This window comes from Syzygium oleosum, unplaced genomic scaffold (genome assembly GCF_021117445.2).
Source record: "Syzygium oleosum isolate NSW1041296 unplaced genomic scaffold, Sole_v2.1 Sole_v2.05, whole genome shotgun sequence".
In the NCBI taxonomy this organism is placed as follows: domain Eukaryota; kingdom Viridiplantae; phylum Streptophyta; class Magnoliopsida; order Myrtales; family Myrtaceae; genus Syzygium; species Syzygium oleosum.
This window is the reverse complement of record NW_026607489.1, coordinates 11,982,476-12,043,423: the sequence shown is the minus strand read 5'-3', so window position 1 is coordinate 12,043,423 and position 60,948 is coordinate 11,982,476. Positions and strand designations below refer to the sequence as shown.

Below are 60,948 nucleotides of genomic sequence, written 5' to 3'. Positions count from 1 at the left end.
GAACTTAAACGGTGGTATGCCTGGACCTTACACGGCATAGCTCATCACTCTCCTGGTTTCTTTGAAGCTCATTTGTCACCGTTCAATCATCTAAAACAGATGATTCCTCAGATCTCCTACCCTCCAAACCCTAGCAATCCTTTAGGCTGCATTTACAATCTGAGAGGTAACGTCAACACATGGCCGTGACGGAATATGTGAAAAGGAGAGTCGAACTTGAAGAGATGGAACTATATTCAGGGATAAGTTTACTGAACATCAAATTATGTTCAATATGAAAACTTAACCAGTCACGGACAAAAGTTTCACAAGATGCGAACAAGAGTACAAGACCACATGGCATCTCAATGAAGAGATGCTAGCTCAACAAGCTCCTTGTATTCATCCGAAACATACGACTTCACCTTCATAGCGGGTTTTCCATTGGCCTTTCCTGGAGATACATACTTTATGCCAATTACAGTGGCTAAACCTGCAACATGATTGGCCAAGGATTAGGTTTTCCACACTGCAGGGTAGGGGTAACAGGGAGAAAAATCCAAGATTCTGACAGTTTTATAGCAATGACCAGCATTAATCACGTCGAATGAATTTCTGATGCTTGTGTGAAATTTAAACAGAACATCCATTCATGGCAGTTGTCAAATTTTAACAGCTTCCTATAGCTTATTGCAGGTAGTAACATGGTATCTTGTATAAATTTATGCAATGGGAAACTTTATAAGGATAAACAGAACTGTTCAGGAAAATATTGCTCAGCTCTTAAAGCACAATCTTGACCTTTTGTCACTAGCCATGAACCTAACAGACAGTTATTTGTATATGAATTTCCAGTGGCACGTTGCAAAGCATCAATATGCAGTAACTAACATTCTTAAAGCCTTCAGTAGCAAACATTAAAAATTGGGGAAATAGAAAACGCAATTCTGATAATATTGATAGTAGACGCAATATATTGGGGCGTAAAGCAAAGAAAAGGAAAAACACTCAGTTGCTAAGTAACAGAATTCTGATGCAGCTTATAATAAACGACCTTCCTGACTGGAACAATTTCCTCATATAATTCAAAGAAGCATGTGAGGGGTCCTTACTCTCATGCACACGACCATACAAAAATCTTTCACCCTTCCAATATTCCAAAGGTCTTGACCTGATTCTGGTGCTTCTCCTTACTCCAGAATTCCATGATGTGCCAGCGGCTAGCAGGGAAAAAATCAAGATATAACATAACAATACAAACATCCATGTGGGATCTCACTGCATATGCAAATGCTAGCAAAACTACCTGCAAGGCTTTGCCTCCTAGAAAGTCCTTTCCTAAGGCGATCCTTGGATGGACGTGCCTTTGATTTGTCGTGGGCATTTAATGAAATCTTGGGAGCACCAGCAATGTCAATTAAAAGCTAGTATTTGCCCAAACAAATAATTAAAAGTTAGTCAAGACAATGGGCTAGAGAAAGGTAGCACCTTACAGTACCTAAAGAGAAACAAAGCGAGGTGGAGGGAGCACAGATCAAATCGTAACAACAAAATCATATTTCTGACACAAGATATCAGACATAACAGACAAAAACTGTAGTGTCTCCTTTCCAAGTAACCAGAAGTATTCACTGCCGGCCTTCAATAAATAGGACCAGCCCCAAGTTTAACAACTAACGCTATGTCTTGTATTATCTTTTAACGATTATATCTCTAATATAGCATGCTTCCTTTCAAACACAGTTCAGATACCATCACAAGCAAGATCCAAAAACAGATTCACAATAGCATTCCATGCTGTCAAATACCACAGGCTTCATATTATTTATTTATCGTTAAATTCATAGAGCTGACATCTTGAATAAAAAAGGACCAGCTAGTACGTTAGCACTTAGCAATTAAGGTTGTTTGAGCATTTCTATCAATCATAGGTCTCGCATAGAAGCATAAATGTTGCTCCAGCACACCGGCTATATTTCATGGCAAGAACTCCTAATCTGTCATGGAATACACAGACAGAAAAGAAGTAAAAACTGAGAATTAATTTTCAGGACCCATTACTAAGATCAGTTCAATATATAAATGAAACTACGAATAATTTAAGCAAAATGGAGCCATTCTTCCACTCGATAATTCACAAATTCATCTCAATGAAATTTACTGGGTTTCTTCTTTTCTTAATTGATTAAAGATGCCATTTAGTCATTTCGTGAGCATAGATTTACAAACTCTAGCATTATAACATAGCAAGACATTGTCAATATACCCAGAACTGCTCCATGCAAAACCACGTTCTGCCCCGCAGACATACATTGTTGTCTCAGTAACAACACATGCTGCATTGCACATAAGATGCACATAACAAACGCATAGACTTAAGAGAGCATTGGACAATAACAAACGATCATTTCCAGAGTATAAATTTTAGATTTATCCCATAAACACCATTCTGTACTTGTTTTTAGATGCTCAAAAGAATCATAGAAGCAAACGGATTACCTCAGTTTGCTTTTCAGGAGCTCTGTCAGTACTTACAAAGGTTCCACCTGTTCCATCATCTTTCAATGCGGAATGGTCTGAGGGATCTGTTGGCAGAAGATATCTCATAGTAAGTGAAAATTCTAGATCAAAACTGATGTACTTGTGTAATTGCGTGAAGTGTACTTTTTCAAAACTGCAAACTGCACTTTAGTTTACTTTGAGGAATATGAAAATCAGTCTGCTGAAAGTCTCCATTGACTACAGTTACCAGGCGAGAGTTTCAAGTTTTACGTAGAAGCAGAAAGCTGGAAACATACCCACTTGATCATGTTCATTGTGATTCACTTCTCCAATGGTTGAGTTCTGCATGTCCACATCAAAGTGGGGAGATGTGACTGCTACCTGCAGCAAATTATCATGCGTTAATTATCCCAAATGACCAAATTAGAGCAATCACGAATTGAGAACAAACAAAAGAGGACGGTTCACCTTCTCCGTTTGACTATCTGTATCGGCAGAAACATCTGGTAAGTCCTCTTCCAATGTCACGAAATCCAAATTAAAGCTTTCACCGTTATCATTGGAACTGTACTGGGACCGACCTGTATGTGAAAGATTAGAATAGTATCCAGTATTGTGTTTAAATTGACGCACACTATCTACTATACCGGCATCTTCTTCAACCATTGGTGACTTGGACTTTCGAGAAGTACTAGGGTCTTTCCTCATGTCAGCATTGTCAGAGTATATTTCCAAGCACCTAGAGAGGGGAGAATTCTTCGTGGCTGCTGTATCAATATTAGCAGCAGAATATGGGTCAATGGAGTTAACCTTAAACATACGTCTCTTCAACAACATCAATGGGGCAAGAGGACTCTTTGTTGGGGGTGAAGGGACGTTTTTTCTAGAAACATCCCCACTTTTTGAAGGTGATTTACTGTAAATCCTCCTCAAAATGTTCTGTATATCAGAAAGTGCCTGTCTACCCTGTGATGTCTCTCTCTGTGAATTATTCAAGTCATTCCCCCTAATATCTTGCATGTCAGGGAAGCTCAAGTTCTCGATGTTAACAGGTTTAATCTGCAAGCGCTCTTGTAAAAGATTGACCGCACCATCTCCATCCAAATCTTCACAGTTTCTGGATAATAAATCATCCAAAAGTTCATTGACCTTGTTTTGTGCCATCTCGGAACCTGTCACGGCAGACACTATCAGATCAGGTACTGAGAAAGTGGAACTGAGAAGAAATAAAAATGTGCACCTTGAGATTTAACACTTAAAACCCCAAGTTGACAACAACCTCTACTTACCAGCTAATTCAGTTTCATCAGTCAACTCAACTGCTTCGGGTTGTGTCGTATAAACTGGTCCAGGGACAATGTCGTTTTGAGATGTCGCTTGTGAAGATATGATAGACTGATCAAAAAGATTTTTGAAGGACTTCCTGGATATATATTATACTCTCAAGTCAGAACAGCAATTTGGCTAATCAGATGTTACAAAAAGAAACAAAAAAACATCCTCTCTATCTTGCTGCTCAACCAAATAAAAAGAGGAGAAAAAAAGCAAAGACCATACCTCAAGGTTCCTGGTCGGCGGGGACGTGCGTTTCTCACAGTATCGTACTGATTTTGATCCATTGAAACTCCAGTCTGTCTGAGTATTTCCCTCTTGGCATCTTATAACCAATACCAAGATAAGAGTTAATCCACATAATTCACGAAATACAGGAAGATTTTATGAAATGCAGGAGACAAAACATACTCTCAAACATCTCGTAAGCCACAAAAAATTCCTCTGGATCGTCATATCTATCAATATCAAATGTTGGCTCCAACGTCACCATGGGCTGGCTGTGAAATGAAGATTTACACGACTTAACAGAAGCTGACGGACAAAAGCTATAGTTGAAACTCTTTGAGACAGCTGATTCTCAACAAGTTTTACCTAGAATCAGGCTTCAGAGAAAACCGAGGTCGCTTGAGGCCCAAACCAGGCCTTCTTTTTCTAGTAACTTCATTTGCCATCACCGCATTTACTCCGTTCTTGTCTTCTGATGCTGCCTTGCTTGGGATACTAGTGTTTAGGAGTTCTGAACTATTGCTGATAATAGCCTTGGCTTGATCTAGAAGTCTTTTGGGACTTCGCAAAGCCTGTAATGGTGCAATAAAAAAAAAATTAACATTTTCCATAAAGCCCACATAAGGACTGAAAAGAAAGGCAATGAGTGAAGGCTTCACAGCATGTACTAGAATGGGATAAAACTTATCAAGCGGACCAAGAATTTAATTCTTCATACTCGAATGTTGGAGTCAACATAGGACACAAATGGGTACACCAGAAGCAAAAATGCCTAAGATTTCATGGATAAACACTCCCAATAAAGAAGAAACAGAACAATAATGAAGAACCCTACCAAAAAAAACAAAGATCAATAATCAAGAACAGTCACTAGAAAACAAAAAGGGCTCCAATAAGCTTTTTTTAGCACTTAAATTGCGCTTGCACTTCCACACCCACCAAACAGGGAATCCCAAAATTACTTCACCCCCCAACATGATAGAACAAAGATGTTAAAATAAAATATAAAACAAAGATAGGATAACTCGTTTGTTGGTGGCAAAAACTACTGATTCGATTAACTTCCTCCTGCAATAAGCGTAAGGCACGCAATTCGCGTCGACCGCGCGCGATACTCAGGAACTCGTGCCACTATATCTTGTAAATCAACCTGTAGATCGATTTGTGCTCACACTGTCCGCCTTCGCTCCGCACCTCGCGCAGCGTCCGCGGAAAACGGCCTGTTCTCAAAGACTACCGAGCTACGAGGAACGGGGGAAAAGACAAGGTAACCTAAGGAAATGACGAAAGAAAAAAATACGCACGAACGAACGACGGGCAGAGATCAAACAAAACAGCACAGGAGTTCTCAATTGAACGCGGATAGAGGGCAGAGCAGGCGGAGAGAGGAGGCGGTACGACGGATTTGAGGTGGTCGTGGAGGGAGTCGAGGTCGCGCTCCAGATCGTAGGGCTTCGGGGCTCGCTTGAGGACGCCGAGCGTCCGAGGGAAGAGCGAGAGCACGGAGTACTCCGCCAGCGGATCCGCGGCGTCCGAGCACCCACCTTCGCCCGCCATCTGGGGCGGCGGCGATCGTTCGGAACTGCGGACGGTGAAGAGGGAAGCAGATGGAAGTTCTTTGAGAGATGATGATGATGATGAAGAAGAGAGAGAAAGAGAGAGAGAGAGAGAGAGCGGCTCTCTGATTTCGAAAGGAAGGGGAGAGAGCGGGAGCGAAGCCCGAGGGGTATTATTTGAGAAATTTTTTAAATAGGAGCATGAAATGCGTTTACTTTATCGAAAAATACTTAAAGCAGAATGCCCATGTCAGTTTCAAATAATACCTTACCGGCATCTTTTGGCTTTGAATTTTTTTTTTGTCGAAAAACCTTTTTTTTTTAATTTTCCTTTCTTTTCTTCTTCCGGCAAGATTAAAAATTTATTGGTAAAAAAGATTATGTCGTTGGTTGATATTGTGGTTCAATTCTTATCGTTTATAAGAATTTTTTGTTAAATTTAGGCTTTATTTATTTCACGAAGAATATTTTTCTCATTTTGAAGCATTTGGATTACTTAAGAAAATAAGTCAACGGAAAACTTATACTTAAATTTAGGAAAATAATTTTTTTTTAAAAAAATCGAAAATCATCTCTTGACTCAAAACTTTACGCTTGAGCGTGAAAACCTCAAAGCTAGTTCCTCGATTCCCCGACATCGAGGACCAGGTCTCTGGACCTCCATTAAGGCTGCGCCCATGACCTCGGTTTCGATGCCCCAGATCCTCAATGCTTATGCTAGGGTCTATCGAGGCCGAGCCCATAACCTTGGTGCCTGTACATCGACCTTCGGTGCCTGCGCTTGGATGCATCGAGGCTGAGACCAAAGCCCCGGTGCTTGTGCTTGATGCCTCGGCACTTAGGCTCGGGTCCACAAAGGCCGAGCGCGGGATCCTAGTACCCAAGCTCAGATCCCTAACACTTGGGCGTGAGTCCACAAATGCCGTGCTTGGGTCCATCAAGGTCTAGTGTTCATAAAGGTCGCGCTCGAATCCATTGAGGTTGGGCTCAGGACAATAGTACCCTAGCTTAGGTCCATCGAGGCCGAGCTCGGGACCTAAGTTCCCATGTCCCGACCCCAATGCCTAGTGTATTTGATTCCCGAATAATGTTTGCTTATTTAGGAAAATCAAATCATATTTTCTATACCAAACGATAAAAAATATTTTCTAGTTCATTTTCATGTTTTAGCTAAATATAGAAAAATATTATAATTTTCCTAAAAAATGACTTATTAAAAAATATTTTCAGAAGATGTCACATTTCCATAAAACAAACCCACCCTTGATTTGAAAAAAAGAAAAAAAAACCAACCCTTGCTTAAAATAAAAAAGAAAAGCAAAACCAAGGAACATGCAGAAGGAAGTGGCAGGAGGACATTGCTTCACATCACAAAAATAGAGGATTCGAATGGAACCGCTCCTACTGTTTCTTCGCCCTCCACGCTAAAGGCTTTGCTCGAGTACCCCACACCATCTTGCTTGCTGCTCCTGCTCTTGAAGAGGGGGAGAAATTTCAGCGCCTGTTCCCAGGCGAAGCGAAGAGGTGCTCACTGCTTTGATCCTTTCCTCCCCTTTACTTGCTGAATCCATTGCAGTTTTCCTCGTTTCGTTCTGCTGAGAATTTGGCTTCCCACTGATTCGAATTGTTCATGGAGTTGATGGTGTGAGCTCGGAGCTCACGCGTGAAAATCGCAAAACCCGGTCGTGGTGATTGCACAGCCTCGGCATTTTCTTGTTGAATAATTTTACTAGCGCCTTTTCGTTGCGATGATCGCATCGACTCGGTCGTTGCCTTGATTTAGCACCGTTAGTTTTTTATTGGCTCGATTTCGTCGAGAGGTTCGGCGGTTGCGTTGTCTGTGGTATGCCCGATTTCGCGGTATCAGAAGCGGGCGGTCCTCTATTTGATTCTTGATAAGCTGTTCTTTGATATCGGGTGTGCTGCGATTTTCGCTATCGCCAGCTAAATGTAAAAGAGTTGCGGTCGCGAGTGGGATCTGTGTGTGTTTTTTCTGGTTTCACTTGATAGAGCTGCTGAGTGAGAGCTGGGGCTGGGTTAATTCTTGTTCTAGCCCGTCAAAGTTGTCGCGTTTCATCGTCGCTGATATCGGCGACTCTTGCCGTATATTTAAATTTCGATAATGTAGCTTCCCATGTGCTGCACGTTATGGTTGTTGCCTGCCCATGTCAATACTTTGTGCAGCCTGTGATTGAAAGAATCCTGCTAATTGCAGGTTTATCTAGACATGCCCAATTCAAAATCGAGTCCGAGTGATGGGGGCAACAAGACTGCAAAACGAAGTCTTCCTTCCTGGATAACTTCCAAACACAAAGGGAGTTCCCAGAATGGCAAGAATGCAGCTGGTTCAGGTGAAGATGAAGACACTGGAGAAAATGGGAGGCCTGAACAAGCCAAAGGGCTTGATGGAGAACACGCGAGCAGCACACTGGCCAAGAAATCTGAGAGCAGCGGGAAGCCTTCTTCATCGAGCTTGGATACCTTGCAACTTTCCGAACTTCTGGTACTAATTTTTTCTACAATTAAATGTACCCTTTGCAAGGTCTTTCCTGACTTGCACTTCAAGTGGGCTCAGGTTGCAAATTATTCATACAGGAGGGCGTGGTTTTTGTCTTATCGGGTTTCGTCAACCCAGAGCGCAGTACGTTGCGATCCCAGGCCCTTGAAATGGGAGCAGAATATCAGCCTGACTGGAACTCTGATTGCACACTACTAATTTGTGCTTTTCAAAACACTCCAAAGTTTCGACAAGTCGAGGCAAACAATGGAACAATTGTTGCAAAGGTGCCGACGTCACTACCTGATGCAGTTTATCAGTTGTTTAACATGACCTTGTAGTAAGCCGGTATTTTGAATGGGAAGTATCTTCTTTTACATGAATTGGTCTCGTAAACCACCTGCTTTGGTCTAGACTTCTCATTACTCTGAATAGCTGCAGTGAGATTATCAAAATAATCAACATGTCTTCTAGGCTATTCACTTTTATCTTGATGTTGATGCTTTCTCCTGATTTCATGGTAGGATTATTGTTTGATATACCAGTAGGCCATTATAAGAATGTCTTAGTTATGGGCAATTGCATCACTAATTAGAAGAGAGACATTTTTAGGAGTTTTTAATATCGTGCATTGATAAATGCTCATTTCTTGCATTCAAGTCAAGTTATTCCATGAAGTATTTGATTTCATTTTCTGATGACCAGCTTGACTTGGTCGCCTGTTTAACATCCCTTGTTGCTACTTTCGTAAGCGAGCTTCCTCCGGCTGTCCGGCCCCTGGATAGCTGTCGCTTAGTGAGGATGCTGGGCAAATATGTACAAGCTGAGAGAGCTGCTTGATTGGTTGATGAACAATCAAAACGGACCTAACTATTTGTGTACTTTAGGGCTTTTCCCTTACTAGTCGTGGACTCAATGAGCAAATAGACTTTAGGAAAGTGGTTTAGGTAGCTCGGATAGCAAAGGAATGAAAATCCCTGCGTCAGTGGTTTGTATGCAAATAGTAAAATATTAACTTCCTTTTCTCCTTCAAAGCAAAAGAAAGACTTGCTTCAACTCAAGAAGGAATGTCCCGTGATTCTGGTAATCTCTTGCAGCAGATTCGATGATAAGAAAGTATTGGTGGACTCATTTGTGAAGTGCTAATTAATGGCTTGTCCTTTCAATCTGTTAATAGTTTGTCCATGCTGATCCTGGCTAGACTGGCTTGTCGAGGCAGGTGAATCTGGAGGATTAGCAGTACAGGGAGATCATGATTCCATATATATATTTGTGTCTTGCTCCATGGGCTGGATAGACTGACTGGGTGGGCAACATGATTGTCTTACTTGTGAGTGGTGTATATGTGGACACCATCTTTCTCTCCCTTCTTACTATCAGTTGTTGAGAAGGTTCTGGATACTCTATTTTTCTAAGATAGTGGTAAAACTAATAATTTGTTATAGCAAGAGACTGCATTTTGCTCAAGCACGTCATACTAGGCTCTCCTTGATTTGATATACTTTTATCACTTGCTTCATCTGTATAGTAAGTATGAGTGTTATCAATTTAAAACAGCGATGGTTTGATCATTTGCTTGTGTACATTAGGAGTGGATAACAGAGTGCTACACCCAGAGAAAACTAGTTGACATCGAAAGTTATCTAATGCATGCTGGAAAACCATGGAGAAGGAGGAGTATTTCAGATAAATCAGGCAGAGGTAGTCTAACTTAGTAAATGCTCCTTTTGGGATTGAGTGGATTTATATGTGATGCCCATGTATCTATTCCTCTCTGGATGCTGATAGTAAAACCCTATATTTTTTAATTTTAAATTATGTCATGAGAAGGATCGAGCACCATCATCTGATGCTGCAATTTGTGGGAAAACTCAGTCTCGGTAACTCTTTGCAAGTTTCATGGCATGACTGGAAAATGTGACGTGCATCAAGTAACTGGGAGCACAATAGATGATTGCAACATGTTTTGATGGACTTTATGTTGGAATGGCATGACAACTAAATTAAATACGATTTGGTAGCTTAAACTTGTGATGACCTCTGTAAATTTAATGCTCCAAAAACCTTCTTTCAGATTCAGAGGTTTCACCAAGTAGAGGTTATCCTAAGCATGCTGAGAAAAGATCACAGTCGAGACAGTCAACTGCTGCATCCTCCAAGGTTTATCTAATGCTTATTATTTGAAGATTTTAAAATTTCAATTATTTGTCTGCATGGATTGGACCTTTTATTTGCTGATATCTCTATGGATGCGTGCTTCCTTAATCATAAGAAAATGCTGGACGTTCCTGCAGTTATCTTAAATCAACCTGTTTATGGTACTTTTGTTCTGTTGTTCTCTCCAGAAGAAGGCAAATTCTAATGTTGCTGAGGACTTATTTAATCTTTCAAAAGTGAAGAGCTGGGCTATTATTGATCTGAATAGAACGACTACATGGCTGGAAAGTCAAGAAGAAAAGGTTGGTGGCCTTAAGTTCAGTGGATAGTCATGCTTGTAAGTACATTGTGAAATTTTGCTCTGGCCAGAAAGAAACGGAAAAAAATCTAGGTTTGCTGCTTGATCCTCAGTATACGCTTTTGAAGAGTAAATTCTATCTATCTATTCTTCTTGAGGGACAGCGTGTGGCCTCTCTCTCTCTCTCTCAACCGTGGATTATTGTCGTCTTTGATTGCTTTAGCTTCTCCTATTCCGTGTTCTTTGTTTTGCCACTCATTTTTTATCATTAGAATTAAAATTTGTGATCATTAGATCACAATATTCTTCATAAATATCTGCTTTTGGCAAGGTTTCCATTAAGAATCCACGAATGTACCACGAAAGTATTGAGAAGGAGGAGAAAAAAAAAAGTAGCAGAGTCGGCAGTTCCTTTATCTCATAATTTTTGTATCTTTCATTGCCGATATTACTTAAACTATGAGCTCAAATCCGCATATCTTGATGCCTGTTGTTTCATTTTGACAAAGTTTTACTTTTCACCTAATGGTTATTATTGTGTCCTGCAGTTTTATCCTAAATTTAGTGCTGGCATTTAGCATCTGCTTTGACTTTGCAGCCTCCAGCAGATGAGATAAAGAAAATAGCGGCCGAAGGGATATTAACTTGCTTGCAAGATGCAATTGATGCCCTTGAGCAAAATCAGGTGTTGTATCCTCACATAAACTGGCGTGTTTTCAAATTGTATTTTATATCTCAGGTAAACTGGTTTATAAATACAAGCAAACTGTGTGAAATTTGAACACAAACTTGCATCCTAAATATGTTTTAGTAGGCGTATCGCTGTTCGTTTTAATGAAGAGGAAAAACAATGATTTTCATACTGAAGTGAGTGAACCAGCTTGAACTTCTCAGTTGTTCGTTGTTAGTTGTGTTTGGCATGAGCCTGATATATGAAGTACATATGTGCCTGTGATATTCGAGCTTTCACTTTTTGACGATGCATACGTTACTCGATGCAGGATGTCCAAAGAATTAGTGAACAGTGGAACATCGTACCTCGTGTAATGGAGGAGCTAATTAAGCTCGAGGGGTCTGGAAATACTGCTACTACGATCTCACATGCAGATCTCCACAGAAAGGCCGTGGATTGTAAACAAATTTATGAAGCAGAATACAGTCTTTTGGAATCTGATGCTTCGATGAAGCAAAAGAAGCCTAGAACTGATGATAGGAAAATTAAAGGGAAAAAGGAAGCTGTCTCTGCTGATGCAGCGGCTGGATACGACAGCGACGAGACCATGGAAATGACCGAAGAGGAAATAGAACTCGCATACAACACCGTGGCTGCTAAAGTTCCAGAATTTTGAGTATTAACTGGATCTGGTCTGTTTTAATGGAGTGTAGATTTTGGGACGAGTAGCTAGCTACATCAGTACTTTGCGGCAAGTTTCACCTTATTCTCGGTTTACTAGCATCTGTCTGCTTCCTACCCGAATGGTAAATTTCTGTTGAAGGTGTTCGCAGTTTCGACAAGTGAAGTGTCGTAGAGCATAGGGACCTTAAGAAGCCTCTTTGCATGCTGAACTGGCATGATGCAACATAAGTGAATTGATATTAGGATTCAATCGGAATAATTGCCGATTCGAACTCTATTGTTAGCTTCAACCTTATTGAAGATGGCCTATAGATCGGAGCGACGTACGTATGAACCACGCCTCGGGTTGACATGTTTGGCGACTTGCCTCGTAGAAAAATCCCATGAAGATGTCTCGGGAATTCGCCCGGTGGCACCGGCACAGGCACGGGCACAGCGGGGGTTGGATGGCATAGAGCCATAGACATACGTATCTTTCCTTAGTTTGAAACAAACATTATCATTCGACCATTCGTGGGTTACACTACTCCTTTACTGGAACTTAAACTATGAAGTGCAGCTCATGTTAAAAAGAGTGATGGTGTTACATTCTGTCTATGGAAGGAAATGATGGGGCGAAATATGATGCAAGTTTATATCATTTATTTGAGTTTTTATTTTTGGCAATTCTTTATTTATTTATTTATTATTTTCTGAGGAATCCCATTATCTAGTATTGCCTAAAGTCGTGTGTAGCATAACGTGCAATTAAATTTGGATTTTAATTTCACGGCTCGAAGCCTTTTTGGTGCAAATATGTGGTTAAAGTCTATTTTTCATCGCATATCAAGGAAACTTCTTACTCCACGGTAAAAAAATATGAAAAAAAACACTTACGATCAACCATCCAATTATGTGCAATCCCAGCATCAAATAGGTGAATTTATAGTTAGATTGTTGTCCAATATTTGTGCAGAAACCTCCGATGGAGAAAACATTCGGTGATAGCAAAGCGCCATGACATTCGCGCATATTTGCCTAATCGGATTCGTTCACGGTTTCACACGCGGTTGATTTACACCCTAAAGATTTGACCATCTGCAAACTAGAAATGCACCTCAACTTTTGGACCAAAAATTGAAAATGTTTGCCCTTCCAATTTCTCTCTTCAACCCATCTTTTACTTTTCTTTTTAGGGAGACGGTTTTATCCTTGCCCCTCGACCGTGGGTTTCTGCTTTATTTGACGCGGCTTTTTGATACCGCCCAATATTTGCTCATTTATTGAATGACGTGATTTGAAGCAACTCGCTTAATATGTCAAATGAAACTCTCTCGACAGCATATTTTATCGAGCAAGTAAAACACTAACCAAACACATCTGCCGACAGAGCATCATTATTAAAAAAAAATCGGTGTAATATATATAAAATGAAAATATGCTAATCATCACAAGGGAGAGATTATGTTTCGCATCAAATGATATACATTATAATTGTGAAATATAAAGAAAGTGGGAAAAAAAAGAAGGGGCTAATATCCCGAAAAATTCAAGTAAAAAATTTATCAAAAACTAATTTTTTGATTATAAAAAATCCTAAACTAGTTCACTTGTAATAAATTTATCAAATTAAATTTTTCACCACCAAAAACCTTAAACCGATACACTCGTGATAAATTTACCTTATGTTATTTTTCGTTAAATTGGATTAATACCATGAAAAATCACAAGCTGGTACACCTGTGACAAACGGAGGGTAAAACCTTAAATTGACATACCCGTCAACTGCCACGTGTCATCCAATTCAACAATTTGACGGTAAAATTTAATGGAAACTAACGGAGGGTAAATTCGTCACATATGTATCAGTTTTGTGTTTTTCGCGGTATAAACCCAAAAAAGAAAGAAAGAAGGAGTAAATCTCGACCGTCGATAATAATTTTGGTGTTTACTTGCTGAAAAAAACGGAAAACTATTTTTAATCGGGATTTATGTAAAAACCGGGTTAAATTAATTCGCTCCCCCGCACGCGCGCACGCGTGAAGAGAGAACTCCGAAAACCCTCCCCCCCCCCCCACGGATTCAATCCCCCAAGCTCGCTCGCTCGCTCGCTCGCTCTTTCGTTGTCGCTGCACTCCACGCACAAAAACTTCGCTTCTTCTTCCGCAATAGGGTTGCAGCAGATAGACGCCACCACTCTCTCTCTCTCTTCTCTCTCCTTTCTCTGCTTCTCTCTCTTCCGCTTCTTCATCTCTCGCTCTTCTCCTTCTTCTCTCTCTCTCGTCTCCGTCTGTGCTACTCTCTCGCTCTGTGACCAACAATGGGCGCGTCGCTGCCTCAGAAGGAGGCCAACCTCTTCAAGCTCATCGTCGTAAGCACCTTCGATTCTCTCTCTCTCTCTCTCTCGCTCCTCGATTTCGCTTTTGCATCGGGGGGGATGAATCACACCTGTTCGGCGCGCGACGATTGAAGTGCAGTGAATCGGGCGTCTCTCTCTGTGCGCTTGGCTCTCGCCTAGTTCCTTAAACCCTAGGTTCGCTTAGCTAGCTGGTCGCGCTTTCCCCTCGGCGCTCCCGAGTAGGGGACCGGACGGACGGACGGACGGACGGACGCACGGACTGGCTGAGCTTGTTCGTCGGCCAATCGGGATTGTTTTGCGCGATTGGTCGAAAGCGAGTCGTTGCAGGACTTTGTGTATTAGTATCTCCTCTGATTTGCTGTTGAATAATGGGAATGGTGTGTTAAGGCCACGAGTTGCCGTCGTCGGTTGCGCGAGGATTTTGGATGCGGGCAGGGGCAGTGGTGTGATGAGCCAGGATCCTTTAGTAGTCATCCATTTCGTCTTTTGGATGTTTTTGACTCGATTGGGAGATCGTCAGCTGTCGGGTTTTCTTCTTGTAAACGTAGTCTGCTGCTGTTTATTCTATGCATTTGGAGGGTTGGTAATTTTGCAAGACGAGTTCGTCGCTGGAAATTGAATTTCGACGGACGAGATTCGCAATGCTGCCGAGTGGGAGTATTCGGTGCTTTGCTTTTCGTGCTCGAAGCATTGATCTAGTATCGTCTCTCTACAGTTGCATAACTTAGAAGGCCGTATTGTAGTTTCTTATTGGGTTAAACAATCCGCCACTTCCGAGTTTTCTGAAGTGCTCATTGCATCCAGCTAGTTTACGATCGGTTAAACTAGTGATGGGTTTGTAGTGATGTCAAGTCCGTTATCTGGGCGATCTATTGTTTATTGCAGATGCATCTTGCCTGCACTATGATGTTGGCTCCATTCCTGATGGTGCCATTTTACTTGTGTCATCATATAGACCCTAGAGGGGAGCAAATTTCTCATTGTACAACCGCATTCCTTCTTCTCTTTTAAATAGATGTGACTATTCAAAATGTTTTGTGTGTTGCAGAAATCATATGAAACTAAACAGTATAAGAAGGGATTGAAGGCAGCAGATTCCATTTTGAAGAAGTTTCCAGAACATGGAGGTAAATTTACACAATACGGTGTTTGGATATGCAATACTCTCTGTCTTGCTGTCATATAAGAATCTTGCAAATGGAGCAGAGACATTGCTTTTTGCATATTGAGATGGTTCTGTTTGTGTAATTTAGGAAGCTCTTGGTTTATGTTTGGTAAACACTTACGAATTGTGTATTTATTTTTACACTGAATTGGGGCAGAATGCTAGTGATTAGGCTAAAAGTTGGCAAAGCGGACTTTTGTTCTATTGATAGCTTGATAAGTTTAATGAATTTTGTAGTACTGATTATGTAAGTTCTATAGGCTGTTTGATTAAATACTTGAGGAGTCTTCATGGTAAAATCTCATTAAAATCTGGTCATGAACCTGCCTAACGTGAAAATGAGCGGAAACTAATCGGAGGTAGCGAAATTGAGGGAGCTGCTGATATCTATTTTATTGCTTTTGAAATTGTGATTAAAGTCATAAGTGTTTGAGTTTAGTGGATCATCCTGGTAATGCCAACTGATTGAAGAGATGGTCAATATGCCTTCGTTCTCCTTAACCTGCAGGTTGTTTTTCTTTTCAACTTGGGTAGTTTAACTTGATGAAACTTGGAAGTTTCATTTGTACATTGCATTATATCAAAGCCATATGGTCTGTTAAGTTTACTTTTAAAGACTGAAAGGCAACTCTTTGAGCGGAAGATGAGGGAAGGGAGGAATGGAAAGAAAAAGTCATGGTTCATAATTGAAAAGCGACGCATCAATCACCATAAATGTTCTAATTCTTCCTGTTGTGATTTTGTGCACACTCTGTTTTAGTACTTCTAGGAATTCAGTCGGAATGTTCTATCTTGACCTTAATTTGAGTTGCTATCTTCCTTGATGATTTGAGTACTTGTCCTTGTCAACAGAAACCTTATCAATGAAGGGCTTAACCTTAAACTGCATGGATCGTAAAAGCGAAGCATATGAACTTGTACGACAAGGTCTAAAGGTTCGGATTTTTTCCTCAAACTAGTGTGTTGTGCTGATTTTTTGGAGGGTGATGATTTTTATTACGAAGTCTCCTGTTGATGCAGAATGACCTGAAAAGCCATGTCTGTTGGCATGTGTATGGTCTCCTATACCGTTCAGACAGAGAATACAGGGAAGCAATTAAATGCTATCGAAATGCATTGAGAATAGATCCAGACAATATTGAAATATTGCGTGACCTCTCACTCTTACAGGTATGTTTATGTGTTGATACTATATGGAACGGACTGTAAGTGAAGTCTTTGGCTCGGTACTTCCGACACTGCACTAGCATTTCTTGTTAAAACTTGAGGCCATTGCTTGAGACTTCAAATCTCCTTTGACAGAATTTGACTTACAGAGTTATAGGGCTCATGGTGTTCTGCTTCAATGCCTGCCATCTGAGTGCACTTCATTTTTTTGCAACTAATTGGTTTTTGATTGATCCATATAGATGCTTTAATTTCAGTGTACCTGATTATTCTATCCACTTGAGATCTATATCTAAACGTTCTAATTCTGTCTTTAGATGATTTAAACCTCACTTAGACACAATTCACGCTGTTTTGCTGGCAATTTTAGGAATTGCTGCCCCAAGCATATTTCAAATATGGACTAATACAATGATGATATCTTAGTTCTATAAGCACAGTGGACCTTGAAATTTCAGGGAGGATTTACTCTTGTCTAAATTTATCTTTAGAAGGCAGATGTATTTGGTTGTGAAATCTTCACGAGTGAATACTGTTGATGCATAAAGGACAGGCATTGTTATTGTAGCTGTTAGTGCTGCAGGTTTGTTGCTTTACTATGTTTTGATGTGATGTTGTGACTAAAATTGGTGTTTATCTTCAATCTATTGTGGTGATTAACGAGATAACTGCTGTATTTTAGATCTCTTAGTTTGCTCATCAATCCTCATTTGTGTTGGTTTTTCAAGATATTAGGCTGCTGCTTTTATCACCTTCTACTGTATGACCTTATCTTCTCTTTTCTTTCTTCTCAGCTTATTGGAGATCACCATTTTATTTTACAGGCACAAATGCGTGATTTGACAGGCTTTGTTGAAACCAGGCAGCAGCTACTGACTCTGAAACCCAATCATCGAATGAATTGGATAGGCTTTGCAGTTTCTCAACATTTAAACTCAAAGTATGCTTCGTCCTAAGATCTTCACAATAAAAAGCGCTTAAATATAGTGACATTTTTTATGAGATGTAAATCGGTTTCTCGTCAGTCAGGCCTAAAGTTCCTTTGCCATCTGCATACTTCATATGTTATTCATACCAATTTGGACTGGCTGAAAAAAGTGAGCTTGTGTCGTGCCCGATGTAATTCTTATGACTTTTAAGATTATAAACCAGGAAAAGATTTGTTGTGAACAGTAAACTAATGAACTGCTTGTTTTGGATTCTTTTGTTTTATCAAGAAGCTTAATGCCTAATACAGCTATTGATGGTCACAGATTACCGTAAACTAGTGGGTTGATGATTGTTGAGCTCCTCATCCTTTTTATTAATTTTTGTTAATTCTTTGTTTAATTCTTCTGCTAGGTTATTCTTATGATTCTGCTCTTTTCTCTTTTCTTTGTTTCGCTCCTCTGTGGGTTTTTGATGGGCTTATTCTTCCACCTTATGAATATTATTAGCATCTCAGGACGTGTTATCTCGCTGAGTCGGTGAGAGTGATTGTGGGTGGTAGAGCGTCTTAATTTGCTCAACCCTACAAATTAAGCAGTCATATAGTGTGTTTACTGAGTGTATCAGGTTGAGCCTCTCTTCTCTCGTAGATATGAAAAAAGTTCCAGTTGAGCTATTTATGACTTTAATCTTAGTTGTATCCCACATTTTGTGTAAGTGTCATCGCATTAATTGGAGAGATGCAACTCTGTTTGTATGTGTGCGGTAGACATACCAAAATTACTATACTGCGGTTGCAATCGAAATTCTTTTGCTGTTTCTGGCTGTCAGATGTCATTCCAATAGTGTTTCTGTGAGCACTGATATTATGGAATAGTTTTCTCTGTTCTCTATGCTTACTTTGCATTTTTTGTGGTTTTGCTAGCCCCTCAAAGGCAATTGATATTTTGGAAGCATATGAAGGGACACTGGAAGATGATTATCCTCCTGAAAATGAGCGGTGTGAACATGGGGAAATGCTATTATACAAGGTATTGCATGTGTGTTGTACCCGCTTGAATTCATTTTAATTGCCTTTCTTATGATTTTGATATGTCCTGATTCTTGACTCTAGAAGAGGAAGTAATTCATTACTATATACAAGTCAATGCTCATCGGTATTTATGTTGCTCGAGCCATCTGTAGACCTTAGTCATACACAATGTTACCTGGAACATAGTTCGTTATGGTACGTGGTGCGAATTTTGATCCATGGATTCACTAGTTTCCTTGGTTCGCAGAACACAGTGGTAGGGTTAGATAATTAGCTACTTGGAAATGCGGTACATAAAGGGCGGATCACTCTAATGTTATGCACAAATACCTTATATAGTGTACTAATACCGTTGCTTTTCTAAAATTACATACTCTAAGTATGAATAGGTTGGAGTAATGTTCATGCAGACTCTACTTTTATTTGGACCTTTTCTTTCTAATTAGATTAGCCCATGTCTTACCATTGGATTTTAGACAATGGCTTGGGCTAGATAAGTTATGTCCTTTGGGCCTTTCTGAAGTAAAATTATTGAGCAGCCCATGAGCCCTTCTTCATTGTTGATGATTTGTTCAATAAAGATAAAAAAGGATGATAAAGTCAAATCTAAAAGTTTTGCACATCGCTTGAGGTCTGGAAAAGCAGAGCTATCTCTCTCTGTTGACTCTTCTTCTTCTTCAGCTCAAGGTCAGTCAGCATGTTCCATCTCTCTGATATAATATTTCTTCCAGATTTCAAAGTTTTTTAACTTATGATGGAATTGCCTTATATCGCGGTGTACCAGATCGCTGTTTGGAGGGGGCAGTAGCGGTCCTGGTGACACTGGTCATACATTTCTCCTTTTAAGGATTTGATTAACTATGCAAGTATGAAGACAATTGAGAAGTAGTTTGGCACAAGCTCATCTGCACATGTTGTGTCTTTACCTCTGCTAACCAAGTCTTTTGTAGATGTTAACTACACAAAACAAAGTTACAGTTTTGTAATTTGGAGAGAAGCTGCATATTGTTCTTAAGTATGCAAATTAATAACTTTTGTCGAGAGTTGATTCACTGGCATCTAATTACATGTTTCATTCCTAAGATGTACGAGGAATGTGATTTGATTTGGTTATTTCGCCCTAGTCTGTTAATTTGTGCTTGTATTTTGTCTGCTATGTTGTGCAGATTTCTTTGATGGAAGAATGTGGATTTCTAGAGAGAGCACTTGAGGAACTGTACAAGAAAGAGTCAAAAATTGTAAGCATCAATTTCTCAATTCATTGGCTTGCTACACTATTAATCTGAGCCCGGTGACCTTGGTTGCTTATTAATTCTTTGATTGGGTATCTAGCTTGACAGACTTGCATGTAGAGAGCAAGAAGTTTCTCTCTTGGTGAAGCTTGGTCGCCTTGAAGAAGGTGGTAAATTGTACAGGCTGTTGCTTTCGATGAATCCAGATAATTACAGGTGATTTTTCTGTTCTCTCTGTGGATTTGTCAAAGTGGAAGAATTTTTCTGTCTGATAAAAATAGACGATGATGTCAAGTTTTGTTTTTCAATAAGCTGAAATATAGCTTGTCTCCTACATTTTCACATTTGATGTACTTGTATCTTATCATCTGTTGTCGACTGAATGTTGGTGAAACTAAAGATCAGTAATCTGCAATGACTGGAGACTTTAAACTTCTATGTGCTCTAGCGGGAAAAGAAATTCCATGTGCATTCACTTGCATTTATACAGGTCAATGCTTCACTTCAAGCGCTAACTTCACTCGCTCTTTTGGCTGTCAGCTATTATGAGGGTCTACAGAAATGTGCTGGGTTATATCGAGCAGATGGTCAGTACTCTTCTGATGAAATTGTTCAGTTGATCTCCCTGTATGGATCCCTTGGAGAGCAATTTGCTTGGTCTTCTGCTGTTAAGGTGAAAGCATCATGTTACTTTATGTTTCCTGAACAATATACTCAGTTCAAGATCCATAACCTCTACTGAGCTGCATCATATTTGGCAATGGAGTGAGTCTTTTGGCATTATTGCTGCAAATTGTTAGGCGATGAAATTATTGCCTTACATCGTGGCAATCTACTTCTGAAATCTTTGGCAAAAGTTTGCTTTTTACTGAACAATACCTGTTAGAGAGGTAAAAGTTCAGTAGGAGATTCTTTGTTAGGCTACTTAGCTTGAGAGCTAAATTGATGCCTGAAGTTTACTTTAGCTGAAGCAGAAAATGCTAGTGTCTGTCAACGGTTGATGGTGGACTAAAATTTTCAAATAAGTTTGTTGTATTAATCATTGATATTTAAGCATGACGTGGGAATATTACATCACACAACCAAAATGAAAAGATGAATGTTTTGTTTTTGTTGGAAAAGAGAGGTCCTGAGTTGTGGTATATTTTCCAGTTAAATGATAAGTATGTACCCCTGAATAACATTGTTTGTTCTTGGATAAAAATCAGTTAGTATTAACCAACGCATGTGTCTTCTTTGGGTTTAAGTGTTGGCTTTTCTCAGTTTTCAAGCAGGTGGTCTTCCACTTTTTAATCTGTCTTCTTGTGGGATTGGTGTCAGTGACAGATTTCTTAGTTTGACGATAGCATATTGCTGGTTTTATTTTACCAGCTTGTAGATTTCGAAGGGAATTGTGTAGAATCTCGCATGAGCTTCTGACAGTTGGCTTTACACTTTTTTGACAGATATCGATCAGTCCCTCCCTCTTTTCTTCCACCGACGAAATTAGTAGTTTCTTTTATTCTCCCCTTCATTCATTCTCTGGGGTTATTTTTTTGGTTCTTATTTATTTGACTTTCACCATTTTTAATTTATTGTAGCAATTTTTTGAATGCTGTTTTTCGTTGGTATCCATTATAAGTAGAGTTACATTTTTGTTGATCACATTGTAAATCTGTTCTCCATTTTCTTCAGAGGATACCTCTTGATTTTCTACAAGGTGACAAGTTGCGGGAAGCTGCGATTAACTACATAAGGCCTCTCTTAACTAAGGTTATATAATTTTTTTACATGGAATACTGACGGTTAAACTAGTTGCGACAGTTTTTGAATTTTTTGTTCTGTTTGCAGGGTGTTCCTTCATTATTTTCTGATCTCTCCCCATTGTATGATCACCCTGGAAAGGTTAGTTTATGACCAGGATCAAATGTTAAAACAATTTGGCAACCTTTTACTGAAGTATTTCTTTGAGGTGTATCTGTGAGAACTTTTATGGTCATTGGATATTATTTTCTTGGTTGGTGCTCTCTTGCAGGCAGACATTTTGGAGCAATTATTTCTTGAGTTGGAGCATTCAATTACGACCACCAAGGGATATCCAGGAAGGTCATTACACCTGACCGGCTCATTGTGTCAATTAGAAAGTATAATTATATATTCATTGAAAGTTTTTGTGTTGCAGATGCTGAATACATGAAAATACTAGAAAACATGCTTTTGGTGGTATATCCACAAGTTAACACCTTTGTAAAGTGGGACTATTTTAATCTTTTACCAGGATCTTTCTTATTCTTAAGGGGCAATTTCTAAATTAGTAACTTGATGAAGCATTTGTATTCGTACATAAGTCATATACTTGCGGTGGGTCATTGATTGTGCTAGTTTTTTGTGGTCTTCTAGCCATGCAATACGACTTTCATGGTTTGTACTGCCAGAAATCCTTTAGGCTGCGTTTGGTCGACCGGATAAAAGTCAGGATAGGATATGTTTTATCCTATCCTGTGTTTGGTGGTGGTCCAGGATAGGATAAGGTCGGATATAGACCAGATATAGCCCGGATAAAAAAATCCGAGGGGGGGGGTGGGATAGACCTGGATAGGATTTCTAATGCCTATTTTTCCAGAAACCCTACGCTCCACTTGCCGTCATCTTCATCCCCACATCTTGTGCGCTTGCACCAAAAAAATTTCTCGGCTTTTTTTCTTTCACTGACTCCTCCGGACTCGTGAATAGCAAAAAAAAAAAAATTATCCTATTCGACTTTAAATCCGTAGTTCACCAAACAGTGGAAAGGATATGAAGAAATCCCTGGATTTCTTATCATATCCTATCCATTCCTATCCTGTTTAGAAATCCGGACAACCAAACACAGCCTTAATGTTTTGGGGGTGGGTTGGCTAGGATGTGGTCCACACATGCTTCAACATATTGCATTATAACCATAATTAATATAGAAAACTGTGATGTTGATTATGTCATCGTATTAAGTATTCTGTTTGTTCCTCACAATTGTTGGTACAGGGAAGAGAAAGAGCCACCTTCAACTCTTATGTGGACTTTGTTTCTACTGGCACAGGTGGGCTCTTCTCTAGTTGGCTTGCCTTGTTTCATTAGGTGGCTCTCTGCCTTGTCGTTTTTTTCTTTCCCTCCATGAGATTTCTTACGGACTGTGTATTGGCGCAGCATTATGACAGAAGGGGCCAGTTTGATGTTGCTCTGTCAAAAATTGATGAGGCTATTAAACATACTCCAACTGTAATTGATTTGTACTCGGTCAAGGTCTGTATGCTTCATTGATGATGCACACTTAACGACATTCTGGGCTTATCTCGTTCTTTTTACTGTTTTAAGTTATTTTGGGTTTTCAACTGGTTTGCATTTTTTTGTAATCTACAGAGTAGAATATTGAAGCATGCTGGCGATTTGACAGCTGCAGCTGCATTGGCAGATGAAGCTAGGTGCATGGATCTTGCTGACCGCTACATCAACAGTGAATGTGTCAAGCGTATGCTGCAAGCTGACCAGGTTTTGAAGTTGTTACATCATCTGTGGTGCTCTCTGGTAATCTTTCTATCTGCTATGTGTCTGATGGGTGAAGAAAAAATTCCTTTTGAAGGTGAGTTTGGCGGAAAAAACTGCTGTCTTGTTCACAAAAGACGGTGATCAGCACAATAACCTTCATGATATGCAGTGCATGTGGTATGTTTCCATACAATACAGGACAGGTTTTGCAGTTTTCTGTATATATTGTTGCGGATGCTAACGGAAGTGTATTTTGGAGGTATGAACTTGCTTCTGGTGAAAGTTACTTCCGCCAAGGTGATCTTGGACGAGCATTGAAAAAATTTTTAGCTGTGGAGAAGCACTATGCAGATATCACAGAAGACCAATTTGATTTCCATTCATATTGCTTTAGAAAAATGACTCTGCGTGCATATGTGGAAATGTTGAAATTTCAAGACCGTTTGCATTCGTATCCATATTTCCATAAAGCAGCTGCTGGAGCTATCAGGTGAAACATCTATTCGTGCGTCTTCTCAAATGTGGATCTTCTTGTTTCTCTCGTTTTTTTGGTTTCTGTTGCAACTCGTTCTTGGCTTTCTGATGCTATAAGAAATTGCACCAGTTTGTCTTAGTAGATTTTTTGTGGTCCAAATCAGTAGAAATTTGGTTGCATAAAGATTGATGATTATAAAGTATTCTTTCTCTACCTAAGACCAATGCTTCATGCCTAGTTTTACCTTTCTGATAGCATATCCAAGGAGTTTTTGAACGGTTCACTTGTTGCTGATTTATGCTTGCATGTTTCAGCTACTCTGAGCATTGTGATTCACCCATAATCCATCGATCTTAGAATTGGAACATGGCTTTGATACCATCTGGCTCAACCTGCTTCACATGGGCCAAGGCCCCAAAAGGAGTTTTCAAATGTGGCCACTTAAAGTGGTGACATGTGGGGGTTAGGTATCTACTTATGAACCAGTCAAGAAGGGACTTGAGGTGTTAAATATTTTTGGCAAAAATGATTTATATTATAGGCTGAAAACGGGGAAGAACCATAATTGCATAGACAGGGCATCCCGCTTTTCTACTTTGCCGTTGCTTCTTTACCTCAATTGACTGGGAAGTTTGAGCTGATCTTTAAGAATTTTTTTTTTTTGAAAGGAATAGGAGGTATTTTATAATAATGTATAGCATCTTTCTATCTTGTATTGTACCCCATTATGGTGTTAAGTGGTCTTTGTGACACCTGCTGTCAAACTTTATGATGTTTCTAGATACGTTTAACGAGACTCAAATTTCAATCGTTAAGTTGCATGTTTTCACATAAATTTTGTGTGTTTATTTGCATTTGCATTTGGCTTTATCTCTTCGCTTTCAGCTGTTGGTTGTCATCTTGTTGTGCTTTTACCAGTCGACTGCTAGGTGGCTTCCATTTGAAATGGCTTTTTATGGTCCAGATGCTATATTAAGCTGTTTGATTCTCCTTCCAAGTCAGCCACTGAAGAAGATGACGAAATGTCGAAGTTGCTTCCATCTCAGAAAAAGAAGCTGAGACAAAAACAGAGAAAGGCAGAAGCACGGGCTAAGAAAGTACTGATAGTTTCTAGTGCTTCTGTGCTCTGTTCTGTAAAGTTTCCTGATTGTTTGCATTTTTTGTAGGAAGCAGAAGTTAAAATTGAAGAGTCAAGCAGTACTAGTGTCTCAAAGTCTGGGAAAAAGCCTGTCAAGCCTGTTGATCCTGATCCTCATGGAGAGAAGTTATTGCAGGTTTTTGTGCGACCAATTTTTTCTTTGTAAATGCTTCCTTTTTTATTAATTGTTAGTTGCTGCTGCGGTCTGGACTGCATGAACCTTCTTTATGTATATGTGGTGGTAGGTTGAGGATCCACTATCAGAGGCAACAAAGTACTTGAAGCTGCTTCAAAGGAACTCACCCAATTCTTTGGAAACGCACATCCTTTCGTTTGAAGTAAATATGGGAAAGCGGAAAACTTTGCTTGCTTTTCAGGTAATTTTGCCTGGGGTTACTTTGCTTTTTCTTTATTCTTTTGTTCAGTGACTTTTAGTATAATTTTTTTTTTTTTTGGTAACCCGGAACCCCCCCCCCCCCCGCACGGCCGACAGCCGAGGAGGTAAACCCGGGGTGACACTTTTAGTATAATTTTAAGTCTTCTTACTCTTGAAACTTCCTAAATCATATCGTTCTGGTAAATTTTCTGTTTCTTTCTCCTAAATATGTGCTGCTTGTAATTCAATTTTCTGCTCCGTTTTAATAAATGCATCTTTATGTGTTGCTCTCTTTTCATGGATCCAGGCAGTGAAGCAGCTGCTCAGGTTGGATGCTGAAAGCCCTGACACACATAGGTGCCTGGTTAGTTTCTCTCTTGTTTGCTCTTGAGATATTGCGTAATTCTCATATGTCCTCTGAACTCCTTGGGTTGAGCTGTTTGATATATTTGTCGCATCTTTTGGGTGTCTGTAAGTTTTGATGCAAGTCATAGTATGTTAATCTGTCTTGCTGCTGCTTTTTCCTCGACTTTTTGGCGGTGGTCTACGTTGTTTCCCCGGTTGCTAGAGACATTTAGGGCTTAGTATTGTTCCTGATGGCTGCTTCTTATGCTGCAGTTAAGGTTTTTCCACGAAGTTAGTTCAATGGCTGCCCCAGCTACGGACTCCGAGAAACTTATTTGGACTGTATTAGAGGCTGAGCGACCAGAAATCAGGTTCTTTACAACCTCTCTTTTGGACTTGCTACATCTTTCTTGTTGATTGGTTTTATATGACAGTCTTAACACACACAATTGTTCATCTTGCAGTCAGTTGCATGAGAAGTCTTTGTTAGAGGCAAATGAGTCATTCCTTGATAAACATAAAGGTATCATCAACATCAGACGATTTTTCATACATGTGTTATAACATGTTCTGAGCTTGCTTGGTCTTTTTGTTTTGTGTAGATTCCTTGATGCACAGGGCAGCTGCTGCAGAAATGCTGTATGTTTTGGAACCTAGCAATAAGGGCATGGCTGTGACATTAATTGAAGATTCAAGCAACAACTTGGTGCAGAGGTACTGTTTGGTACAATGAAGTTTTACCACCTTCCTTCATTTCATTTGTTTTGGACTGTTTTACGCTCCCATCCCCTTGATAATCTGTTGAGTATGTCCATGTTATGTTGGATAGAAATGGAGCGCTTGGATCAGTTGGGGAATGGAAACTCAAGGACTGTATTGCGGTTCACAAGCTACTCTCCTCGGTAGTAGTTGATCTGGATGCTGCGTCAAGTAAGTTTTGATCTCGTCAACCATTGCCAATTAAAGTTATGCATAAAATGTGGAATATCTGTTGGAATAGTTGAAGTTGCAGCAGTATAGGATCGCAGTTGGGTGGGGACGTGTGTGAGGGAGGGAGGGAGGGAGGGAGCTGTTGTCTGTGTTTCAGGGGACATAATCATGATCTCGTCAGTAAATTTGGTTACTGAATAAAATTAAGGGTACCGAGTGCTACCGTTTTTGCCATTTAAATAGCTTTCAAAATGGTAGAGGCCCAATGCATATTGGGTTGCAGCGAGGGTTAAATCTGGTCAATGGGATAGATTCTTCTATCCCTACTTGCTTATTGGCTTGCACATAGTGTCTTTCTGCAGCTCATTTTACTGAATACAAAGATGGGATATTATGATTGGATAATTCTTGATTTGGCTTTTGAGATGGTGTGTCTGACACTAGCACAATACATCTATAACAGGATGGAAAGTACGTTGTGCCGAATACTTCCGGTACTCCACATATTTTGAAGGAAGTCGCAGTTCTGCAGTTCCTAATTCCTCGTACAACCAGATTTCTAGTAATCCTGAAAATGGAGTAAACCATCCTGCTGGCGGCATAAGCATGGATTCTCTTGCGCCAAATGGAAAACTGGAAGCTTTTAAGGACCTCTCTATCTAACAAGTGGAGTTGAAAGCTCAATTTGGGCGATGTAATTCTACATTCATCAGTATGCTTGAGAGTTTAGATCACAGCGACCGAGCCGCGGCTTTGGAGATAGTGCGTTCAGCCTTTGGGGAAGTATCATGTTCCAGTTCATGGCCATTCTGTCGCTTTATTGGATTGGCATTTACTTCTGTTCTTTTCTGCCCTCCCTCCCTCCCTCCCTCCCTCTCATCTAGGAATTTCGTTTGCTGATTGTGTATAATCTTCCTCCACTTTCGTTTCCGGTTGGATTTCATAGCCTCGCGTGTCTGTGGGCATGAATGAGGAAGGTGGCGGGCTTCATGGGGATGCATTAAACAACTAAGGTTTCCCTTTTTCACTGTTAGTTTTACAATCTATAGGAGATCCCTGAGGAGGAGCGACAGGAGAAATTTTTGAGAACTGATGCTTCGTCAGCATTAAGAACAAGTGGCCTCTGCAAAACTCACTTCTGGAGATATGTTGTACTTCCTTATTTACGTCAGCCATTGTTTTTCCTTTGTATAAACATTGCATTCTGTGAAAAATTTTGGAATGAGAGATGTTACAAATGATAGATTTTGCATCAATAACACGCGCCCTTCCGGGTTGTGTTGTAGTTCTTGCTTTTCTGTTTAAGGTAACTAAAGTTTCCCTTCTTTTGGGGTAAAAGTATGCAAGCGAGTGATTCGGGCCTTGGCTCTATGTAATCCCCGTATGTTCACCGTTGCTGGTACGAACCTCCTAATCTATCCTCTGTTGGTTTTTTCATATCACTAATGAAATAGATGAAGACAAATGGTTTCCTGATAGTACTGTTGTTGCATGGGAGCCATATATATATATCTTGATGAACTCGATCTGTTTTCTGGTACGGAAATTTCCCTAGATTGTAGGAAGTTAATTGTTTTTTTTTTTACAACCTTCAAAGAAAGTATCTGTTGAGGCCTTCGGCAGTTTCTCTTGCTTTTAAGTTTCTCATGCGAAGATAAGCATGCCATTTTTGTTGTTTTCGCACCAACATAAGAAGTTCGATAAATTATATCCAATTTGTTCCCCATTTTGTATCCCAATTCGAATAATAACACAAATGGTACGAAATATGTAAATTGAAGAATAGAAAAGATTCTCCTTTTTCTATGAATCCAATCCTAAACCGACGCGCCTGTGCAATGTCCTCTCATCTCTTGCATACGGTGCGTTTAGATTCCAAATTCCATTGTTCATCTGTCTCCAGTTTTTATACTTATTTAAATTTGTTCGTTTGGAAGGTTGGGGAGGGGGGGTGGGTTGCTTATTCATGTCTTGAAACATTTTTTTTATTTATTTATTACTTAAATTTCTTAATCACCAGAATAAGCAGACTTTCGAGAGCCCTCGAACTTGTCAGTTGCGACACGTAAATAAAAAAACAATCTATTCCACTCTGTTTTCTACGACACAAGAAGGGAAAATAAAAACTAAGTTGTTCTCTGTGCATATCAGCAATTTTTTAGCATATTGCGATAAGTTTCATCATGCAGTACTGCATGCTAGTTATTTCTTAACCAGCCTTGGGTGACTGTAACAGCAATAACACTGAGGTCCTCCATCTATCACAAGCATGCCCCACTCTAGGCCTCCGAAATAGAATCACACGGCACGATGAATAGTTACAGCTTATCGCGATTTATGTGATTCGATACAACCATGTGTTGTGTTCTTGAAGAAGTTATATACATCATTACCATTATCCTGAGATAGATCAATCTGTGCACAGAGATTCCTTTGCCACTGCAGCACCCTCCCAGATCATTTCACGGGACCCGGCAAACGAGTTGAGCATTCAACTTCGCCCCGGCATTTACATGTCCTGAGAAGAAGGGATTGATCTCCCAAGCAAGAAATCCACTTCTCAATAGTGCAGCAACGGTGAATCATCTGATGCGTCGCAAGAGAACCTCTTTGCAAAGTTAATTTCTTGCTACCCGTGCCAAGTCAAATACACCTCTATGCGAGGAGGCCTTGTTTCATCGTAAGTCTGATGAGAACACATGGCAGTTGGCACATTCACAGGCAGCTCCCTTATGCAAATTCTTGAGCTACTTAAAACTCGGGGTCCTTGGTTCTAGCTGTCTCTGTCAGATTGCGAAAGCCCACCGCTCTCGCTAATCTCACTTTTACAGAGGGGGCATGAAGCATTGATCTTTAGCCATTTATCAATGCACTCGACGTGGAAGACATGGTGACAAGGTAGCTCTTTTAGTTCATCGTTATCTGCATATCTTGACAAGCAAATACAGCAAACCTGCACGAATACAATGGCAACATCACTTTTGTCTGCTTGAAGATAATTATCATGCCTAGCTGCCGATCGTAAGCATTTGCCACTTGCCGCTATCGTGATAATTTCACCATGTTAAGGAACAGATAAGCAAATGTGAGGCGAGGCATTTCTTTTAAGGACATGAAATCAAATGCTAGTCCTAGATTATAGGTCAAAATTCAGCAGGAGGGTACTGTAACTCCAGAATTGGAATGGATGGAGAAGAGCAGGTATTAAGCTTACTGCATCTTCCCCCGACAAGAAACGCTCCTTTTCTGTCCCTGCAGCCAAGACCCCACCTTCACTTCCTCCTGGGTTAAAATCCCCACCATCAGTATTTGTGTCTCTTTTCACCTTGAATTTGTAGATTGGAAGAGCACTGATGCATTCTGAAGTGGCTCCTCTTGTCTGCGAAAAGTCTTCTCGGATGCCCAGAACAGACATTATGCAAGGTAGGCAGCAACAAATTGTTGCACAAAGTATAAAAGGCATGGCATACCCAATACAGCTAAAAGTTAGAAATACTATACATAACCTGCAAAAGGGCCATAACACATACGTGATCAAGCACAGCAATTACATGTATAGACAGAACAGAACGGTGTCGCTATGAATCGGTACCTATACAGTTTCGGAGCATCAGAAGGTGAAGAGTGACCTCCAAAAATCCACACGTTGCCGACAACAAACCATACAGCGAAAAAACAGTCTAAGGCCATCTTGAAATGGTCCACCAGTCCACTAAGTCTGCAAAAAAGAAATTAGCTCTTGATTCCATCTAGCATAGATAGTACAGAAGAGGATGTTCCGAATGATGCCAATAATATCCCACAACGTGCAAAATGAAATCCAATTTGAATAGATGAGAAGCAATCATCAACCCATGAGCGTTATAAGAAATAAAACCCCAATTGAACTTTACCGTGGACTCAGAGTGTCTGCAATTTGGCCATTCCATGAAGCCGATTCTTCAGAATGTTGATTGCCCTCATCTGTGGACTGAGTGACAGAGATGGCTGTATAAGATCTAGGCTCCGATTGACTGCTATGAGAAGTCCCTCGATGGTATCGATTGGACTCCTGATCACTACCACGATTGCGAGAACGATAACGCCAGTAAAGAACAGGCAGCGTTGCCATGCAACCAGATGCATAACCCACAACCCATGCAAATAGTGGAGCCTCCGGATTTTCATGTCTCGACAATGACAACACCACTATGGATGCTATAATTTGACCCACGGTGACAACTACCTCGACTGAAATCCATAGTCCAGAACTCAATGGACTTCTGGGATGCTGGTGGTAATCATCACCTCTTCTTGTGCTTGAGGAATTCGTGGAGTTCAATCTGTGTGATGAATTGACAGTAGTTTGATCTGCAGGGGCTGGAACGCTAGGCAAAAGTTCATCCTCATCCTCTGTCGAGTCTACCCTGCGTTGCTGATCATCACGAGATGAAGTCAATGAGGTGTCACCATTTCTCTCTACATCAATTATGTGCTGATGACCACTATTACTCTCCACTTGTTCCATTAGCAAAGGATACCGATCTATCTGGCTATCTCTGTGTCGTTCGGGAGCTCCAACATCCATCTAAGTTGACCCAAAGACAAACCTATATGGCAGGAGCGTCCAACATTGTAAGTCAAATAACTCACGAGCTTCCTGTCTTATTGAACTTGCTTCAATGAATAATAGCTCCAAAAATACATATAAATATTTTAACATCTTTCAACAGAACTCCCGACACTCGGCATCAGTAAATCTTGACAAATTAACCGATCATCGAGCTACTATTCTTGGAACCCTCCAGAGTAGGAGCAATACAATTCATTACCACGAGCTCAAATTACTCAGAAAACAGCAATTAAAGAAGAACAGCAATCACAGAGTTAAAAGAAACACACTAAAACCTAATGCTAGCACCATGTGAAACCTAAGATCCGGTCGGAGACCCGCCAGAGGTCCAAGATGCGTCCTAAAAATTCACTAGGGAAGTTTACAACACTAGGGAACCAGACTAAAAAAATCAAGAACCGGTAGCTCACGAAACCCCCTGATCCCTACAAAATTCACGCTAACCCACGAAACTGCACGGCAAATCAACATCTGGGTCAGCCCCAGAACGCAACGAGTCACCAGCCAAAAGCTCAAACCGATCGCAGAAGCGGAATTCGCAAATCAAGATTCGATGCGCATCATCAGTCGGTCATATCGTTTCCAAGAAAAAGCTACCCGTCAAGGATCACGAACGGCCCAGCGATCCCCAAGATTCGCATTCGACCCAAGACGGAAGAAGGAGAGAGCAAAACAAGCAGCTCAGAGCGAAGTGAACTGAGAAGATCGAGCGACGGGGCTTCCACAAACCTCGAATTCTCACATATCTCACAGCAAATATGACGTCAGCTCCCCTGTTCAGAGCGAGAGAGAGCGAGAGACATGATCAAGGCACGAGGTGTAGCGGTGACCGAGGGACATCTGGTCCGCTGGATTAGAAGGATGGACGGCCACGGACGTCCGACCAGCCCCCGTCTGATCCCCGTGGATTAAGGCGTAAGCCTTTTTGGTTGAAGTACATGTCGCGACTTAGTGAAAGGACTAAGTTAAACATGTATAAAAAGTTCAGAAATCATATTGAATAAATTAAAAGTTCAGGAATCACATTGTACGTTTGATTAAAGTTCAGTGACCATATTAAACAAATAAAAAATTCAGGGACCACACTGCATGTTGGGCCAAATTTTAAGACTATTTGGTTATTTTCTCAATTAATTAATTCATATAAAAATAATAATGAAAAGAGAGAAATTGAAGTGGTGGAAATTTTTGGTAGTTATATGACTATATATGATTGCGATAATAATTCTTCTTTGACATTAAAATGTTGTATATCTAAAACACGAAATCGAGATTATTTTAGAGATACAAGAGGGGAGTGGTTAAACCAAAAGGGGTCACGCTTCCTTTTTGTTTAGCAATGACTAGTTTTTTCTTATGCGCTATGCACGAGGTCGATTTGAGATGATTTAGTAGAGAACATGGATATGAATTTCAAAGGTGAGGGTATGCGCTCATAAAAATAGAATGTGTTTAGGTAACTGCTTGGGGAGATCGGATTTTAATTCGAGGTACGGGTAATTGTTATTTTATCAAATGGACATATAAAAATGGAATAATGGGCACTGATAAGTCAACCACCATGAGGAAGACAGAGATCATTCTCTGCTTTCATAGCCTTTGAATAATTCAAATTGAGTGAGGGGCTTGAAGATTTGGAATGTGGCTGTCAAGAGTTAGATATGCTTTATGAGTGGTGGGTTTTGCAGCCACAACATTACCTGATTGAATTGTTCTTCATTTAGTCAAATTCAATTCACGGCACGTAAGGTCACATGCACGTAAGGTCACATGTTATGTAGTCTTTTCATCATCACGTCCTTTTTACTCGGGAAACAGGATCCGTTTGATCCCATAATCGGTTCTATGGATCGATTATCCTGGCCATCGATTACTCGGACTGCTCCTTTTGATTTTGGTTCTTCACCAGAACTATAGCTTATGAATGAAAACAGGATCGACTGATTGGTCAGACGCTTGGTGCGAATGTAATGGATACTGTTAAGAGAATAGTTGATTTAGTAGGAATTGAGGAGAGAGGAGGGAAAAGAAGGAAGAGAGGTAGGAACAGAATTGTAATAGCTTACTCTTTAGTGTAATCTAATGGCCCTTTAAATAGCCGAGTACACATATGAATATCAATTATAAATGGAAACTAATTAATGGCTATCCTTATAGATAGAAACTAATTGATGGCTATCCTTATTAATGTTGATTACTATCCCCGTCATAAATGGAATGCGATTCTCCTTAGCCTTGTTTAGGCATGGTCTTGCGCCGTGAATATACTTGCAATCCTTGGGACGTAACATTCCTTCCCCCATAGAGAGACGACTTGTCCTCAAGTTGAATATTATCCAAGAGGTGCTCATCCTCCCAACTGGAGTTGTCGGGCGCGAGGTCCTGCCACTGAACTAACACTTGTGAGACCGGCTTAGAATCCTTCATAATAACTCGTTGACCCAAAATTGCTAGTGGCTTGTGAATGGGTTGGTGATCAACAACTGCCTCTGGGAGTGGGTGCACTCTAGTGGAGTGTGAAGCCATATACGGTTTGAGTAGTGAACAATGAAAAACTGGGTGTATGCGACTAGAAGCTGGCAAGGAAAGTCGATAAGCCACTTGTCCCACGCGTTCCTCCACAGGGAACGGACCATAGTAGCGAAGTCCAAGCTTGTGGGCGGAGTCTTTGCGAGCCGACAGCTGGCGATAAGGATGAAGACGAAGAAGCACCATGTCGCCTGGTTTGAAAGAAATATCAGTGCGGTGCTTATCTACTTGGGTTTTCATGACCGCCTGAGCTTTGGATAAATTGGCACGTGACTGAGACAAGATTATATCACGTGAGCGCAAGTCATGATCGACTGCTTCGACAGCACTAGTGCCTACACAATAGGCCAAGAGAGAGGGAGGTTTTCTACCGAATGTCACCTCGAAGGGCGTCATACCCGTAGAAGCCTGGAACGTGGTGTTGTAGTGGTACTCCGCCCAACTAAGTATCTTGGACCACTTGGAGGGTTGATCATGAACAAATGAACGAAGGAACTGTTCAGTGCAGCGATTGACACGCTCCATTTGTCCGTTCGATTGCGGGTGGTAAGCGGATGAGAAATGCAGCTTTGTTCCCTGGAGTTTAAACAACTCCTTCCAAAAGGCACTCTGAAAAATGGGGTCACGGTTGGAAATAATGGAGTGAGGTATGCCGTGTAGCTTTCCCACTGTAGTCCAGAAAACTTGGGCCACCTTGGTGGCAGAGTAACGTGGTGGCAAAGAAGCGAGGTGGGCCCCCTTGGAAAAACAATCAACGACCACTAATATGGCCGTATACCCAGCAGATAGTGGTAAATGTGTGATGAAATCCATAGAGAGATCGGTCCATAATGAGTCGGGTAGAGCAATGGGTTGAAGTAACCCGTAGGGGTGATGGTTGGTGGGTTTGCCCTTTTGGCAAACATTGCATGCTTGGACGAACTTGGCTATGTCCTTGCGCATGCCGTCCCACTGAAAATGCGCAGAGATGCGTTGTAAGGTCCTTTGTACCCCAGAGTGGCCACCATGTAAGCTGGAGTGATAATCTGACAAAAGGAAGGGCACAAGGGAGGAGTCCGCCGGCAAGAACAAGCGGCCACGGTGACGGAGCAAACCTGATGAGTAAGACCACCCGGGGCTGGGAGTCAGGTGCACGCTGGAGATCGTCAATGATGCTCTTTGTACGCTGGTTTAGCAGCAACTCGGCACGAAGGATGTCAAGGTCAGTATTCACGGGACGGGATATGTCACGCCCCGTACCCCACGAAACACGAACATCCCACGCAAAGGTCGATTTGTTTGCGACGTCCCAGGAAGCGTAGTCGACCCAACTCCCAACACAGAGCATAAGGCACATGCGGAAGCGATAATTAAAACACCCGTACAAAACAATACATGACCAAGGGTAGCAGGAACGTCGAACAAGTCAAAGCCTAATAATCAAGACTTGTATTGAACTTCAAAACATATACAATGTCCACTATACACCAATACAAATCACCAAACAAAAGCGGGTCGACGGCCACTACTAACAAAATCCCTAAGTGGCCAAGGGAGCAGTCTAAGGTGGGGCTATAATTAAAAAGGGTTACTGGCCCGACCTAAAAGAGGCTAAGGTTGATCCTAGGAAACTTAATCGGGATCAGATCCTGATGACTCGGACTCAGCCTCGATTATCTCATCCTCCGAATCCATCTGCTCGACCTCGCCAACCTGTTCGGGTTCCTGCTTTATGGGCTCCGGATTCTCATATGGATCGGATACACCAGGCAACCTCTATCAGGAGTCTGAAAAACGGGGTTTAAACAACTATGAGACGAATCTCAGTGAGTAGGCCTCCTAAACCGAAACTAGGCTAACATGCACCTCCCGACAAGCAAATCAACACAACAACGGACAAAAATGTCAATCAAATGACTTAGGCCCTTGAGCCCGGATCGCTTACCTTGTTGACCCTGCAGGTTAGGTATTTTGTATAAAACACGGCACATGCGCGACACACTGGTCACACGTACGCCACACACATGCTCATGCTCATGAACTGCCTCAAACAATGCACTCTGGCATGCGGCTCATTTTAGCAATTTTATAAATTGACCCGAAGGCCACGACCTGAAGGCCAATAAATATTCCGACCCGAAGGTCACGACCCGAAGGCCCGCAACACTCCGCGGCCCGCGCAGAAGCACATATGGCCCAGTGTCTCTAGCCCGCGTAAAACGCCTCAGGCGCAACACCGATCTTCTTAATCATCCGGACGAACCGGGCATCGTCCCGCATAAACGCATCAGGACGGCACGACCCGAAGGCCACGACCCGAAGGCCTTAAGTGATCACACGGCACACTGCCAATTTTATCTGAGCCCCGCGTAAACGCATTTGGGCATTTAGGGTGATCACACATGCTCATTCTCTGCACACAAAATGCGTAGCCATGCAAATTCCCGCACTCGGGTAATCACACGATGCATAATGAGCACCAATTTCAAATACGGGCATGCACTTCCATAATACCAATATATTCAATTGTGCCATAACATAATCAATCAGCATTTCATTGGCATGCCCAATTTCAATTAAACATAATTCAGCACAGCACCCAATTCACAACATTGGTGCACACAAAAACTTGCGCAATCAAGACCCACTAATATCATATCAATCTTGGCAAACAAATATACACACGTGTCACCACACAATGGAACCCAATCAAGTACCAAATTGCCACTGAATCGCTTAATTCGGACCATTCATGGCAAGAATCCGATTAACCTCAACTTAGTCCATTTTAATCAAATTCGGATCCAAAGAGGACAGCCACTAATCAGTCCGAGAGAGAGAAAAACCGGAAATATACAAAATCGGGTTCAAACTGGGCAGTTGCACAGTGACAGAAATCCATTTGAAATAAATGGTAAATAAATTCCAAAAATTATGAAATTTGGATATGTTGTACAAAACATCTCGATGAACATCTTCCGTGACGAACTAGAAACCCAGTTCTAACCGTAAACACCTCGTTTTGACACTCAAAGTCGGACAAAATCCGATTCGCTCGGACAGCCCCTCAGGCCATCAAAATATAACTTATTCAGTATCCAAATCATTTTGGAAAGTCTTGAAATTTTTATATGTTATAGCCACAAATGTCCCCAACAATTTTTATGAAGGAAGTATTTTGAAAATAGGCCTGGAAAAATTTATAAAAATTCGAACAGACCAGAAGGTCGGGTGAACAGTAAATCGGGCAGTTTTGTTTCGGTCCAAAGATGGACTTCCGAATGGCCTCAAATGATTTCCAAAAATTCCCAAATTAAAGTATGTTATACTTAAAGATGTTGGGAACAACTTTTATGAAGAATACTTCTTCAGATTCGGCCCACAATGATCATAAAAAAATAACAAAGTACAGAGGTACAGTAAAATCAGTAATCCGAGAATCATTAAACTTGCACCATTAAGCAAATCCAGCTCATACACCCTCTAAACCAAGTCTCCACAGCCTTAAAACTATCCCTAAATCATCACCTTAAGCCCTTAAAATCACCACATCATCAGCCCAAATCAGCCTCCACTAATTAACCCCTAAAACTTGTCCAAAGTACACATAATCCTAATTAAGGGTTAGGATTTCCACTTACACTAACTGAGCTCCACATTAGGCTAGCCGACGGGAAATGAGCGGCCAATCACCGATGAGCGATGAAATCGGCGGCGGCGTTCCGGTGGCGTCTACGGCGGCTAGAACGGCGGACCGGCGAGTCCTTCACGCCTGCGGTCTCGGCTTGGCTGGTCCGGCGTTCCTTGGCCGAACGAAACAGAGAGAGACGAGAAGGAGAGATGGGACAATGGGGTGACGGTTCCGGCGAGGCGCTCATGGCGAGAGACGACGAGGGAGAGAGAGATTTTCGGAAGAGAGGGGGAGGGGATCGGCCGAATGGGGGAGGGGAGGAGAGAGAAAGGGAGATGGTTGGGGGAGAGAGAAATGGGTCAAAGTGGGCTTATGGTCAAAAAGGTGGTGCCACGTGTCGCGATCCTAGCCCTTGGACTATTTTGCCCTTTGATCCAATGGCCATTAATCACTCCCATCCAATAATTGATGGGCCTTTTGGTAATTCAATAATTCTAATAATTATCCACAATGAAGTCCCCAAAATCCTCAAAATTCAGAACTCCAAAAATAGGCCACATGGGCATTTTCGTAATTTTCCGGTCCCGGGTCGAAATTCCATTTTTCGATATTACCGACCCCAAATATGATTGGCCACTCAAAAATGACGTCGGCCTCGCAAAATAATCGCAAACACCCATAAAATTTCGACATCGAAGTTCGGATCCAATTTGGCGATCAAAATTGCTCAATTCAGAATTTTAGAGCCTCTCACTGACGGGTGGCTATTTAGGGGTTACGCGTATCGACCTAGAGTCACTCGAGTCGTGACGGATTCGATTACCGGGAGAACGCAAGGAATTATTGGTTATTCCAGGGGTTACGATCGTTCGGTTCAAGTTCGGGATTTGTTCGCCACTCGTACTCTCAGTCGAGCGGAATCACCCGCGATCCGATTGTACGTCGTTGGCCAAACCAAATCCGTCACTTTCCTAAGATCGGCCCACACTGGCCCAAAATACTTCCCTGTCGTTTCTCGGAATTAGTGCCCGATTCGCGATCGGGTCCCCGGTCCACGTACCGTTTTCCTAATTAGCCTTTCCCATTGGTCAGTATCCCGCGAGGGGCCAGCTCCGGGCGAGACGTACTAAAATCAGATGAGAAATAATATCCACTTCGTTGGATCCCGGAAATGGCTCGAAATTCAGGATGTTACAGGATAATGTTAAAAGTGCACTCTCCTGATTATCGTCATCATAAACCCTTGACAGGGCATCTGCCACTGCGTTTTTCTTGCCCGGCTTGTACTCGATAGAGTAGTTAAAGCCGACCAATTTCGAGAGGAACTGCTGTTGTTCTGGTGTCTAGATGGTTTGCTTAAGAAGATGGTGCAGCGGCCTATGATCTGTCTGGATAATGAAGTGAGCGCCGAGCAGATATTGACGCCACTTCTGAACGGCGGACTGTATTGCGAACAACTCACGCACATAAGTTGACTTGCTGCGCATGATGGGAGAAAGTTTGCGACTGTAGAAGGCCAGCGGGTGTTCAGACTGCATCAATACTGTGCCAATTCCTACGCCGATGGCATCAGTCTGCACAACAAAGGGAATGGAAAAATCAGGTAGTGCCAATACCGGGGCATGACTCAAAGCTTCCTTGAGGGAGTTGAAGGCATGCTCGGTTTGTGCGCACCATGCGAATCCGTTCTTGGTGAGGAGGTTCGTGAGGGCGATGGCTAACGTCGTGTAGTGGCGGATGAAACGACGATAATAGCTGGTCAACCCCAAGAAGCCGCGAACCTGCTTGGGCGTTGTTGGGAGTGGCCAGCCTCGAACAGCTTCAAGCTTGGCAGGATCAGCGAAGACACAATGCGCTGAAACAATATGTCCAAGGAATTCGACAGTGGGTGTGGCGAAGCTGCACTTCGAGTGTTTGATTGCCAGGTGGTGGTGGCGTAGAGTGGCAAATACTTGTTGGAGATGATCAAGATAAAAGGCCAAATCCTTGCTATAAACAAGAATATCGTCGAAGAATATAACAACGAAACAACGAAGAAACGGTTGGAATACCTCATTCATTAACGCCTGAAAGGTGGATGGTGTGTTGGTGAGTCCAAAGGGCATTACCAGGAACTCGAAGTGGCTGTGGTGAGTTCTGAAGGCTGTTTTGTGAATGTCGGAGGGATCCATCCGAATATGATGATATCCGGAGCGCAAATCCAATTTGGAGAAAATGACAGCGTCGTGCAATTCGTCCAATAGCTCATCAACCGTTGGAATGGGGAATTGATCTCGAATAGTGGCGGCATTAAGCTCCCTGTAATCGACGCAGAAGCGCCAAGAGCCGTCCTTCTTTTTGACCAGGAGGACCGGCGAACTAAAGGCCGAGCGATTAGGGCGAATGATTCCATCCCGGAGGAGCTTCGTGACTAGGCGTTCAATCTCATGTTTTTGGTGGTGTGGATAACGGTAAGGTCGGACATTGACCGCCTCGGTGCCTGTTTTGAGGGGAATGCGGTGGTCGACATCACACGCCGGTGGAAGGCCGGTTGGTTGGGCAAATAGGTCGTCGTACTCCGCAAGAAGGGTTTGTACTGACAGCGAAATGTTAGCATCCACATCTGTTGGAGGTTGGTCTGATGAAGAGACGGATAAGCACATGTAGCCTGCGCTTATGCCGTCAGCCGCCATGAGTTTGAAAAGGCCCGAGGATGAGACCGAGAGTGCGCACAGAAAGGGGTCACCTTGCAGCTGCACTGGTTGGCCATGGTGCTGGAATTCCATTGTCATGTTGGCGTGGTCTGTTATGACTGACCCCAAAGTTTCTAGCCATTGGACGAACAAAACAATATCAGTGCCCTGCAGGTCAAGAATAAACTAGTCCATGGTAAATAAATGGGTCTGAAGTAGTACGTGCACATCGCGACATATGGACGTGCATCGTAGGGTATCACCATTGCCTACCAACACCTGGAAGGGAGTGATCGGCGACAGCGGTAGGGCAAGGAACTTGGACATGCGCGTAGAGAGGAAGTTATGTGTGCTTCCTCCATCAACCAGTACTTGAACCGACTAACCTCGCACTGTTCCCGTCATGCGCATGGATTTGGCCGAACGTTGGCCCAGGAGAGCATTGAGGCTGACTTCGGGTTCAGGTAGAGCAGTTTGGATGGCCTCACTTTCGATTGGCAGCGAGACGTCGTCCGAGTCATCAAAGCCTCCAAATATAAAAGGGTCGGACACCCTTTACAATAATGTCCGCGGACAAATTTTTCGTCACAGTTGAAGTATAGACCTTTGTCACGTCGTACTTGCATCTCTTTTGCGGATAGATGTTTAACGGGAAGCCGTGGAAGCGATGGTTGTGCGGTTGCAGATGCGGACAGTTGGGGTGATGCGAAAGGGCGCGGGGAAAACGACCGGTTGCGCAGCTCGCTGAACTGGGCCTCGTACATGTGTGCTAATGCGAAGGCATCGTGCAAGTCCACTGGGCGGTGAGCTTGGACGGCCATGCGCACCTAGAGTTGCGGGCCGAAAATAAACAAACTACGTAAGTGTGCCGGTGAGAGTCCACATACCTTGTTGGAAAGATTTTCGAAGGTGGCCTGGTAATCAAGGACGGAACCCGTTTGCGATAACTTGGCAAGGAAGGCCGTTGCATCTTCGTATTCGGAGGGACCAAAGCGATGACGGATATCACGAGTAAATGCATCCCAATCCGGCAAAAGATTTTCAGCCGCCAATCCTTGATACCAAGTGGCGGCGGGAGCATCGAGGTGCATTGCCACTAGCAGTAGGCGATCGTTGAGGTGAGTGTGATAATATTGAAAAAAATGGCTTACATTGAAAAGCCAAACAGACGGATCACCCGAAGAGAAATGCGGAAATATGAGACGTGGTGTCGGGTGTTGGGTTGGCCTCTCATCCGTATGGGTGGGTTTCAGTGGGCCACCCCGAGAATGTCGGACGTCATAGGATTAGATGAGGTGGGTGATGGTGATGGTTCTATTCAGAGGATAGCGGTGAGACGTTGGTCACGTTTATCCAGGAGAGTCATGAGGCTCTCGGCAGTCAGTTGATTGGCTGTAGAGGTAATGAGATCTTGTCATAATTGTTCGACAGCTCCAGCAATTTCATTGGCTAGTTGTTGCACCGCTTGCAATTGGGTCTCCTGTTCTTGAGAACGAGTTGCAGGCATGGTGGAGGTGTGAGTCGACGAGAGCACCAAATTGTTAAGAGAATAGTTGATTTAGCAGGAATTAAGGAGAGAGGGGGAGAAAAAAGGAAGAGAGGTAGGAATAGAATTGTAATTGCTTACTCTTTAGTGTAATCTAATGGCCCTTTAAATAGCCGAGTACACATATGGATATCAATTATAAATGGAAACTAATTAACGGCTATCCTTATAGATAGAAACTAATTGATGGCTATCCTTATTAATGCTTATTACTATCCCCGTCATAAATGGAATGCGATTCTCCTTAGCCTTGTTTAGGCATGTTCTTGTGCCGTGAATATACTTGCAATCCTTGGGACGTAACAGATACCCTGTTCGGATCGCGGCGTTTCCTATTCAGAGTGACCTCACAGGCCACGTCAGCCTTCCTGCGACTGAGGTCTCACTCGATGCAACTACGCTAGGCAGCTCTGTGTGCATCTGTTGGGGTTCGACAGAATGGAGGAGTGCTTCATTTGGTGTGTTCTAGTCATTTCAATAGAGTTCAAACATCATAACAAATGAATCACTCAAAGGTCATTATTGTGAGAATGAGCTGTAAAATATATTTATGATTGTAATTAGCTAAAATCAAGGATTATAGTTAGCTAGTTTAGAGGATATATTTTTTAAGATTCTTTCTTTTCTTTGTATATATATACGCTTCTAGGTCATTGTAAACTTAATAAGAGGAAATACAGAAAAGTGAGGAACGTGGTTTTTTCTTCCTCGAAATATCATTGTGTTAACATGGTATCAGAGCCAAGGGTTTGCTCTTTGTGAGTACTGTACATGAATCCTCGATTACGGCGGTCCCGCTCGGCGTGCGTCCTACTCGATCTTCATCTTTGTCACGATTGTTTTTGGATCCATGGAGGATCAGAACCCTACCGGAGCGGTGATTCCCCATCAAAACCAAGGGGGGAAGTCGACCACGGAAGCCTTTTTGGAGAATCTGACTACCAGATTAACTCAGATTCTCACTCAGAACCAGACGCACCCTCCTCCTCCATCACCAACACCGCAGAATGATTCGGCTTCTTCTCAAATTGCAATTAAACTGGATGGAGCCAACTATGGATTATGGTCTCAGGTTGTCGAGATGTACATCACTGGTAAAGACAAACTGGGATATATCAATGGAGACCTTCCTCAGCCACTGCCTACAGATCCTGGCTTTCGGAGGTGGAAAACAGAAGACTCGACTGTGAAAGGATGGCTTATCAACTCCATGGATTCGGTGTTGATTGGCAATTTCATTCGCTTCCCAACAGCGAAATCTGTCTGGGATGCAATTGCAACGACTTTCTTTGACGGAACGGATGCCTCTCAGGTTTATGATTTGAAGAGGCGTGTTGCTCGGATGCGACAAGGAGGAGGACCAATTGAGGCGTACTACAACAACCTTCAAGGCTTGTGGAGAGAAATCGACTTTCGCCGTCCGAACCCAATGCGGTATCCTGAAGATATTGAAAGATACAATATGGCTATACAGGAAGATCGGGTATACATATTTCTTGATGGGTTGGACGACCGTTTTGACAAGGTTAGAGCAGATGTTTTGCAGATGCAGCCGTTTCCTACTGTTGAAGAAGCCTAAGCGCGTGTCCGTCGAGAAGACATGAGACAAACTGTAATACTGACCAACATCGACACGGTCCATGATTCGGCAGCCATGGTATCTCGGGGGAATAGGATGAATGTCAAAACAAATCAAGAACCGCTGTTGCAAATAGCGAAGCCAGGAGTTACGCAGGAAGGGGGAAAGCCTAGCTCGGCACTACGCCAGAAAATTTCTCCGGGGGGAGGTTGCTCGAATTGTGGTAATTCTAAGCATACCAGGGAGACGTGCTTTAAGCTTCATGGGTATCCAGATCGGTGGAAAGAGTTGAAAGCTCGAAAGCAAGCAGAAGGAAAAGGGAAAGCTTCTTTAGCAACTGCTGAGCCTCAACTGTCACTGATACCTCACGTTGATCCTCAGAATTTGATGTCAGGAGGTAACCATGGAAGTGCTTTGGTTAGTTCTAATCAGATTGATTGCAATCACTGGGTTATTGATTCGGGAGCTACTGATCACATGACATTTACTCCTGATGACTTTGTTCATACTTCAAAACCAAGACGTGACAGTATCTCAAATGCTAATGGATACACCTATCCGGTGACTGGGGCTGGAGTTGTTGCGATTTCTCCTGCTTTTTTTCTTCCTAACACCTTGCTTGTCCCTTCATTATCGACCAAATTGATTTCGGTAGGACAAGTTACTGAAGATTTGAATTGTGCTGTTATAATGTATCCCCACTTTTGTTTGTTTCGGGATATTCTCACGAAGGAGATAATTTGGCGTGGTACTAAGAGAGGGGGCTGTATTATATGGATGACTTCAGTTCCGGGAGTGCAAATCATGCTAGCAGTACATCCATCAGTAGAGAAAAACAGATTTGGCTTTGGCATCGACGGTTGGGACATCCGTCATTTGGTTATTTGAAGGATTTAAATTTGCAATGTCAGACTTGTATATTGGCTAAGAGTCATAGAGTTCCTTTTCCTATAAGTTTGAATAAAAGTGAAGCTCCTTTCTCTTTGATACATTCAGATGTTTGGGGTCCATCTCCTATTACTGCTGTTTCGGGTTGTAGGTGGTTTGTGATATTTGTTGACGACTGTACTAGAATGACATGGCTTTTCTTGATGAAAAGTAAGAATGAGGTAGCGAAGATATTTAGAAATTTTCATACTATGTTACAGACTCAATTTAGTGGACAGATCAAAGTTCTAAGAAGTGATAATGGTGGGGAGTACATGAATGAATACCTTAAGGAGTATTTTCAACAACATGGCATGATTCATGAGTCATCTTGCTCTCAAACACCTCAAGAATGGTGTGGCGAGAGAAAGAATAGACATATCCTTGAGACAATCGAGCTTTGTTGATTGAAAGTCATGTGCCTCAGAGATTTTGGGACAATAGTGTGACTACAGCTGTCCATCTCCTCAATCGGATGCCGTCTAAAGTGTTAAACTTTCAAACACCACTACAGACTTTGTCCACATATGTGCCTTTACCTTCAGTCCTGACCATCCCTCCTGGGTGTTTGGGTGTGTTGCATTTGTTCATATCCCAAAGAATCGGCGAACGAAACTTGATCCTTGTGCACTACGATGTCCTTTCTTGGGGCATGGTACACACCAGAAGGGATATCGTTGCTATGACCCTTCTACCCGGCGAACCTATGTGACTATGGATGTCTCGTTTGTGGAAGCTGAATCTTTTTATCCGAGTTCCCATTCTTCCTTTCAGGGGGAGATACAGATAGAAAGGGCGAATTGGTGGGAGTTTCCTGGTAGTATATTATCTGGAGGGGTGGAGAAAGTATCGTCTGAAGGGGCGGAAGAGCATGGTAGTATATTATCTGGAGGGGTGGAGAAAGCATCGTCTGAGGGGACGGAAGAGGCATCGTCTGGGGGTGTGGTGAAGACATCGTCTGAGGCGGTGGTATCGTCTGAGGAAGTAGAAGAGGTATCATCTGAGGGTGGCTAACTTCTACAGGAGCAAAATCATGAAGAACAGCTTCCCTCTTCTCCAGTACCCGACTCAACTCCTGAGAATATTCCTGAGGTAACCTCTCCTACTCCTTCTTGTATCTTTGATGAGCTTAATACTTCTGTGGGATATAAATTACCTGCTAGACACAATCGAGGTAAGCCTCCAAATAGATATTCGCCGGATGCTGAAGAGAAGAGATGTACATATCCTATTGCAAATTATGTGTCAACCAAAAGGTTGTCAGGCCCAGTAAAGGCATTTATATCGAACGTGTCCGCAGTTCGTATTCCAGAAGGGGTACAGGATGCTCTGAAAGATCCCAAGTGGGTTCAAGCAATGGAGGAGGAGATGGCTGCATTGAAAAAAAATGAGACCTGGAAGCTAGTAGATTTACCCAAGGGAAAGAAGACTGTGGGATGTAAGTGGGTCTTTTCCGTGAAGTACAAAGCAGATGGATCGATTGAGAGGTACAAGGCAAGACTAGTAGCAAAGGGGTATACACAAGCTTACGGAATTGACTATCAAGAGACATTTTCTCCGGTTGCTAAACTTAATACTGTTCGGGTCTTGTTGTCTCTTGCTGCTAATTTAGACTGGCCACTACACCAGTATGATGTCAAGAATGCATTTCTTCACGGTAATCTCGAAGAAGAGATTTATATGGATGTTCCGCCAGGTTATTCTTCATCCTCACAGCCTGAGGCGGTGTGTAAGTTAGAGAGATCATTGTATGGTCTGAAGCAGTCTCCACGAGCATGGTTTGGCCGGTTCACTTTGGCGATGAAGAGGTATGGATATTCCCAAAGTGACTCAGATCACACATTGTTTCTAAAACGACATCAAGGGAAGGTTACAATGTTGATTATCTATGTTGATGATATGATTATCACTGGAGATGATTTGATAGAAATATCTAAGCTTCAAGAGAAACTTTCTGAGGAGTTTGAGATGAAAAATCTTGGGGGGTTGAAATACTTCCTAGGGATTGAAGTAGCGAGGTCGAAAGGGGGAATATTTCTCTCACAAAGAAAGTATGTGCTAGATTTATTGGCAGAGGTGGGAATGTTGGACTGCAAACCTGCAGACACACCAATTGTTCAGAACCATAGACTTGGGGAGTATCCAGATCAAGTGCCAACAAATAAAGAAAGATATCAAAGGTTAGTTGGCAAACTAATTTATCTGTCGCATACTCGTCCTGATATTGCATATGCGGTGAGTATTGTTAGCCAGTTTATGCATGCCCCAAGTGAAGATCATATGAATGCAGTGTTGCGTATACTTCGCTACTTGAAGTCTTCTCCAGGACGCGGTTTGAGGTTCTTAAAAAGGGGTCATCTTGAAATCGAAGGATTTACTGACGCGGACTGGGCCGGGAGTGTTCATGATCGAAGATCAACTTCAGGATACTTCACTTTTGTGGGAGGAAACTTAGTTACTTGGAGAAGCAAGAAACAGAAAGTAGTAGCATTATCAAGTGCAGAGGCTGAATTTAGAGGGATGGCCAAAGGGGTGTGTGAGCTCCTATGGCTTAAGAAGTTAATGTCAGAGATTGGGTTCGCTCCTAAAGCCGAGATGAAGTTGTTCAGTGATAACAAAGCGGCAATTGATATCTCTCATAATCCAGTTCAACATGACCGTACCAAACATGTTGAAGTGGACCGTCATTTTATCAAGCAAAACTTGGACGCCAAAGTGATTCGATTTCCATTTGTACGATCTGAAGATCAGTTGGCAGATATTCTGACGAAGGCTGTATCAAGCAGGATCTTCTACAGCTCACTTGACAAGTTGGGCATTCACGACATCTATGCACCAACTTGAGGGGGAGTGTGAGAATGAGCTGTAAAATATATTTATGATTGTAATTAGCTAGAATCAAGGATTATAGTTAGCTAGTTTAGAGGATATATTTTTTAAGATTCTTTCTTTTCTTTGTATATATATACGCTTCTAGGTCATTGTAAACTTAATAAGAGGAAATACAGAAAAGTAAGGAACGTGGTTTTTTCTTCCTCGAAATATCATTGTGTTAACAATTATGTCTCTCACCATCCGTCTAACTTGGTGATTTGTTGTCTGGTGAAGTACTTCAGCATTTCTAGATGCCCTCTGGCTTCTCCATCAGATGTAAATTGCTGGTGTCATTCATCATTTAATGTTTGAATGCACCTAGCTATTTCAAAGCGGCCTCGTGCCTTTTACTCACATTCATGTGCATTCTTGTGGGGGTTGACAATGAAGCACAGGAGTGCAATACATTTTGGTGATTCATCGTCAAGGCTTAGGATTAGAGAAATGCTGCTGATTTGCCTTAATGTCAAACCACTTCCAGAATCCCACTCCACATCTTTGGAAAGTTTTTTGCTTGAATATGTGTTGAAAGAGAATACACCAAAGATAATAACTACCAGATCTCAAAAAAAAATTTTAAAAAAGAAGATGAATGGCTTCATTTTGTTACCATTTTGCAGTTTGTTTTATTAGACGGCTCGTTCAACTTTGTCTTCGGAGCTAACCTTGCTGAAACCTGATAATAGCTTCAGCTTGAAATTTTTTTGTCATGATCAATGTAGCTGTCCTGGAAAGTTAGGTTAGATTACAGGCAAGGACTATTTGGGGGCATCCTACTCAACAATGCCAAAGGACTGCCACAAATTGGGGCACAAAATGAAAAATAAAGAAGATCTGAGTTATCAGTTTACTCGCCATGTAGGGAATTCGCTGCTTTTCAATAAATTAGTGCATTAAACAACTGCTTTTTCTTTAGCAACTCTATCCACACGATCGAGGTTCCAGGACATCTAAGGTGAAAAAGTGTCCTGATTGACCAAATTGTAGTTTCCATTTTTTATTCTGATCTTATATGCTCTGCCCATGATTCAATCTAATAGTGAGATCACCATCAGAAAAATGGGTTGCAAAAATTATAGTTAATGAATGTTCCCAAGCTTGTATGATATGATGGAACTTGTCTCCCTTAGGATATGCCACTCGCTGTCCATTTGGTTCCTGTCAGAAGAGTAAACCAGAAAGGTCTATGAAAACATTGCTTTTCGTATGAGGTAAAAACAGCAACCACCCATCAATACCTCGGACTGACTGCAAAATGAACTTACAGGTTTGGTTTAAGTTTTGCGGTCCTGGTTTAGGTCGAAAATTTTTATAATCCAAATTTATTGGATAAGATTGAAAATATACCTGAACGAACCAAATCGAACTATGAAACATGCATAGTTTAAGGAAAAGAAAACCAAAATAGACTAAAAGGGTGTCTAAATGGCTCTCAGGACTATTTATAAGAAAGAAGATGGCTCTTGGGAATGGCTATCTGTAGTCTACCTGTTCTGGGGACACAGCCCTGCTTCCAGGACAGCACAACAAGAAGGATGCCCGAGGCTTATATATATATGCCACAATCTTCGTCCTTAAATTAAGCTTGCGAAATAATTAAAGATACTTCGCTTCTTTGTTTGAGTCGTTTCCCGGATAGAGGTGTCTTTCTATATACTGTCGTGTTCAACCTTGAAAAGAAGATAAAGACTGGAGATGGAAGTCTATGCAATGCACAGCGATCCGATTATAGACATCAACAATACAAAACTACGATGACTAGTTACCGAGACAGCACATTACATTCAAACAGGGCTGGCTATAAGTGCTTCTGGCTTTCACTATTCGATAGCTTATAGTAGCATTCCAATTCTTATCATGCCCTCTTTTCTTACGAGGGGCTAAGTGCAAGTGACCTATTTTTTGCACTCAATGCTCCAGCCAAAGTCGAATGATCTGGATGTCAATTACCAAGTGAACAATGTCAAGTACATCAGCTGGGTTGTCAGGTGTCTTTCTCTCCACAACTTCAGTTTCAACAGTATTGTTTCGTTTACTCTACGGAGCAAACTTCTGGGTCGTCGGGGGATGCTCCTCAGTCAACATTGGAAAACAATGAGCTTCATGGTGTGAATGTAGAGTTCCGAAGAGACTGTGGGAGGTACAGTTCGTTGCGGTCTCCTTTGAAAGAAGTGAGAGATGGTCCTGGACATGGTGACACGGATGAAGGAATCGAATTCGATCGCTTGGTGCTTCTTGAGAATGGATCAGAAATAGCAAGGGCTTTAACAGATCAGGCAGAATTTTGTACCCACCGCACCATATATGCATATTTGAACTTTAACAAGATGCATATGCTGCTGCTAAGGAAAGTAACAGCACCACCAAACTCTTGGTACCCAAACATATTTTGTTGGGTACCCAAACTCCACCTTGTGCGTAAGAATGTCGGCTTATTTTATTTTTCCATCCACTTTGGATGTTTTGAAACAACAGGGCATATAATTATAAGGTTTTACTACAGTTACATTACCTTGTAATGATCCGGCTCGTTCCAATAATACTGTCTGCTATAGCTTAACTCAGAAAAGAAAAGATGGAGATGACTGAATTTATATCCTAAAGCTATCAAATATGGACGTGGCAAACATTTGCCGCGCACTTTCCATATGGTAATCGTGCGTGCGGGGTCAAGTGCCACACGATAAGCACGTGCACGAGTCTTTTCTCAACCCCGACTCAGAATCATTCAAGGTTATGTTTTCCTCCAGTGCAAATCTGAGCAGTCTCCAACCGAGTCTCTAGTTCGTGAGTGTACAACTTTTGAACACGACCCACATGCAGACTCAATTGAATATAAATATAGATGGTGCTCACGCTTATAATCCGCCGACCGGAATCCGGATTAGAAGAAATTCCCTCAATTCCAAGGATGAACGAACATACGATCCTTTATTGTATTGGCAAATTTGTCGATCTGTAAATTTCCTTATTAACAACCTTGCCACTGAACGAGTACTGTTTCGCCTACTCGCACACACTTTTTCTCCATCAACATTTTGATGAGTGTTGACACCAAAATAAGAATCGGCATAAGTGCCGAATCGGCTTTAATGTCGAATATGGTGTATAATGGAAATCAACCATTTGCCGAAACACGTCTAGACCAAATTCGGAAACATGTTGAGAAGCAAGTGTGAATGGTATCGTGTCCCGAATTCGGTAGTTGATGAAAATATGTATAGTTACCGAAATATGGAGAGTTATAGTTCGGGACATTGGAATATTTATACCTCAGGACAACGACACTTTCCAGAAATTCGGGAGGTTCACGCTTCGAGAATGCACTGAAGAATCACAGTCCAATCACGTAAATCACGACAGCAAGAAGTTACGAGCAGAAGTGGGGATAGTGAGCACGAGCATATTATGGGAAGTTACTTGTCCAGATTTGAAATCATCTTAGCGGTTGAGATCAAGTTTTGGCAGACAACAAAACTAAAAAAAAAAAAAACGTGGTTAGAAAGGCAGTTATTGGAAACGCCAAAATATTCAAAGTTTGAAAACATGGAAATAACCAACGAGCAGTTGCAGGACAGGAGGAGATATAAATACTCAGAGGAAACAAAGAAGAAAGACACGACTAACAACAATGCAAAAACACTCAAGCTTATCTGCACTTTAGTTTCCTATGCATCTTTACTTCCTATATTTACAGCTTCCTGTAGCTCTAGTTAACTTTCGAGTCATTTACAGCTTTCGTAGGAGTATTGTAACGTAGCTTGAAACTCTGTTTAGTCCAGATCCATTTTCAATCCATCAGATTTCTATCCATTCCATACAATCATGTGTTACACTTTACGTTTCACCACAGCTCTTCTAGTAGTCAAACCACAGAACCTACCTTAATAAAAATCGAAGATCGAAATTTCGGTGAAGGATATTCCTCGTCGTAAAATGAGCGAACAATGAGATAGATGACTTCATCAAGATTTAACTTATGTACACTTAGATAGAAGAGAAGTAATAATCCGTAGGTTAAGTCGCATTTAATAGTCGTACTAATTTCGCCAACCCTATCAATATGGCCCATGCGCTATCCCATCTAAGGTCAAAAAGTTCCCTGATTCTTACCGAAAAAAATGTCCCCAACTTTTCGATTCTGATCTTTTGTATGGCTTTTTCAGACCATCCTTTACGTCGTTTTAGGTAAGACCATCTTGAAGAAAAAAGAGCAGCAAAAGAATGTAGCTGACGGCTGTTTCCTAGGTTGTACAATTTGATGCATATGGTCTGTCATTTGCATGACCGAACCAACTGACTGCAAACTGAACTAACACGAAGAGTTCTGGTTTGGATTGAAAATTTTTTAACCTTGAATCAATTGTTATGAGCGTTCAATTAAAGAAGCTTTGCTGTTTTCAATCTGTCGGCTTCTTCCACGTTGTGTGTGATCGACTCTTTTGAAAATCAAGTTATCTCGTATTAAGTATGCTTTCGAAATATCTAGGGACACTTGTCAGCACGACCCTTAACGAGTAGACTTCCGGTTCTTGGGAAATGGCTTGTTTGTACCAATTCTTGGGAGAGAGATCGAGCCTTGCTTCCAGGACAGGACCACAATACAAGCCCTCTCAATGCCATTGCCAATGCCTATATAAGAATGCCACAACACCTTGAGTCCTGCCCTAAACTTGCCAACCAAGTAAGAGACTCCTCTTCTTTGTTTAAGTCATTTTTTGGTTTTCTAGTGAAAGATGGACTTGACTTGCTTCTTACTTCTGTGTTCGACTTTCTGAACAAAAACTACTTTCCAATGACCACATCAGTACGCAAAGTTCATGCACCACCATATAGCAGCTATGTTCTTATTTGAGTTCATCTCCTTTTTTTTCCTTTCTTTAATTTTGCTTCAGTTATTGCTATGCTGCAGAATTTGTTTGGAACTGAACTCTGTTCAGGACGAAGCTTATATCTGTTATCATTATGCCAAGTATTAATTCTTTTTTCCTGGGGTGGGTGTACCTCACGAGTTCTCTTGTCAAAGCTTGAACTTTAGCAGATTGGGTGGCACGACAACTCTGCTTTATAGACTAAGTTCATGTTCGCAGATTGTTCCAATAACAAATCATGCCTTCCCCTTACTTACTTTCCACATTATTGTTATGATTCAGATGTCGTATCGCCCTCGCAGTACCACATGTAGAATAAACTGAAACTTTCATACTTCTTCATAGAAGTGTTCAATTGATCCAGCTTATGAAGAAGAAAATCACATAAAACACCACTCGGTTCTCATCAGTATATCCATGGCATCTACTTGGACATCGACGGCGACAATTTTACCTTCTATTTCCTCATCAACTTATGCATCAGTGAATTTGAATTGTTGGGTAAGAACATGTAAACAAAGCAAGTTTGGAAAAGAGGCGAATTCAGCTCCTCCCAGAAGTTGGACACTTGCAGCACGAGTCCAATTTCGTCTCAGAAAGAGCGAACTACATGTCAACCTAGTCAAATCAGCGCAGAATGTGAAGCATGAAAATGACACGGCACTTCTTCCTGAGGGGAAAATCACCAAGCCTCCGCATTTCAGTAGTGTGCTTCTTTCCATTATCAACAGGGTAGCTAAGTCAGTATCAATACTTTCTTATATAAAAGGTAGGCAACGCGACATTAAACTCAACCTGTTCGAGGGAAGAATGCTGCAGGGTGGGCTTGTTTTCCGCCAAAGTTTCCCGGTTAGATCATACGAGGTAGGCACTGATTATAGAGCAACCATGGAGGCCCTAATGAGCTACTTGCAGGTTGGAGTCTCTTTACCTTTTTTTGTTTTTTTTGCTCACTTGCCCTTTTCCTCTCAAGCTCATTTCATTACTTTTGCATGGTGAAGGAAACGGCACTGAACCACTGCAAGAGCGTGGGGTTACTGGCTGATGGTTTTGGTTGCACACCAGAGATGTATAAAAGGAACCTAGTGTGGGTGATACGTCGGATGCAGATCGTGGTCGATACCTATCCTCTCTGGTAATTCGCCATTCTGATAAGCATATTTGATACAGTAAAGGCATCAACTTTGTCATGTCCAGAAGATGGTTCAAGTCTCCTGAACTAGGTGAAGTTCCAAAGATTCCATGACGGGATGAGGTCGTATCTTGATATATTGAATGGGCTTCAGTTCAGTCCTTGATCTTTAACCCTAAGCAAAAGATAGCTTAACTTACACCCCTCAATGAAGTTTAGAACCAAAATGGAAAAGATCTTGTGTGAATTGTGAATCACTTGTAGATGGTAACAACGGCATCGTTTTACCCTCTAATATCTGCAGGAACAGTGTTATTGAAGTAGACACTTGGACATTTGCATCTGGGAGGAACGGTTTGCGGCGAGAGTGGTTCATTCGTGATCCGAAAACCGGAAAAACCATGGCTAAAGCAATATGGTACGTCCACACAATATGTACTGATTCTAAGCAAACATGCTCCTTCCACTTTCCTTCCGTTTAAACTCTACCATTTCAGGGAAACAGTCATGATGAACAAGGAAACAAGGAGACTCTCATATTTCAAAGAGGAGATAAGAAGGGAGATAGACGTTCATACAGTGAACTGCAGTCCTATCGTCGATATGGACGACGCGAAACTGCGGCGACTCGATGCAGGGACAGCAGATTACGTTCGAACAGGGTTGGCTGTAAGTAATTCCTGGATATCATTCTGAATTTGTTGATAAGTTCCAGATACCTTTGGTAAAAAGAAAATGAGTGATTACTTAATTATCACTTGTCAGACTAGTTAGGAATTTACCAATATAGAAATCAATGTCCAAAGTCAAATTGATTCGTAACTTACCGACTTTCTTATAAATTTTACAAATGGACTTGGGTAAGAGGTTAGTAAGTTATCTAAATTGTCATGAATTTACCAGCTTCGAATTGACAATCGAGGTACTGACTTTTTTCAGATTTTACAAATTGACTTAGGTAGACGTTAGTAAGTTTATCAGTACTCTGATAAATCTACAGCTAAGTTACCATCATTAAAATGAATCTACCAACAACAAATTGATTGGTAAATTATCAACGCCTTTCGAATTTTACGAATTGCTAATTCTTTTTAAATTGTATAGACACGATTAGAGGTCAGTATGTTACCAATATTATAATGAATTGACCAATATCATATTGATTTGTAAGTTTTCAACTTCTGTTAAATTTTACAAGCGGACTCGGCCGGGTAGAGGTTAATAAGAAAGCACATTGTGACTGTCCTACAAATATCAAGTTGATTGGTACCAAAACAACCAATAAGCGCTAATTGACTCCATAACAATTGGTACTTAAAAGTCGTTGGCAACTTAATCGGATAAAAAGTTTGGGAAGTAAAATTTCGTTTGAAGTTGGTTATTTGAAGAGTAAATGTTGGTAATTTGTTAAGGTTTAAAATTTCCAAACCGACTGGCAAAATTTATTAACCAATGGGAAAAATGTGGGTAAATTACTCAACTTAAATTCGGTGATACAAGAATTGTTAACTTTACAATATTGGTAAGCGACAATAACTGTACTACCATGCTATTAATATTAAGTATTATAATGGCATTTCAACTCAATACCCTTTGATTAAGAAGTAGGAAAGTCGTTATCATGAGTCACCGAAATAAGAGTTGGTAGCCTCAAGCTAGTCGCCAAACTCAATGGAAAGAGAAGTTGATGACTAACTCAAATTAAAGTTGCGAATTTGATATAATACTAGTCAATCACTTAAAAAAATTGATAAGCTTCACGAGTAAATGTCGGTTAATTATTCCAAAAGTTGGTAATTCCAAAATGACCAATAAATGTTCGTAAATAACTCAAATAAGAGATGATAAGCTAAAACTAATATTAGTATCTTAATCGTAAAAAAAGTCGGTATATCATTCAAATTGAAGTAGCTAATTTATAACATTGATAAATTCATTACAATGTCGATAAATCATTAACCAGTTACCTAACACAAACAACTTACCACGACACCTATGTTAACTACAGCATTGGAAACTCACCAAAAACTTGAAACGTCAGAAAAGTTTCGGTTTTTTACTACACAACGACACTTTGATTAATGGCATTTCGACTTTTGTCGTTCTGTATTTCCTTACGATTGGATTCTCCAGCCAAGATGGAACGATCTGGACGTCAACAATCACGTGAACAATGTCAAGTACATCAACTGGATTCTTGAGGTGAGATTCTTGTTTCTGCATCTCCCAGTTTCCACAGTTAGTTTTGATCTCTGTAACTCTAGGGAACGACCATCTGCTCGTCAGGGCGTTCCTTACTCGATACTGGAGAACTACGAGCTTCACGCCGTGAATCTAGAGTACCGGAGAGAATGCTGGAGAGATAGCTTGTTGCAGTCCCTATCGACTTTGGTAAGAGATGGCCCTGGACACTCCGAGGAGAACGGAGGGATTGAATTTGATCACCTGCTGCTTCTTGAAAATGGAATAGAGATCGCACGGGCCAGGACCAAATGGAGGCCGAGAATCGCCGAAGTGCCGAGGACTCACCTCGGATGTCGGGAGGAGTCAGCTCGATCTCAAGGTCGACATCAGGCATAACTAACGTATCCTGGGGATTTCACCTGACGAGATCATACAGCTCGTCATATCAATGCTGTTCTGTCAGGACTGCTTAAACAGAAACGAAAAAGGAAATGAGGAAATTTCAATTGGCGTAGTACGTTTCACGTGTATCATGAAGAGAGAATCCATTCACAATCTCGGCCAGCGCCAATGAGATAGCTACTGCTTATCTTTCTTGAGCAAACAACAACCTTGCCGGTGAACCAGCCATGTTTCAACTAGTCATATGCACCTTTCGTTTTCCTTTTGTCTTAGAAGTTCAGTTTTGTTTAACATAAAACTATAGAAGTGAAGTTAAAAACCGTCCCAATCCGTAGTGATCAGGTGTCCTGCTAAATTTTGGCATCTCTACCGACATCGATATGATGGAGGCGCCTGAATATCCAAAAGGTGAAATTGTCTCGTGATGGACCAAAGCGTTTGTTTCCGCACATTGGGTGTAGCCTTACGCGTTGCATATGGACGGGGTGGTTGTGCGTGCGTCCGAGTTAGAAGTTCGAATTATCCGGGTCATTAAATAGAAAAGAAAAGCCCGTGTAAACATTTCTTTTTCAGAGAGGTTAAGCAACAGCCATTCATCAATACCAATTCTTGTAGGTTCATGCAAATTTTTATTGACTTTTGATGGTACCATAATTTTTGTGACCCATCTGATGTTGGACATGCGGAGTCTTGCGATGTTGTTAACTAAACCAAACCATTTGCAAATTGAACTTACAGGGTCCTGTTTCAAGAGCATTGTTGCGGTTGGGAGTCTTTTGATCTGAATTCGTTGGATGGGATCAAAAACATACCCAATGGACCAAATTGAACTATGAAATGCCCATACTCCAAGATAAAGCTAACAAAAAGAATTGTCGAAAGATGTCTCGATGGCTATGTTAAATTATGTCTCGAGTTTGAGTTTGTGTATGATGTGTCTTCTTTGAATCCAGTTGTGGACTTGAGGAGTGGATTTAGATGGAGATATTGTTTTGTTTTCCGTTAGGAGATAGAGGGAAACCCATGTTTGACCGATTTGAATAAGTGAACTCTTATTTCCTATATTGTATCCGGAAAAGAATAGGGCTCCCAAAGCAGATATATTGTAAAAGCCACACAGGAAAAGAAATATATATAATGGAAAAGAATAAGGGCTTGGATTTACACTATGAGTTTTACATATTTTTGGCGTACCTAAAGCTTTTGCTTGGGGCTTGAATACCCGGTAATTTTACATCATGAGCTTTACGTTCAATTAAATTGTTTATTTGTAAACACTTTGAGTTTGGATGTAATCTAGGTGTGGGAAACACTCGAGCATATGAGCTATTGTCACTCTGTTTTTCTGATTATAGTGGATTATTAACTGCTAGGTCTTCCTGTGGATGTAGATACCAATACTCGGACTGAACAAAGTAAATCTTTGATGCCCTCTATTATTCCTCTTTTCTTTCTTCAATAATGTATTGACTTAAATTGTAAGATCTTGTCAATTTCTGTGTCAATAATACAACGGGCTCTTTGTACCTACTTATTAAAAATAAAGTATTTTATTCACTAGTGTCATGGGGCACTAGATAAGCAATCAAGCAAGCCAGCATGACAATTCCCAAAGCATTAAGGGCGCGTTTGACAACCGGCTAAACAGTAACTATTTTTATTCTTTTGTTCCCAGAATCAGTTTTGGAACAGAAATCTGTTTAGTAAATTTTTTGTTCCTTGGCACAAATTTGCAAAAATTTATTCCCAGAATTAGTTTTGGAACATAATCAAGAAGCAAAAAAAAGTTGCTTCTTGATTCTAGTAGCAAGAATCAGAAATGAAAAAGAAAATTTTTCTTCTTCTTCTTCTTCTTATTCCTAGCCTGTGGCCGGTCGCAGGCCGCTGGCCATCGGCGACCGGCCACAGGCTAGGGCCGGCGAGGGCGACCCTCGCCAAATCCGGCGAGGGCAGCACTAGCGGCCTGGGTGAGGGCCGCCCTCGCCGAATCTGGCGAGGGCCGCCCTCGTCGGATCTAGCGAGGGCGGCAGTGAGGGTTGCCCTCGCCAGCCCTAGCCTGTGACCAGTCGCCGGTGCTAGCACCGGCGACCTGGCCATGGCCAAGGAAGGGGAAAAAGAAAAATAAAGAAATATTCAAAATATTCAAAATATTATTAATAAATAGAAATTTTGTGCAGTTACCAAACGCATTTCTATTTTTTTTCTATTCCAAGAATAGAAATTTTGAGCAGTTACCAAATACCTTCAAATACTTAGAAATTGTTCCCGAACATGGAATAAAACAGAATCATTTCTGAACAGAAATTGTTTCCGGGAACAGAATGGTTACCAAACGCATTCTAACTATACTTAATAGGAATTCCGAATGCCCGTTAGCAATTAAAAATGGCTCTTGGGAATAATTATCTCTACCTAAATCTCACAAGGAGCCTTGCTTCCTAGACAAGAGGAGAGCTCAAAACCCTTTGTTATGGAAACAAGTGATCAAACAATATAATAGATAGATTAAGAGAATAAATCGAACCCCAAATTTACATGGTTCAGTCGGGGTGATTTACATTCACAAGGAGATCAACAAAGAATTATATTATAGGTCGGACGATACAATGGAGATTACAATCATACCTGAGTCACTCAAACACTCTCCCGACCCTCAATTACACCCAATAATCTCACATAACGTTTAACTTCACAATTTCTAACGAAATAATCTATCAATCTTACGAAGAAATTACACAAATCTTACTACAATATTTAATTGGCTGCAACATTCTCAAATTGCTTCACTTTATTCGGATCGGATTTTTTCCGACGGAGTCAAACTCGAAACATATTTTAACACCCTCTATGTATAAAAATCAAAGGATGCCACAATCTACAGCCCTTCCCTCAGGGTAAGAGACCTGTCTCACTTGTTTCATTCATTTCTAGTTTTCTTACAGAAAATGGAGTAGTCTTTCTTTTTAGATACGTTGTGTTCGACTTCTTCTTTCGTTGTAGTAGTTTGCCGAGCTACTATACTATAAACAGTTTCGGTATGCAAGATCCAATGCACCACCATATAGCAGAAACAAAGCCCTTTCTCCTGATTCAACTCCATAGTTCATCTCATTTGGTTTTTGTTTTTGGTTAGTCTTCACTTATCACAATGCCGTAGAATTTGTTTGAGATTCTCTTACAGACTAAGTTCATGTTCCTTGTGATAATGCCGCAATGTTTCTTCTTTTATTAGTGTGGGCAACTTCAAATCGTCTTGTCGGGAACAAATGCAGTAGACGCGGTACTTCGGGAAAACGGAACGGGACACGAATCACAATCTGCAATGTGGTGTTGATGTTCAGTCATGCCTCTATTTTGTATTCCTTGCTAATGTTGCGCTCCTTTGAACCGTGGAAGTCAAAAATCATGCTTCCTGCGAATTTAAAAGTCAGCGTTTGCACACCTCTTTCGAAACTCGTAAGTCTTCTGCAGAATTGTGATGACAAACCATGAAAGTTTTCCCCTTTCTTCTCTTTATATTAAGATAAATGATAACATCCTTGTAGGCCACTATGAAGAATGATGATTGGACTTTAAATTTCGTAATTCTTCAGAGATCTGTTTATCTGATGCAGCAAGCGACCAAAGAGGAATACACCTGAACCTCTCTGTGCTCGTCAGAAGACCATGGTGGCGTCTTCGACATCATCCATTGCAACTTTACCGTCTATATCCTCATCGACCAGAGAACCAGTCAATTGTCGGATAATAACACGCAACAAACGTACTTTTGGAAAAAAGGGGACACTAGTAGCACAACCCCACGCCCATCCCCGAAGCAGCGAAGAGCATGCCAACCAAGTTGAACCAGCACGAAACAGGAACAGCGACAATGGCACAATGCTTCTGCCTAAGAGGAAAACTACTGAGCCACCACCTTTCTGGGACATATTTCTTTCCAATATGAACAGAGTCTTTGCAGCATCTAAGTCGAAATGGATACGTCCTTACGATAAAATTAGGCAATCTGACATCACACTTCACTCGTTTGGTGGAAACATGGCGCAGGGGGAGCTTATATTTCGCCAGAGGTTCCGGATCAGATCTTATGAGATAGGTACTGATTCTAGAGCAACCACAGAAGCCATAATGAATTACTTGCAGGTTCGAGTCTCTTCTGCTTTCTTCACAGTTTATACCATACCTATCACTTCTAGCTTTCCTCTCGAGCTCAGTTCGTCATTTTTGCATGCACAGGAAACAAAACTGAACCACTGGCGGGCAGTGGGGTTACTGGCCCAAGGCTTTGGTTCAACACCAGAGATGACTAAAAGGAACCTAGTGTGGGTGTCACGTAAAATGCATGTGGTGGTGGATAACTATCCTCTCTGGTAATTGGTCATTCTCGTAAGCATTTCAAGCCTCCTGAGCTAGGTGAAATTCCAGATATTAGGGACGGTAGAATGGCGTGTCCCACAAAGAAGTGATGATGAATCACTTTTAGATGGTAACTGTTAGATGTATGCCCTAAAGTTACCATGTAATAGTTACATGTTAGGGATTTAAGTTGTACTTTCAATTACATTATTTATTTAATGGCAAGGACGCATTCATTCATTTGTCCAATTATTTAAATATAAGAATGATTCCATAAGATCAGTTGTGACTGGACCTATTCTTGAGACGTTAAGAATATGTGTGACAGGTTCACAGTTAGACTGAATCTTTAAATTGTTCTCGGTCGATGGATCATTGAGTGGATATTAATGATCCTGTTGAGACCGGTGTGTTCGTAACTTCACCAATAAGTATTGGATACTTAAGGGAATGACGAGTCACGAGTCATTGGATATTGCGATACCCGAGTTAGAACACAGGTGCTTGTATCAGACAAGTTCACTGAACGTGACATGCATAGAACGATTAGCAACATGGAAACTTTTAGCGTGGTCAATGTCAAATAGTTCGTGCTCTAGTTTTGTGTAAATAATCCTTAGACCTGAGGTACAGTATTGACTTGTATGTTGGATGGCTATGGTTCACAGGTGCGCATATTGCCGCTTCGTTGATTCGTCTCTGTACTTGATGGCCATAGTTCGTTCACATACGAAGTTACACGTGTGCGCAAAATGGAATCTGTCTCCTTGTTATATGCAAGGTACAATAATGATGTCCTATGCAATCTAATCTTGACACTGCATTGAAATCCTCGGCCGGGGTTGTAACCGAGAATGAACTGTTCATGTCTCATATAAAATGTATGTCAATTAGATTTGTGCATATGATCGAATTGGTGACTTGACAAATACTCCATGGTCTTTGTTCGATCGGGACATAGTAAGGCAGAGGGATTGAATTACACTGTAACCAAAGCTGACATGTTCATTATGTTCTTAAAACATTCACACTATCTAGGTAGCCATGACATATTGCTAGATGTCAATCGTGGCTTGAAGGACCTAGAGGTTGATCGGGACAATCAATTCTCTTGGGAGTAC

General features: G+C 41.4%; 5 protein-coding genes across 10 annotated transcripts; 3 read left to right on the top strand and 2 right to left on the bottom strand.

Annotated features, from left to right (window-relative positions):
• Positions 1 to 216: 216 nt before the first annotated feature.
• LOC115678263 (centromere protein C) lies at positions 217 to 5,635 on the bottom strand. 2 transcript variants are annotated; one of them, XM_030601607.2, is made up of 12 exons: positions 5,440 to 5,635; positions 4,408 to 4,613; positions 4,225 to 4,313; positions 4,039 to 4,138; positions 3,771 to 3,904; positions 3,129 to 3,653; positions 2,950 to 3,062; positions 2,778 to 2,862; positions 2,479 to 2,564; positions 1,286 to 1,403; positions 1,092 to 1,199; positions 217 to 472 (listed from the first exon to the last, which is right to left on the bottom strand). In XM_030601607.2, exons 1-12 carry the CDS (start codon positions 5,596 to 5,598, stop codon positions 345 to 347), a joined length of 1,851 nt encoding a protein of 616 aa, XP_030457467.1. In that variant the 5' UTR covers positions 5,599 to 5,635; the 3' UTR covers positions 217 to 344. The 2 variants fall into 2 exon arrangements, with proteins under 2 accessions (XP_030457467.1, XP_030457465.1); XM_030601605.2 differs by having other exon boundaries at positions 2,950 to 3,653.
• A 1,332-nt stretch (positions 5,636 to 6,967) lies between these two features.
• LOC115678443 (DNA-repair protein XRCC1) lies at positions 6,968 to 12,240 on the top strand. Of its 3 annotated transcripts, none has more exons than XM_030601850.2 (8): positions 6,968 to 7,121; positions 7,813 to 8,100; positions 8,193 to 8,381; positions 9,684 to 9,795; positions 10,169 to 10,254; positions 10,443 to 10,553; positions 11,148 to 11,234; positions 11,551 to 12,240. In XM_030601850.2, exons 2-8 carry the CDS (start codon positions 7,825 to 7,827, stop codon positions 11,896 to 11,898), a joined length of 1,209 nt encoding a protein of 402 aa, XP_030457710.1. In that variant the 5' UTR covers positions 6,968 to 7,121; positions 7,813 to 7,824; the 3' UTR covers positions 11,899 to 12,240. The 3 variants fall into 3 exon arrangements, with proteins under 3 accessions (XP_030457710.1, XP_030457709.1, XP_056167393.1); XM_030601849.2 differs by having other exon boundaries at positions 10,440 to 10,553; XM_056311418.1 differs by lacking the exon at positions 6,968 to 7,121 and having other exon boundaries at positions 7,792 to 8,100; positions 10,440 to 10,553.
• A 1,772-nt stretch (positions 12,241 to 14,012) lies between these two features.
• Positions 14,013 to 27,818, top strand: LOC115678347 (N-terminal acetyltransferase A complex auxiliary subunit NAA15). Of its 2 annotated transcripts, none has more exons than XM_056311413.1 (26): positions 14,013 to 14,256; positions 15,293 to 15,371; positions 16,262 to 16,344; positions 16,430 to 16,579; positions 17,371 to 17,516; positions 18,429 to 18,534; positions 19,703 to 19,774; positions 19,869 to 19,984; positions 20,309 to 20,441; positions 21,443 to 21,520; positions 21,599 to 21,652; positions 21,783 to 21,853; positions 22,769 to 22,823; positions 22,931 to 23,026; positions 23,144 to 23,272; positions 23,364 to 23,446; positions 23,529 to 23,759; positions 24,709 to 24,841; positions 24,911 to 25,018; positions 25,128 to 25,259; positions 25,566 to 25,622; positions 25,877 to 25,974; positions 26,068 to 26,126; positions 26,206 to 26,317; positions 26,433 to 26,533; positions 26,997 to 27,818. In XM_056311413.1, the coding sequence occupies exons 1-26, from the start codon at positions 14,206 to 14,208 to the stop codon at positions 27,194 to 27,196; spliced, it is 2,733 nt and encodes a 910-aa protein (XP_056167388.1). In that variant the 5' UTR covers positions 14,013 to 14,205; the 3' UTR covers positions 27,197 to 27,818. The 2 variants fall into 2 exon arrangements, with proteins under 2 accessions (XP_056167388.1, XP_030457569.1); XM_030601709.2 differs by having other exon boundaries at positions 14,014 to 14,256; positions 17,401 to 17,516.
• Positions 27,819 to 28,826: 1,008 nt separating this feature from the next.
• Positions 28,827 to 32,025, bottom strand: LOC115678380 (E3 ubiquitin-protein ligase At1g63170). Of its 2 annotated transcripts, XM_030601755.2 has the most exons (5): positions 31,743 to 32,025; positions 30,427 to 31,122; positions 30,126 to 30,251; positions 29,748 to 30,039; positions 28,827 to 29,486 (listed from the first exon to the last, which is right to left on the bottom strand). In XM_030601755.2, the coding sequence occupies exons 2-5, from the start codon at positions 31,098 to 31,100 to the stop codon at positions 29,307 to 29,309; spliced, it is 1,272 nt and encodes a 423-aa protein (XP_030457615.1). In that variant the 5' UTR covers positions 31,101 to 31,122; positions 31,743 to 32,025; the 3' UTR covers positions 28,827 to 29,306. The 2 variants fall into 2 exon arrangements, with proteins under 2 accessions (XP_030457615.1, XP_056167391.1); XM_056311416.1 differs by having other exon boundaries at positions 30,427 to 32,025.
• A 19,542-nt stretch (positions 32,026 to 51,567) lies between these two features.
• Positions 51,568 to 56,107, top strand: LOC115678496 (palmitoyl-acyl carrier protein thioesterase, chloroplastic-like). Its single transcript, XM_030601895.2, has 6 exons — positions 51,568 to 52,668; positions 52,755 to 52,888; positions 53,190 to 53,303; positions 53,383 to 53,554; positions 55,019 to 55,087; positions 55,172 to 56,107. Exons 1-6 carry the CDS (start codon positions 52,171 to 52,173, stop codon positions 55,463 to 55,465), a joined length of 1,281 nt encoding a protein of 426 aa, XP_030457755.1. The 5' UTR covers positions 51,568 to 52,170; the 3' UTR covers positions 55,466 to 56,107.
• The last annotated feature ends 4,841 nt before the right edge of the window (positions 56,108 to 60,948 follow it).

Excerpts from the sequence above, each read along its gene's own strand:
- LOC115678263 (XM_030601605.2), bottom strand. The coding sequence starts at position 5,598 with ATGGCGGGCGAAGGTGGGTGCTCGGACGCCGCGGATCCGCTGGCGGAG. Across the intron at positions 4,314-4,407 it reads TCTCTGAAGCCTGATTCTAG|CCAGCCCATGGTGACGTTGG; the intron begins GTAAAACTTGTT and ends TTCATTTCACAG. Across the intron at positions 1,200-1,285 it reads TAGGAGGCAAAGCCTTGCAG|CCGCTGGCACATCATGGAAT; the intron begins GTAGTTTTGCTA and ends TTTCCCTGCTAG.
- LOC115678443 (XM_030601849.2), top strand. The coding sequence starts at position 7,825 with ATGCCCAATTCAAAATCGAGTCCGAGTGATGGGGGCAACAAGACTGCA. Across the intron at positions 8,382-9,683 it reads ATGGAACAATTGTTGCAAAG|GAGTGGATAACAGAGTGCTA; the intron begins GTGCCGACGTCA and ends TGTGTACATTAG. Across the intron at positions 10,255-10,439 it reads CAACTGCTGCATCCTCCAAG|AAGAAGGCAAATTCTAATGT; the intron begins GTTTATCTAATG and ends TGTTCTCTCCAG.
- LOC115678347 (XM_056311413.1), top strand. The coding sequence starts at position 14,206 with ATGGGCGCGTCGCTGCCTCAGAAGGAGGCCAACCTCTTCAAGCTCATC. Across the intron at positions 19,775-19,868 it reads ACAAGAAAGAGTCAAAAATT|CTTGACAGACTTGCATGTAG; the intron begins GTAAGCATCAAT and ends TTGGGTATCTAG. Across the intron at positions 24,842-24,910 it reads CAGAAGCACGGGCTAAGAAA|GAAGCAGAAGTTAAAATTGA; the intron begins GTACTGATAGTT and ends CATTTTTTGTAG.
- LOC115678380 (XM_056311416.1), bottom strand. The coding sequence starts at position 31,100 with ATGGATGTTGGAGCTCCCGAACGACACAGAGATAGCCAGATAGATCGG. Across the intron at positions 30,252-30,426 it reads GCAGACACTCTGAGTCCACG|ACTTAGTGGACTGGTGGACC; the intron begins GTAAAGTTCAAT and ends TCTTTTTTGCAG. Across the intron at positions 30,040-30,125 it reads GATGCTCCGAAACTGTATAG|GTTATGTATAGTATTTCTAA; the intron begins GTACCGATTCAT and ends GCCCTTTTGCAG.
- LOC115678496 (XM_030601895.2), top strand. The coding sequence starts at position 52,171 with ATGGCATCTACTTGGACATCGACGGCGACAATTTTACCTTCTATTTCC. Across the intron at positions 53,304-53,382 it reads ACCATGGCTAAAGCAATATG|GGAAACAGTCATGATGAACA; the intron begins GTACGTCCACAC and ends CTACCATTTCAG. Across the intron at positions 55,088-55,171 it reads ACATCAACTGGATTCTTGAG|GGCGTTCCTTACTCGATACT; the intron begins GTGAGATTCTTG and ends TCTGCTCGTCAG.